Below are 72089 nucleotides of genomic sequence, written 5' to 3' on the forward strand. Positions count from 1 at the left end.
ACCGTTATATACTTGGGCATCAGGCTTCAAACAAGCATATATACTTTGATCAATTATTATTCAGATGCTGTATATCTAAATTTCAATACTTTTCGCTTGGTTCTCCACGTCAGCTATAACAAATCCATAGGTAACAGATCACGCGCTGCCATAAAGTACTTTAGTAAAGTAGCAGCAATCCATATGTACACGTAATATATCGATCAGAGAGAGACGTCCGACGAGGATGGGAGCTCTGAGTCAACAACCCTAATGCATTTAATAGCAACTAGTTGCTATTAAGCTCAGGTCCGTACTACTGTTGCTACCCTAGTGTCGGGATCCCGCTACTGTCGTAACAAATCCCTTACATACGTAAAATAATGCATTAATATATTATTTTCACCTTCAACTAATCTTCTATTTATCAATATGAAGACTGGCCTGGCGTTCGACGAAGGTCTTGAATGAAAAAAGTACATCTTTTGTTTATATTTATTTTCCCAAAAATAATATGGCTCTGCCCTAACCCATGTTAGACGAACGCTGCCCCGTCCCCTGTGATCACCTAATGCACCATGTGCTACCTTGCAGAGATATCAAACCCGTAGGACACTGTGACAGAAACACCCAGACATCCTAAAGTGTTCTGTCAGCCCATCTAAATAGTTTAGACAAGTTACTGCCTGGTAACAATATTCTAGATGTTAAAAAACTGCACTTCGTTCTCATACATTTCTGAAATTACTGTTGCCCAATATCAATCGATAATATTACAGTTAAAGAAAGTTAAAGCGCTCACATGAAGTACCTACACAACGGTTTTTACCATAATTGCAACTTGCGCTCAAGCGTTCATGCTCACCATAGGAATAGCCAATTAAAACATACAGTGGCTTTTTGCAAGCCTGCATGAGCACCAGATTTAGGAATAGGATTCATTTGATAAACTCAAATTCAAACTCGGCCTTTGTGATTGTGATGATATCAAGCGGGTAATCAGACAGGTATAATGGAGGTCAAAGTTTAGGGCTGCTCCTGCATACAAATATTTGGAAAGAAAATGTTCGGTCTGCACCTGCATGCAAAATAATTAGGGAGAAAGGGCCCAGGCTAGATCTGCATGCAAAATAATTAGAGAGAGATAGATGCTAGGGCCGAACCTGCATGCAAAATAATTGGAGAGAAACGGCCCAGGCTATATCTGCATGTAAAATAATCGGGAAAGATAGATGCTAGGGCTGCATCTGCATGCAAAATAATTAGGGAGAAAGGGCCGGTGGCCGAGGCCATATCTGCTTGCAAAATAATCGGGAGAGAAAGGGCCCAGGCTATATATGCATGCAAAATAATCGGGTGAGAAAGGGCTGGGGCTGCACCTGCATGCAAAACACGTGGCCGGGCATTATACAGAATATAAATAAAAGAACACGAGTAAGATTCCACAGGGGAAAAACGGTAGCAATGCTTGATAATATCAAGAACAAACGAACAAATTTCATACAAAATTAGGGGAGAACCCTATTTATCCACTCTCTCCGAGGGCGAAAAATTCTAAAGTCAAATCCCCAAGGGCGTAATCATGGAGGGAAAGTCTTTATAATAGATTTATAATTTTGCAGGAAACTAAACAGCATCAGGCTTAAAAATAAGAAAAGTAAAATTCAAAACAAGGAAGGACGCGTTAGAAACACTTGAAGTGGGGACATAATTCAGCTTCGCATCGACTAAAGCGTTATAAATTCTTCTTGTACTGTGATAATACTTCGATGCAAAATTATGTCGTTTATCCTTATTTTTCCTGCAATCAATATCTTGTACCTTGTAAGGTTCGAAGTTAGCATCATATAAGGGCTCATTGAATAACTGAGGATTATAGCAGACGGTTTTTAACACACGCAACAGATGTGAGCGTTACTTGGACAGTCCACATGACTTTGGATTTACAATAGCGATTTAAAAATACCAACTTCAGGAATATAATCAACCCATGCATTTAATCACGAAGAAAGAAGAATAATAAAGTGTGAATGTTCATCACATTCATCGTCATCATTAAACATTTTAAGAGGCCCAGATGAATTATTAAGAGCGACCCATGGTTTCACGAGTCAGCTCAACAATGAACATATAAAATCAGCGGCACGAAGGAAAATTTCGGGCAAATGCAATTACGGCAACACAGTTTAGCCCACAAGAAATTACTGTAACATATGATCTTCAAAAACAAACACTGAAGGTAAGTGACTGGTTTTGACGCTAAAAACTCGCGAATAAATACGATATTGAAAAAACAACGGAGTGGCATTGATTCAAATTAAAAAGAACGTTCGGCAAAATTTTGTACAAAAAGGCAGAAAATGTCCCAATTTCCGAAAGGTTTACAGGATTTGGGGGCCTAGAGGAAATATCCAGCCTTAGGCTTTTTACAAGGTAGGCCTCGGCTCTCCTGAGGCGCAGCTTCAAAGATGGTGAACTCCCTGGTCAGATTCTCGTCCAGCTCCAAGATGGCAGCTATGTTACCACACCTGAAATTATTCAAGGAATGAACGACGTTCGTCTGTAATATTCACGAAAGGAAATATCATAGCGAAAGTAATAATAAATAAGTATCATTGTTACTAAATGTCATCTGCATAAATGCCTATTATATATGCACAACAATGAGACGACATATACGTAAGCGAGGTTCTGTAATATAATATTGGTATCATAAGCATAAGAAGAGCTGATACAATGAATGCAGAACAGCGCTCCGGACGCCACGAACAACGTGGCGATGTAATTGGCCGTGCTCCGGCCAATAATCCTATACATTAAAGCAGGGGTTTCCAAACTACTACGGCCCGCGGGCCGGTTCCGTCCAGCCGAGGATATCTAATAGTTCAACATTATGTGTACAAAAATCGAGCGCGGTGTTTATTTCTGGTTACGCATCAACTAAAAACAGTAAATGGGCGTGACCGGCCCGCGAAAGTTTTAGAAAGCTTGCTCATGGCCCTCGGTGAAAAAAGTTTGGAGGCCTCTGTATTAAAGGGTACATTACGTCTCTTTGCCGAGTAGATTCATGCGCTGATTTGTGTCATTACGGCCCTGAAGTGTTGTTAAATATTACCCTTTACTATATAAATAATTGAAGTGTCCCACTGTACCCTACTTTGTCTTAACCATAACTATAGCTGAGGCAGCCCACGAGATGTGATGTGGTGCAAATACCACTTGTACCACTCAATGGCCACGTACCTGTAGCAGTAGTTAGGGGCGGACCACACGGTGAGGTGCAAGTACCACTAGTACCCCTCAATGGCCACGTACCTGTAGCAGTAGTTGGGAGCAGACCACACGGTGAGGTGCAAGTACCACTTGTACCCTCACAGGCCACGTACCTGTAGCAGTAGTTGGGAGCGGACCACACGGTGAGGACAGTGTGGTTGAAGTGCCACTTGTACCCCTCCATGACAAGCTGATGAGCACGACAGATCATGTCAAGTCCATTGGTCTCGTTGAACTGAGCGACTACATCGCTGCCAAACAGGTAGCCGGCGCCACGAGGAGACACGCCCCAGCCTTGAGCATCTGCCCATGTATCACAACAGTCAATTTGATGCAAAACCGAATAAAGTTTATGAGAATATCATGCAAGGGCAAGTCAATACACGAGTAGGTAATTAATAATTAAACCCCGACATTAACAAAGCTGCCAATGGGTAAAATGAGGGTGTACAAATTTAAACATGAATTTCCTCTAGGTAAATAGTCGGGAAGTAAGCTCATTCAAGTGAAAATATAATAACAATCAAATGTACAAGCTAAGTATTAGACTCGTTTGTACTAGAGCAAATGTAATTTTTCCATACCTGTGGATACTTCTCTGAAACACAGATTTAGAAATAAATCAATATGAACTAACCACAATTCTAAACGCCACTGAAGCAATCTAGAGGTTGTTGGTTCTGTTAAATATGAAATATCCTCAAAAATTCGCCAAAAATGAGCCGTATCAAACGCTAGAATTAGAAACAATGAGTAGGAGGGTTGTGTTAACATGGGAGTTGAGCATAGGAGGATTGTGTTAACATGAGAGTTGAGCATAGTAGGATAGTGAGTAACATGAGAGTTAAGCACAAAGAACATCTAGGATGTCTCACCCTCAGGATCAGACCAGAGCAAGTCGCACATGGGGCCGTCGTGGGGCACCTCGAGCTTGCGGTCAATCGTGCGAATCTGATCCAGCGACTGGATGCTTGGCGAGAGCCCTCCGTGTACGCAGAATATCTGGAAATACAGAGTAAGACACGAATTATTGGCATTCTAAACAAGGCTTCAAGACAGACAGAATATCTGGAGAAACAGAGTAAGAAACGAATTATTGGCATTCTAAACAAGGATTCAAGAGACACAGAATATCTGGAGAAGCTGAGTAAGACACGAATTATTGGCATTCTAAACAAGGATTTAAGAGACACAGAATATCTGGAGAAGCAGAGTAAGACACGAATTATTGGCATTCTAAACAAGGATTGAAGACACACAGAAAATCAGGAAATGCAGAGTAAGACATGAATTATTGGCATTCCAAACAAGGATTGAAAATCATACTTCCCATTTAGCAGTAAATGAATGCACGATTATTCTAAATATGGTCGAAAATCAGTCAATTCCAATAATAGAAGTACAACATATACTCAAGTAGTGGTAATGGTAGTGGCGTTTGAAGCATTTCTGAAAGACATAATCCTTGTTACGCCGAACTTACGATCTTTAGCTACGCCAAACCATCAAATCTCCACGATAATTTGCAGTCATCTAGCTCACAGGCTGGTCGTCCTCTGATTTCTTGATTAAAGTTAGTGCCTCAAGAGTCTACCAGTCTTTTCAGGATACATCGCACTGACGTGGTTTCCTGTTGTTACACCTCTCACAGTCTTGGTTAAGTGGGAAATGATCACTACCAAAGATATCGTCAATGCTCTCCTACTACGCTTCATCTACAATGTCATGAGTAATGAGGCTCAGATAAATAAATCAATGACAGATATTTTGTCCTTCAGTGCATGCAGATGAGTGGCTCCATATGTGCTCAAAAGGCTTATCAAGGAATTTGTCAGTAATTGTTTGATGGTTCTTTTGCATTAGTCATATGCAAAACTATCACAAACCGCGTGTTTACCGTTGAAATCTGTTAGCCAGGTCTGTCCTCGCAAGTTTGTTTCTGCTGTGACTTTGTTGGGTTTGAACTTGCAATTTACCCAACATAGTGAGACCGTAACTTGCATGTGATACCGTAAAACGAGAGACTTGGACCATTTTGACAATTTAAGAAAAAAAACTTATACACAAAAACTTCTGTCACCGGACGTGTGCCGCTACCTTTAATCTTGTCAGGATAATCGAAGCTCCACGGCCAAACGCCGGCAACTATCTTGTAAAAAGTACACTTTATTGCACTGGGATGTTCATTCATTAAAACTTCGGTTACACGAGTAAAACTTGCCTTTTATTCCAGTAAAGAAAACTTAAAAGCAACACGTTAAATAAAATAGTACAACAAGCACGATGGACATTACACTGCTAGATGGAGCATATAGAGCACAGCCACAGTGTCTAGCGCTAGGGCACAAGATCGCTAGTGAAGCAACGGAGCGAGGTGAGTTCAGGGTAGAACCTCACTATAGGGCTGGCGGGACACAACTAACTGCCTGACGCACAGCCGCTCAGACCTGACCTAGTACTACAGCGTTCCGACTGCTATAGGTCTGACTCGCATGTCTCTAGCGCAGCTTCGCCAGACGTAATAAAAATAATTTTGCCAGAATGAACAAAAATGCATATGAGAACAAACGATAGCATCAATAGAATAATGAATATTAGTGAACGATATTCATCGTTCACACTTCTTGCCTTAGAAAATTGTGTTGATAGCTCTTGAAGCACCATGAGATTACCTACATATACAATAAAGAGATATGTTTCATACATTTGCTATGTGAATATTTGTATCACAAAAAAGTAAGTGCTAGAAATGGTCCCTTTATTTTACAGTATGTCAGCTGGAGGTCAGGAGCTGCAGTGTATCAGTTTCCGAGTAAATGAGTGCCTTTTGTTTATGCACAGTTTATCATGACATATTCATTTCTACAGCTTGTTATGTAGAGTTTGCTGTGTCTTTCTTTTTGGTCTGGGTAGACCCAGGGCTTTTATTAATCAGTCGTTGCAGTGTATGGTCTCATTTTCATTTTGAGGTTCAGAATTAGATTTTTTAGGGCCGGGATGCTTTGAAGGTAATTCAGTAAGTAACATGTGGGCTCTATACAATTCACTCAGCCATTCCGTAGCTTATGCATTCTTTTGTTTGAGTATTATTTCTTCCTTTTCATTGTAGCATGAACAAACGTAGAGCAGTTGCAGTGCAAGGTACTTAATGATGTTCTTGGCGTAGACACTAGTGGCAGCTGACTGGAGTCAACTACACCCAAGTAAGTCAGCATTCAATTACATAAATACTTACTTTGCCATAAATAATGGCATTGAGGGCGAGATAGTCAAATCACAAATGCCATTAGCATAGGTTCATCAACTTACTTTGCCATCAATAATGGCGGAGAGGCTGAGATAGTCGAAGATCTCCGTGCAGTAGCGCCACACTGTGCTGGAGCCATACTTGCGCAGGCACTCATCATAAAAACCATAAACTTGCGTAATTTGACGAGACTCATGATTGCCTCGAATAAGGGTGATACGATCAGGATACCTGACCTGAAATATGAAACAACAATTAGAGTGAAATTTTGAGTGAGCAACACATGATATTGTTTCTCACAAAAATTTATTCTAAAAATTTTTAAAGACAAGAAAAGAACGGCAATTTTTATCAAGAAAAAAAAAATTATGATCAAGTGATTCTAAACACATCGACAGTGTTTTCCAAAGTTGCATATGGACAAAATGTATTCTTATTCTTCTTAAATTCTTAATGCATTTATTATGAAAATTGTAGATCCTGTCTAGACTACTTACTCATATAAACCACAATGCACAAAAATTTATATACTTATGTACAAACTTCATAAATACAATAATCAAATGAAGCATTCAAGTAGGGTTTATAGAACATAGAAGTTCCAGGGGAATAAGAAATACTCACCTTTAGAGCAAGTAGCAACAAGAATGTTTCAACACTGTAGAAGCCTCTGTCAACAAAATCCCCCATAAAAAGATAATTTGTGTACGGGACATCTCCTCCCACCTTGAAGAGCTCTTTCAAGTCATAAAATTGCCCATGAATATCACCGCAGACCTGCAAAAAAAAATGATTAAATTAGAGAAAAACTTTCATAATAATATGTTAATAATAAAGCAGAATTAGTTGGAAATTTCACGAAATGTAAGAAAACTATAACACAAGCAAAAAAAGAAGCAATAAAAAGCTGCAAGAAATTTTCCTTGGGAATTGAAAAAAAAAAACAGGAATATGGTAGGTACATATATGTAACCATCTGCCTCGTAAGATATTAAAGAATAATTTTAGAATAAGAAAGAAGATTAATTCTTTAATTATTCTTCATTAAAGAATAATTTGCAAGTTAATTTGCTTACTCAAGTGGAAACACTTATAGGTATATTACAAAATAGCTTTCTATTTGGGTAAATGAAGTGCATATGGTTTTGCAGGAGAATCAAAATAATTAGATTTAACTCAAAAAGATATCAATATTCTTAAAGAAGTTTGCTCATAACCACAACCAGTGTTGTAAGCATTAGTGATTAAGTATAATATTTTAAAGTCATACAGGATATATATATATAACTTGAATGATATACTATATGCTACTTAAAGGTTAAGTTCTTGCACCACCGGGTACCACTGCATAGCACTAATATACCTCATATTAGCTCAAAATATATTATTATTAACCTTATATCTTAATTTATTAATGATTATCACATGAAGTACATAGGTATTCTGAGTGAGCAGCAGAGAAGATGTTGGTGGCATGTGCTACTGTTGCAAATCTTTGCAAGATCATCGTGTGTTGGTACCGGACTGAAAAACTTTTGTGAAATAAAAACTAACAAAATATTAATACTGTATCTGAATTGAACTGAAAAATACACAGAATATTGACATACCCCCAGAAAGACACTTGCACACTAATAAAAGTGGACATATCAGAGTTTAAAACAACTGATATAGACTTTACAATCTACAGCAACTAAATTTTCAGATGATATATAAATGCAAAACATAAACAAACTGCAAAGAACTTGCAATAATTTCTCAATAGACATTTGGAAGGAATATTTACAAACACATTAAATTCAAAAGCACCCAAATGACCTAAATTATTATGCCAATGATAAAATCAAAATGTATATTCCAACAACATATAGGTATATATTAGCAACACTTCAATATTGAAGATTTCACATAATGGCTAACTTCAAATAGTGAAATCAAATACTCACTGTGACAGGACTGTCCACACGCTGCACATTGCTTTCTTCAACCAAAATTTCCCGAGCTTTAGCACACAAAGCTTTGACTTCATTCTCCTTAATTATCTCACACTTGCGTAGTTGCTCAATTTGTCGGTCTAAGTCGCTGTTGGCACAACCTATGCTGTTGCTGATGCTGCTGTTGCTTGCAGCGCCGTCTGCAACCACGCTACTGCTACCAGCAGCTGTTGTGGTGGGTGTACTGTTTGATTCACTCATTGCTTCAGTGCCCTGTAGAAAAATGTAAATTTTAATCATTTTTGCTACAATAAATAACTGAAATTTTTTAATATTAGTTATACAAAAACCAACCTAACATACATAAATATTGCCACATTTTGCAAATGATGCAAGTTTGTTAATAACATAAATTTTGGGTGCCATGCTGTGCATTAGGAAACTTATTTCTTGTTGAGAGCCAATTAGAATGAGATTGTCTACCGTCCCATTCAAATTGCATAGATAGGACAGGCAATTAACTCTTTAGGGGAGCATCTAGGTCCAAAGGTCAAAATTTTGGCTTTGCCAGTTTTTAGGCTCATCTTAAAGCTTACTTTCTGACGCATCAAACGGTATTAGAACCATCTCTGTACGTTGATTTATGCATTCGCAACAGATCCCGTAAGGGGGGAGGCATCCGGGCCCCTTCAGTAAAGTTAAGGCAGAAATTACCTGGCCGGGCACCATAAATGGGATCGTCTGATGTAAAGCGGCCAATTATGACATTTTCCAGTACTTATACTCATCTTAAAGCTTACTTTCTGCCGCATCAAACGGTACTAGAACCGTCTCCGTAAGTTGATTTATGTGTTCACGACAGATCCTGTAAGGGGGGGAAGGGGGTGGGGGGCCTTCAGTAATTCCAAAGGTGGAAATTATCTATAAAATGTGCTCTTCACTCAGCTACAGCTCAGTAACCTCACAGACAGCATGCGGAATGGTGTTCATTTAGTGGCTCCGTGCACCGAAGACTGACTTTGAAGTGAGTCGATGCTTACTTTTGGTATCTAGGCTACGTTACGTGCCCCACGGTACGAACACCACGCAATTGAGAAAAACTAAATCACGGAATTCGTCTGGAAAAATGACCGTCTGGCAACCCTGCTTAAAAAAGTACAAAAAATGAAATAATAGTACAAGGTGAAGCAATTGTAGTCAACGTGTTAAGACATTCACAGTCTTTCCCTGAAGTTGCCCATAGTTCTTCGTGTAACTTCCCTCGGAATGGCTGCCACTTCCTGCCTAATGGCATGTTTTAGTTCTTGCAGATTTCTGGGATGATGTTTGTACACTTCAGCCTTTAGGTAGCCCCACAGAAAGAAATCACAAGGTGATAGGTCAGGTGATCGTGGGGGCCAGGAAATGTCTCCTCTTAAAGAAGCAAGACGTTGAATGAACAACTCTCTTAACATTTCCATGGACCAGCGAGCAGTGTGAGTCTTTCTGTGGGGCTACCTAAAGGAAAGTGCACTAAGTGATGTAAAATGGCATCAAATAAGCTATTCACAAATAAAATTAATTGTTTTGTATGTGTCATATGATTTTTGCAAAAGCCTATTGAAATCAGGGAGGTTTTTTTGGCACACCCTGTATTTGCTGATTTCAAGTGGTAAATAAATTAATAGATGATTAAGTTAAGAGACAGTTTTAGACACATAAAAACTAATTCCAACACAGCTTGGAATTAGACACACACAGCTCGTCCCGAGCTGTGTGCAAAAATTAAAATTCTATCAATTAAAAGCTTAATAGCTCTTAATTAAAAAGCCTAATTAAGTAGTGTTCAATATTCAATAGTGTTCTAGTTCCAACCTGTGTAGTATTCCAATACAGCTCACACAGCGATCGGAATTCAAACACAAGAGGGTCGGAATTACGAATTAGTAGAGTTTAAAGCGTGGCCACAATTAGTCTCACAAAATGCCAAATTTAATCACACAGTGTCAGAATATATGGATTTGGTAGGTTTGCATTCTAAAGGCTTTTAAATAAATTTTGTGACATTTTATTGTTACTGGCGCGTAGTGCAATGTTTTGAGAGCAACGTAAAGCAAACAGAACTCAAGTTGCGCATATGGTGATGTCCTTAAACCTGAGGCTTAATGTGTCGGAATATTCTCATGCATGGTGCAATTCTATAGGTTATTCAAAAGAACCTGGTCTTATGTAATTTGAACCGATCGACACTTCTTTACGGACCAATCGGATCATGTAACAACACAACCTTATCCGGCAAAAGCTTTCTTGCTTCTGAAGAAAGGGGCGGTTTTCTGTGTCAGCTGACACTGGCCGTGGGCGGGCCTTATTTGAATTTGAACACATGCATCCATTTGAAATCCTATACCCATAGTCCCATAGTATATGAGTCAAAGAGCCTAAATTTTTAATCTCTATATAAAAAATGTACGTTTCTGCATCAATTATAATGCTGTTAACATTAACAAACTTTGAAGTATCTCTAATGCAAGAAATACTTGCTTTAACAATTTTATTTTCAATATAAGCGACTGGATGCAAAAATCAGTTTGCAAGAACCAACATAGCCCGGAACAACAGTAATTTTGATTGATGTTAATTTCTAAATTAAAATGTATTTAGCCAGTATTTCTTGCATCAGAGATACTTTCAAGTATCTAAACATTAACAGCATCAAAATCCACATAGAAACGTAAACTTTTAATAGGTTTTAGACTAAAATTTACGCTCCTATTCCAAAGAACTGAAAGCGATTTGAAATCAAAAATTCAAATGAATCAATGGCGCTTTCTGGCACCTTCTGTCACAGCTGTTTGCAGTTTCAGTGCATTTTTTTAGCATAAGTTGCCAATACGTATTTAATGTAGTCTTCCATTGTTACAAAACTTTCAAAATAACCTTGAATTATTGATTGCTAATTTCTTGCATTAGGTAAATGTTTATGATTCAAATTGGTCATAGAAGTTGTACCCATAGAAGTAAAATTACCCTTAGAAGCTTCACATATTACAGATGCCAGCGCTAGCAGCGGCAAAGAAATGAACTACTTTATTGTCTGTATCTTTACTAATAATATAATAATATTGTATTCTGTTTAGGTCCGGTCTCTTAAAGTGTTCCAGCAACATATTTTCCATTACTAATTTTTTAAATGTATTAACTTGTGTTGCAGTGAGATATTGAATTGTTCGAATTCTAAACAAAGGTGGCACGCCCGTATTCAGATGCCAGCGCTAGCAGCGGCCATCAAATGAACTACTTTATTGTTAGTATCTTCAGTAATAATATAATAATATCGTATTCTGTTTATGTCCGGTCTCTTAAAGTGTTCCATCAACACATTTTCCATTACTAATTATTTACATTTATTTTTGTTTGTGGTGCAGCAAAATATTGCATTTATTTTTTCACAGTCGATGTAGCTACCAGCCTACCACGTGTTCTTGTGTGTGACGTCACCGCTAGCCATATCCCATATGTAAACAAAGCGTATTCTGTTTATGTCCGGTCTCTTAAAGTGTTCCATCAACACATTTTCCATTACTAATTATTTACATTTATTTTTGTTTGTGGTGCAGCAAAAAGGCCCAAGGGCCAAGGGCATGAGGCCTTGCAAAGGGTTAAGACCGCCGCATGGCAGTGGACCGATAGGTACTCACAATAATTCCCTGCCACCATGTTCTCATGCAAGATAATGCTGTTATCTGGCAAGATACCTACTTAGCCTACTATACTTCTAAGACTCAAAAATGAACTTGAGGAAGGGCAACAAAAAAGTATTCTCCTTTGCTAGGTAATAGGTATTTGCCACTCATTTCGACAAAGCGAGCGGCTCTCGAATGATCGAATCTTTCTTTCTCAGAATAGTTTGTGTGCTTCACAATTTTGTAAAAAAGTATTTGGACATATGAAAGGCACTAAGCTTTAAGGAGTCTAAGAGCAAGCTTCTTATCTTTTACATTACTTGATTGAAATGAAATTGGGGCTTGTACTGCCTTGTAGGGAAGTTAGGGAACCAGAGTGGAAATCTAAGATTAGAGGTTCACTTAAAAAAAAGCGTTCCGCCTTGAAAAAAAAAACGTTCCAGGCAAGTGGCAACTAGAAACAGGTTTGCAGGTCGTCAGAAATCGGCCTCGGCATGAACGTTACGTCAGGCAACACAGAGAAAATCCCAATATTGTTAATTGTGCGCGTCACTCACGGATAAGCAAGAGGAATCTACTGGAAGACACGTTGTGCTCAGTAGAACACGTTGTGCTCAGTAGAAGTTACAAGGTCGCTACTGACACCAGTAGACCTTCATCACTCACAGACCACAGTCACCGATGCGCAAGGAAGATCTTGGTAAGGCTTCATAAGCTTTGCGCCCCACATGAACGTTTCCGAGGTCGCCGGTAGAGACGCGTCACTCTCCGGTGAGCAAAGGATATCTTGAGGAGGCCTCAGTGCCGCCTCACAACGTTGCAGCCGGTAAAGGATGTACTCTTGATTCTGAAAAAAGTTCCATTATATCTTGCCGATATACTTGAATGCAAAAGTCGCCTATATATGAGTTGATTAAGAGCACTTGATGTATTAGTTGTTCAGAGTTTGACCACTTGATTCAGAGCACACCAAATTATTTTCTTTTACGGTCATAATTAATTTACTCCTTAATTTTTTTCATTATTTCTGAAAATCATACCTGAACTGATTTGGAAGATATGCTAGCATCCGACTCCCAACCAGCTCAAATGAACGTGGATTCGATTGCATGCAATCTATGCCTTTGTATCATATTAGTTAAACTGCACATGAAGAAAAAACTTGTCAAAATTGATATTGTTCAATGAAAGATACTTACACTCTTGTTGATAAAGCTTGCATTTTATATAGAAAAATAAACGTGATCATTGAACATAAAAATTTTTGAATTCAAAGATCGTATCAAAACTTCGTATAATAATAAGTGGAAGTAAAGGGCTGACTATCAGAACATTAGGTAAATTAAAAAGCTAATTCTTTCATTTTATGCAATCCTCCTTAGCAAATACGGTAAACAATGCTAAACACGAATGCATATTACTTGAATTAAATAATGACTGCCGTTAGTGAGTAATGAATGGCAAGAAGAGTCTCGCCACTCTCCTTAGTCCTTACTCACTCAGAGTAAACTAACAGCTCATCGGCAAGAACTAAATAGGCTAGCTATGGCTTATAGTACTATTTACTCTTGACATAATGAATATAAAAAAACGTTTATTGCACCTATTCGTTACGTCAGCTTTCAAAATGAGGATAAACTCATCGGCAATCGGAGAAACTTATCGAAGAAGAGGCAATGCACATCATCACATGACACTTGACTGACAAGACAGACTACCGGTAGCGTACTTGGAAAATTTAGCATTCAAAACTTTCGATTCTGTGAACCTCGTAATTTATATATTATTAGAACTTTAGACGACTCATAATATATCATGTAAAATTTTCACTCAATAATAGTCTTGAAGTGTATGAATAAAACCTAAGAAGTATACAACTGAAGTCCGAGCTTCATCTGCATTGCAGTTAGCATATCCACCGGTTGCGTGAGAACTAAGTCAACTAACCAGGCTGAGCCAAAGCTTTTCCTGCAAGCTTCGTTGCACACGATTGATACTGCATGCAATGCATGTATAACATTTACGACCGTTATTAAACCATTCTGTTGAATATCAGTTACTAAAAATTTACAATATAGAAGAATTGAAATATTTCTTTTCTTCACGGAGTATATTGATATCATATTGTTGGTATCTCTGTCACCTGTCACCTTCTATGTTATTGTTTTGGTACAGATGGTACTCCTGAATCCTGATCGCAAGTAGTTTTCATGTCTCAATGCTGAAAACTATCATCAGTTTTTTATTTGTCAATGAATTCATAGGCAGTTTTTCATGTATTTGTGAGTGAATGTACAAAGTAACATGGTGCAATTCTATAGGTTATTCAAAAGAACCTGGTCTTATGTCATTTTGAACCGATCAACGCTTCTTTACGGACCGATCATAAAACACACCTTCACCGGCAAAAGCTTTCACACTTCTGAAGAGAGGTGAGCTGACAGCTACACTGGCCGTGGGTGGGCCTTATTTGAATTTGAATGCATGCATCGATTTGAAATCCTATACGCATAGTATACAAGTCATAGAGCCTAAATTTTTAGTATCTATGCAAAAAATGTACGTTTCTGCATGGATTATAAAGCTGTTAACATAACAAACTTTGAATTATCTCTGGTGCAAGAAATACTTGCTTAAATAATTTTATTTTCAATATAAGCGACTGGATGCAACAATCGGTTCGCAAGAACCAACATAGCCCTGAACAACAGTAATTTCGATTGATGTTAATTTCTAAATTAAAATGTATTTAGTCAGTATTTCTTGCATCAGAGATACTTTCAAGTATTTCAATGCTAACAGCATCAAAATCCACGCAGAAATGTAATTTTTTAATAGGTTTTACACTGAAATTTACGCTCCTAGTCCAAAGAACTGAGACTGATTTCAAATCAAAAATGACTAAATTGAATCCATCACACTTTTTGGCACCTTCTCTCACAGCTGATTGCAGTTGCAGTGCATTTTTTTAGCTTAAGTTGCCAATACGTATTTAATGTAGTTTTCTGTAGTTCCGTTGGTACAAAACTTACAAAACAACATTGAATTATTGATTGCTAATTTCTTGCATTAGGTTAATTTTTATGATTCAAATTAATCATAGAAGTTATATCTCCATAATTCCATGCTGAATTAATATTACTCATAGAAGGTTCACATACAGGCTACAGTGATACAGATGCCAGCGCTAGCAGCGGCAATGAAAGGAACTACTTTATTGTTAGTATCTTGACTAAAAATATAATATCGTATTCTATTTAGGTCCGGTCTCTTAAGGTGTTCCAGCAACATATTTTCCATTACTATTTATTTAAATGTATTAACTTGTGGCGCAGTAAGATATTAAATTGTTTGAATTCTAAACCAAGGTTATGCTTCCGCATCCAGATGCTAGCGCCAGCAGTGGCAACCAAAGGAACTATTTTATTGTTTAGTATATATATACTACATAACTATAATAATAACAATATATTATTCTGCTTAGGCACAGTCTCTCAAAATGTTGCAGAAACACATTTTACATTACTAATTATTTACATTTATTTGTTTGTGGTACAGTGAAATATTGCATTTTTTTTCACAGTCGATGTAGCTACTACGTGTTGTGTGTGACGTCACCGCTAGCCATATCAACAAAGCCACAGTAGTGAAGATGGGACCAGTTTTGCATTGAAATCAATGGTTATTTGTGAATAATATTTTCGATTGTGATATTATAACATATTTCTGATTGTGATATTATAACATATTTCTGATTGTGATATTATAACATATTTCTGATTGTGAATTAATTTTGATTGTGATATTGACACTTGACAGTAGTGTCAACATTTGAACATCAAAGTTCTAACATCATGAATTATGAGGTAAAAGTGTAAGGACTGAGCAGAGCTAGAAGTCTAGAATCATGGCTGTGGCTTAACCAATGTCATTGTCATTTTTTACGTCATTGATATCATTCTGGAACCAACGTAAGTAACTAAGGAATTTCCCAGTTCAAATATTTATTGATTTATGACTATATGGCTTAAAATCCAGAGGACAATTGGCCAACCAGTTAGCCTCGTGAAAACACATGAATATATTGGCAAAGGTAGGGCCGAGTGGAAGACCCATGCATCAAACATTTAAAAATTAGGTTTTATTTCAAGTATCCTGGATTACCTTTACCCTGCTGTCAGAGATAATTCAGGACGTTTTTATTTTGCATCTGGCACCTTACAAATAGTACCTATATGGATTTTTTTAAGATGTCATATGATGGCCCTCGCAAAGAGCTTTAAAATGAGCCAAAACTCGTTTATGAAATGTTTCATGGTAAGAAGTTATTAACAAAAAACATTTAAAACTGTCCCTTATTACCCTGTTTGACGGTACTGGTCACAGTTTCTATTGGTCACAATAGAAAGAATTATAAGAGGCTTACTTACCTTGATTCTTGGCATGGTCTATTCTCAAGTTTAAGGGTACCGTACCATACAATATTGCACTCAATGTATCTCATCCATATGATTTGTTATTCCATATGCTATGATAGGAGAATTGTGTTGTTACGAGTACCTACCATCATCTAGAATCCAATAATAAATAATCCTGTTACTAATTATACACCTACCAATTTTCAACTCAAATTAGAATCATGGTCCAATAATCTTTTTTATTTTCATTGAATCTCCTGAGTTTTCATATAACGAATGAATTGGGAATCATGTTATATCTAGAAATGTTTATATATTACAACACTTCTCTTTAACTTCACTTCTTGTTGTTTGTTTGTTTGTCTGTCTGCAGGCTACAAATCTTATAATCAATATTTAACACATTTCTAAATTGATCTGAAATTTTGCACACTTGTGTGAAGTCAGAGGCAATGCATGAATCAATTAACAGAATAAATTATGAAAAAAATTATTTACCTATTAAAAAATTTATATATTAAAAAATTGAAAAATTAATATTTTTAATATTCAAAAATTAAATGAGAAATTCATTGTACATCTCTAAGATAGGAGACACTGGATTCTTTGGAAGTGTTGTCTTTAAAAACTAATTTTTAAATGTACCTATATTATTTATATTATGTGCACTGAACAATGTTTCAATAGTTTATTCTTTTCAGATTTATGTTTAAATGCTCGTTACAAGCTTCTTCTTGTGATTTGGTAAACTAATAACAGTGTTAGAAAGCAAACTTTGTGATGAGTCAGCCTGCTACAAAGGTAAATTGAGATTCCATATTATTCTTTATTCATGAATCAAAGCTTTCTTGCTTTTAAAGTGGTAATTTTGTCAATCCTGATATGAATTTGTTAGTTTTTTTAAAGTGACAGTACTGGCATTTCCAATTAATATCCTGTTGCCCAACAAGTGAATAACGTTTATCAATGTCTTGTCTCATAAGCTCAATTAAGCTGTATTCAAATTAAAACATAAAGATAATCTATTTTCAAGTTGTTATCAATAGTACGTAGATTGTCACCAAATTATGTATTTTTTGTTCAGATGCAAGAATTTATCACGCAGGCCACTAAAAATTGCATATGGTAAAAATTATTCACAATTGTTTTGAAATATGGACAATTCCTTTGGAATTGATGAAATATTACAAAACTAAACCATTGATTTTTGACAGTTCATAATTGTCTCAAAAAATCTCATTTATTCTCTGGCTTTGCTGCTGTCACATTTACGGCATCTTAATATTCTGCTAGGATTTCATGGAATAACATTTGGCCCATGGTAATGAACCAGTTCATGATCTGGTGATGGTAGGAGTATTTATAGCCTCAAGGCTCTCATTCTGAACCATTTTGTAGCTATTCACCAGTGATAGTGATTTGACATGTAGAATAAAAATAAATCTTGCAACTGTGAAATCATCAGTTGCATTGTATTTTGGTTGCTGATAATGATCACATATTGCAGGCTGTTCCTGACGTCACCATTGTAGCTGGGCTTGGTCTGGCCAACTTTAGAGATGACACTCTTATCATGGAGGAGCCCAGTGCTGCCTCCACTGCTGGACATAAATGTACCAGGTTAGTTTAGTATACCTATATTAGCTCATTTATAAAATGTAACTACGGTATGTATTATTTTCATGTGGTTTATTATATTGTTTTATGTTTGCCTATGCTTGATCAGAATAATTGGTTTTTAATATATTCATGACTGTAAAGGTAATTTCATTTGCTACTTATCTTCTGAATAGAGTGCTTGTATGAAGATTCAACAAATCTATCTCATCCCCATCCTAAAACTTGCACCATTGAAACAAGATATGATGAAAAAGTTCAACATATAATCAAACAATGTGCATATCTGAGGATGAACCAGGTCCATCATGTTGCCTAGAGCAACTTTTAAGTGAATCTGTTTTTCTCGTAGGCAAGAGCAGTCCTAGAAACCTCCTGGCAACTATGCTTGCTTCTAGCACTATGTCAATCTCCTTGTAACTATCACCTGTTAATGTCCCACTCGTTTGCTTGTCCTTAAGAGCCTCTACAAGATGTCATCTTGGATCATTTTTTATCTCGTACCTGCTTCAGATATAATTAGCATGGCTAAATTTCTCAATGATATCTGAAGCAAAATATCATGATATCGTTGGCAAAAGTTGCTACCATCATTCCATCATTCCTATATTTTTTTGTTTACGTATACAATTTTTTTGACTGGTGAATAGAGCAGCCTTCATCTAATTACCTGATCATTTCTCATCCCTCGCACATTCTTCTTTTCATTACCGCTTTGGTTTTTCTTCCCGCTTACTTTGTTGATTTGTTAGGCTAGCTGCACTGCCCTCTCGTGTGCAGTGCAGCTAGCCTGAGTGTAGTGCATTGGCCGTGGGGATTGAAATATTCATATAAGAGGGATCAGAGGAGAGGGTATGAGTGTTTAATGGGATTGTGAAGTAAACTCTGGAGGATATGTTGGCGGAGCGTGAGCCAATTTGGTGAGAACAAGGATTATTATGGTGACGGTTCTATGAGGAGGCGAGAACAATGGAGTGGGGAATGAGATAAGAATTATAGTAGTAAGTGTGGCATGTAATTCTCAGCAATTTTGGGTGTGCATGAGAGTGCAAAAAGACCAGCGTGACCACAAACAGCGTCCTCTCCTTGTCATTTGACAGTACCTACCTTTCTTCCTCGAATTTGATACATTTCACTTTATTCGTGACGAATATCTTATAATTTTCTTACACTTTTTGATATACCGTATTCCACTTATTTCTGACAAAAATGTTCTAATTTTCTTACATTTTTATATATTCCATTTATTTGTGACGAAAATGTTCTAATTTTCTTTAATTTTCGTGTTATGCTCAGTAAGGCATTACAGCAATAACTCTGGCTCAGTCTGTGCATAGCTCCCTTCTGATCAGCCTATCTTTATCTCCGTTTATTCGCGTGACTGCTGGTGTTGTGTGTGCGGCTTCCTGTATTGTGTGACTTGTGTGAGTGCAACGTTCTGGCCGTGCAAGTGTTGTGCGTGTGTGGATTCCTGTGTTGTGTGACTTGTGTGAGTTCCGCGTTCTGGCAATGCAGGTTGGTCTTTCACCGTACTTTCCTTTACTACTCTTCATCTCTGGGGATTGTGGGTTTGATGAAAGAAAGAGTAACTACGTAGGTATTGTTTGCTTCACAATTCGATATTTTAAATTAAAAATTGTACCTAGTGATTATGAGGCCGAAATTTAATAAGAAAGTGATTTTACTAATGAAGATATAGATAAGTGAAATAACAAATATAAAGTATTAATTATTCTTATGCTTATCATGGACTGGCGTTCCTGAACTTAATGCTTGAAAATCAAGTAGGTAACTAAGGCTAAAGCGAGAGCCTTTACTGTGTTTTAGGACAATCACTTTATTTGTGACGAAAACGTTCTAATTTTCTTACACTTTTTGATACATGTCACTTTATTTGTGACTAAAACGTTCTAATTTTTTTTTATATTATCAGTCTGCTTATATCGCAAGTTCACAAGGAATATAAAAGAAAAGAAAACGCCAAGAAAATTCACCATATCGATCGATATTGAAAACGTTTCGGAGCCCAGCTCCATCATCTGTTCGACTAAACTAAAAATGAATAAAATAATTTTATAAGTCAAAATTCAAAGACAGACATAAAACCTAAACAAGACCTAACATTATATCGAAATAAACAGGACTCCGAACAGGATCTAGTCCTGTTTATTTCGATATAATGTTAGGTCTTGCTTAGGTTTTATATCTTTTTTTTTATTTTGACTTATAAAATGATTTAAGTCATTTTTTGTTTAGTCGAACTGATGATGGAGCTAGACTCCGAAACGTTTCCAATATCGATCGATATGGTGAATTTTCTTGGCGTTTTCTTTGCTTTTAAATTCCTCGTTCTAAAAATCATACACTTTTTGATACATTTCACTTCATTTGTGACGAAAACGTTCTAATTTTCTTACACTTTTCGATACATTTCGCAGAAATATAACATCAGGATAGTGATTAGACTGAAGAAGATATAGGTAGGTAAGTGAAATAAAAAAAATCAATGTATTAATTATTCTTATGCTTAGCACGGACTGGCGTTCCTCAATTTAATACTTGAAATTCAAGTAACTAAGGCTAAAGCGAGAGCCTTTACTGTGTTTTAGGACATAGGTAACATTAGGTGGGTGTGAAGGTAAATTTCACGAGGTGATCTCCAACGTAAAGCATTTGAACACAGATCAGGTATACATGCTCTGCAAAACGTTGTCATGCCTGGTCACATTGCTGGGGTACAGTGGTACCTACTTGTGGCTCATCAGTTTCAATCTTTTTAAGATGAGTTTATAACGGCTAAATAGTAGCCACATGCGTTCGTCTCTGTTAGGCTGTTCGATCAAACTCCCAATGTTAATTTTGCCCTGGTAACTCCCCTGTATGACAACGCTTCTGCTCTTGTTGTTTGATCCTTCATAGCTAACGCCTTTGGCTAGTTTGCTCGTTTTTAGCGCATTTTCTCATCTATGGAAAAAAAGACGCTATTGTGCTCGCCATGTCCGTCCGTCTGTCTGTCTGTCCGTCCGTGACTTCACGTTTTCGTCGACGAGAAAATGTGCTCTCTGTCACTCACTGCAGTGAGTACCGAGTTATATATTTTTTAATTCTATAGCGTGATAACGAGTAGCAGATGCTTAATGACTGACAGCAGAAAGGTACCCGTAACCCTCGAGCAAAAACCGGAGAGGACATTTTTGGAGGAGAAACTTGAATTTACAATAAACCGTAACTTTCTCGCTAAAATACTAAAAGATAGCCTCGATTTCCCCTACTTCTACACTAATTTCATTTCATACAGTGGGGGGAAATAAATATTCGTACACTTGAAAAATCGTATTTTATGTATGTAAGTACACAAACTGAACAGGAGAAGTGATTTATATTATGTATAGAGGCGCATTGTATTCAAAAATAGCATCAATAGAAATTGAATCTCAATGCAACAGCATTGAGATTTAATTTCTTTTGATAGTATTTTCGAATACTATGCGTCTCTATACATAATTTAAATCACTTTTCCTGTTAAGTTTGTGTACTTACATACATTAAAATACGATTTTTCAAGTGTACGAATATTGATTTCCCCCCCACTGTAGGTATATCTTATGGACGGGTTTGCCCTCTGGTGATTGTATAGAATTAAAAAGTCCGTAGAAATGTATTATGGCTGTTTTTTAGTTAGCGTGTATATATGCTCTTCTTTCAAGAACGAATGAAATTGAAGTCTGCCAATGAGCTACCTATAGCAGTGGTTCCCGAAGTGGGCGGTATCGCCTCCCTTGGGGGCGGTATCGCCTCCCTTGGGGGCGGTGAAGACGAAAGGGGGCGGTAGGGGGCGGCAGTCCGAAGTCGAAGACCGAAAGTTCGAACGTTTGTTTGACGATTTGTACACAACACGTGCAGCACATGACTCCCAGCGATGGGGTTTTCCACCCAGATCTGGATTTTTAGCACATTTTATCATTTATGAAAAAAATGTCCTATTGCGCTCGTCATGTCCGTCTGTCCGTGACTTCACGTTTTCATCGATTTTGAGAAAATGCGCTCTCTGTCACTCACTCCAGTAAGTACTGAGTTGTATTTTTTGAACTTCTCCTGCATGGGTTTACGTCTCGGACAAATTTACGGCCGGTCTCACGGCCAATTTCAAAATTCAATGATCAAGAAATATCTCCCAAAGTAATGAACGTAACTAGATGAAACTAGGTACACGTGTTCATTAGGACCTAATGGTGATGTTTAGCGCATAAATTTTTTTATGAATTTCGCCTTCATTGGCGAGTTATATGGCAATACTTGTATATGTGTCTGTGGGAGGAGGAGGGGGGGCGCTAGAAATTCATTGGGGAGCCAAAGAGGGCGCCAGCCTGAAAAAATTTGGGAACCACTGAGCTAAACGATGTTGAAATCCATTAATTTTTACAGACAAGATCTGATCGAGAGGAAGTGTGCTGAACATATGGCCAAATTCGAACTGAAGATTCAAGCCGGGGCCAAAGTCCAAGAGCGAGCTCACGTCCGCGGGTCTAATTTCCCCAGCAAAGAGGACATTCAAATCGGCGAAGACACAATATCCTTCAAATTACTCAATTCACAACATTCAACTGAAGAAAATGATTCTTTTGACCTAACGCAAATCCCTCGAAAATCCACTCAACCGTCTGAGTCGCGCAATGAACTTCTGAAGCATCCTGCCGCGGCGCCTCCAGCTAAACAACCAGTAACGCTCACTAGGTCCTGCCCTGTGAGCAACTGGGGAGAAAATCCTTCGTTCGTGCCCATTAACCATGCCAGCCTGGGACAAGAATCTGCCAAGAATAATCCAGCATTACATCAAGCCAGCTCCAGAGGCATCATCTCGTCCGCGGAGGAGCCCAGGCGAACTCAGACAGTCTTCTCGCCGGTCCTTCTCGAGGTCCCCCCAGCGCTGGGAGAAATCTCTCCGCCAAAGGTAAGCCGTCTGAATTAGACCACAAGTTGTTAGGATTACCAAAGGTTTGGAAATCATGATTTGAGTCAATGAAAATGGCTATTCCGTTGAAGTGGTGGGTTGGAACCTGCATCTTAGGTGTTAGTTGAGTCAAGATTCAACCCTCTTCATATTATGTCTTCGACCTTTCTAAAATTCTGTCCGCTCCCTATTGACTCTTCTAACATTCTTTCTAAATTATGTGAGCACTAGGTAGAGGGTCGGGTAAATTCAAACTATTTATTTTCACATCCCAGCTCTAAAAATAAAGCTCTTTATAACTAATGTATGAAAGGTTTTTGTAGTTATAGAGGCCAATATAGTAACTCGGTGATGTGTCAATACTGTTGTGAAATAAAGATAGGAGCTTCTTCTTGGGCGATGAGACGAGTTAGAACGCTGTCTCCCTGACAACAGTTGTCGCTCGTGTCAAAGCGGGCATAATCTTACAAGGATAACATGACCAGCAGTTAACTTCATGAAATATTTGCTATTTAATGGGCAACTTTATCTTTATAAATGTTCAGTTCCTGACATTAGTATTTGTTATCGCGTCTACCTCGATATTCTGAATGATTTCAGAGCTTCAAACAGCGCTTATGGGAGGCCAAAAGAATGCCCAGGCTCGAGGAGGCCGTTGCAGAGCCTGCGCTCCCACCTCCATGTCATGACTCCAGAACACATGAGCTCCAGGCTCCTGAACGTCTCCAGGTGCACTCCAGCTGCGCACGTCCTACGCAAGCTGTGCCTAGAACTGTCGACGATGCGCAAGGTAGATGAAACTTATCCCACACTCCTACTGCACTAGAATGGTACTGATATGAGTTGCTTCTTCGCTAACTTGTGTGAGGGTGCAATATACATTGTACACTCTCATTGCTTATCGTCCATTGGCAAGTTTTGAACTACGGTGCCATTACGTGTGAGAGAAGATGGAATAAAGAAGCGTTACTTTGTATGCACACAGGAAAAGGAAATTTAAGTGTTCATTAAGTTGACTTCTTGAGTTAGGAATCATTTTCAGATCTTCTACCAAATTCGTTGCAAGTTTGGCGTTAAGAATTATTATAGTGCAGTCAACGCCTGCAATCAATGTCAATCAAACAGTACAATAAATTAGGGCGTTCGCGTTGTAATGTCACAAGTGGAAGAAATTCATTGCTCTCGAGTGTTTCTTATTGTTTAGAAATAGAATTTTACTCCGATCTCTACACGGGAAGGGAGATGGCCGAATATTATACTAACAGCTCTCAGAAGTTTGCAACTGAAAATTAAGAAGATTGCTCAGCAAATCGCCTCATAGCCTGTGTTTTTGTCTTTTTTCCTCTCGATTGTTTTGAAGGGAGACTATAAGGGTGGTACACCCAGTCGCACTTCTTAGAAAACTAACTGTACCACTTGTTTTTTTTTTCATTTTTAGATGGCGCGTGTCAAGATAATTTGAATACTTAGATCGGATATAAGTATTAAAATCACTTGGCTGCTTAAGTCGCAAATTCACCAGGAATTTAAAAGTAAAGAAAATAGCCAAAAAGTTCACCATTTCTTATAAGAGAAAACGTTTCGGAGTCCAGCTCCATCGTCAGTTCAAACCCTAGAATACTAATTGTTTGTACCTGTGTTCTAGGGTTTGAACTGACGATGGAGCTGGACTCCGAAACGTTTTCTCTTATAAGAAATGGTGAACTTTTTGGCAATTTTCTTTACTTTTAAATTCCTGGTGAATTTGAATACTTTATTGATGAAGTTTAGAAATTTGTTTGCACAGATAGCTTCTTGCTTGTTAAAAGCTTTGAGCAATTGAAATTACGTTCATGGTTTGACTGCTGAGGCAATTCTTCATGACCAGAAATGGTATCTGAGTTGATCACTCATTTTTATCATTTTATTGTGCTGAAATCTTCGTTCTCATAATTGCCGTAGAATTCTTATTGTTCAATATTTAGAGCAATGTTTGGCTGTACTCTTTTCTCTTCCACTATACATTGGATCAACGGCAAATTGAATAGAGCAATATCTTTGTACACTCTATTTATACAACAAACATTTATACTGTAATTGTTTGTAATTTTTAGACGAGTCTGTGAGCTGCGAGCTGCTGTCGCTGAGCGTCCTGCGCGGCGTGGCTGAGGACACGAGCTCCACGTGGCTGCTGCCTTCGCCCTGTGGCCTCTCGCGCTCCATCGCCCCTCAGCCCTCCATGCTCCACACAGTCAGTCATGTGGCCTCAGTCACGCCTCCCTCCAGCCTCTACACAGTCAGTCATGTGGCCTCAGTCACGCCCCCCTCCAGTCTCCACACAGTCAGTCCTGTGGCCTCAGTCACGCCCCCCTCCAGTCTCCACACAGTCAGTCATGTGGCCTCAGTCGCGATAAGTAACGACCATTCCGGTGTGAAATAGCGGGATTGAAGTTCCCACTAAGACAATCTTAGCTGTTTTGAATCTTATTGGATATTTATACGGTACTCTTCATTCTATTACTCTTATTCAACCCAAAGTCGTATGCTAAGAACCTATTCGTTTTCTGGGACTAAACTCGAACGTGGTTTCCATGGTCTTGTGCTTTTTCCATCATGAAAAATAATCCTGGCATGGGCAGCCTGAAACATGTTTTCAGATATATTCTCTGGTATATTCTCGACCTCTATTGGCTTTATTACCAAAGTGGTTGGCAGCAACATACATGTGGCATCTAAGTTAGAAATGTCGAACATAACTGATAAACGGCACTGGGGTTAAAAGCTGGATTTTTTTAGAAATGTCGAACATAACTGATAAACGGCACTGGGGTTAAAAGCTGGATTTTTTTAGAAATGTCGAACATAACTGATAAACGGCACTGGGGTTAAAAGCTGGATTTTTAGTCCCATAGCTGTGCTGCAATATGGGAGCATATGTGCCCATCTGTGTTTTCTTTGATAGTTCCACTTTTAAACACTGTGATCTTCATCTACATTGACTTTGATTTCTAATTTTTTCAACGATCAAAAATTTACTCAGTGAATTATTAGAAAGTAATATTTTATCAGGATATTTTTTGTGTATTAGATGTAATAAAGCATGGACCGTATGAGCGCAGGCTCTTTGATCGCTGTAGTTGGAATGAGACAAGAGCTGGGAATATTCTTCAGTGCAGTGTTCAAGGGACTCTCATGTCGCTGCTTGATGCGGATGCTGGAATAGGACGTTTTTGACTTAGTTAAATTGCATTATTTTAATGTTGCGTGATATTTTCAATTATTCTTATGTGTTATTTTCAATTATACACGTGTTATTTTTAATCATTCGTATGTGTTATTTTCAAATATACCGTACATCTGTGTTATTTTTTATAATACTTATGTGTTTTTTTAATTGTTGTGTTAATATCTGAACTGGTGTATTGTGAACTGACTTGAGAACGTGCGTGTGCAGGGCGAGGCGGACGACTGGTCGGCGCCGCCGCTGCTGAAGTACACCGCCAGCGACGTGTGAGTTGCGACGTGCTCAAGTCTTCATATTATATGTTCTCAAAAGACCATCAATAAAACTATTGAAAACTATAATATGTGTTGAAAATAATTAATAAAACTGTTGAAAACTATAATATGTGTTGAAAATAATTAATAAAACTATTGAAAACTATAATATGTGTTGAAAATAAAAGTGCTCACCTGTTGCTTATACAGGGTGACCAAAAAAAATTTGCTATAAGTAAAGGCTTATAACTCGAAAAGTTTTGAACGCAGAAAGATGAAATAAAAACCACATGAAAGAGTATAACTTCAAGTTTTATTTGGCATCCATGTTACCTAAGTTCTTTATATTTTTCATTGTTAAAACTCAATATTTTTTTCAAGATCAAGATCTTAAAATGTACCTATCTTTGTCTTCTCTTAGTCCGATCCTTTTATTATTTTTCTCCCGTAAGTTATGTTCTAAACGTGGAATTGAACTTATTTCGTATTTTAAATGTTTTTTTTTTATTTATTTGATGTTGCATGCGAGCTCATTTCATATTAATCCTGTTCTGCGGGAAATTTTATTGATGGCACTTACGTACCAACATTAGTAACGACTCAAACGTATCGAAGACGAAGGCACATTCGTTATTTTCTCATTAGTTAGTATTATTATTTAATAACCACCCTTATGTTTAAAAGCTTATGAAATTGAAGAGGTACATCATTAAATTTTAGCTATCGACAGAAACCAAAGCTTCAGGCCACCGTTATTTTTAGTTGCCTAACTGGACGTTAACTAACTGCAACCGGCACACTAGAGTGAAGTCAATAAACTGCGATCCGCGAAAATTTAATCAGTGATAGGAAGTTTGGCATGTCTGCCTATAAGCAATGTATATGATTTACTTTACATGATAGCGCAGAGTTCAGGTTACCGATGTACTTGATCTTGAACATCAATTTATTAAGTCGAACTCTCATCGTAGATGAGATGCCTAAGCATTCAAGAAGACATGTTTCAACCCACATGACATTGCGTTCAGAACCCACATGACATTGCGTTCAGAGTCAGTAATAGAAATATTATCCAATTATTTGAAGTTAATTGCGAGTAACACATTGAATACGTATATTTATTGTCTCTTACGTCGGCAAACAAGCTCGCTTTGCAGTTGGTAAACTTTAAGACAAGCTCGCTTTGCAGTTGGCAAACTTTATGCCTAACCAAGTTGTTTTTCAATGATGTCCATTAATATTCTCTCTATTATATATCATTTCATTGAAGTTACGCATTATTTTACCTCAGTTATTCCGTGTCACCAAGTTAGCTAATGATTTAGGCAGTAGTTTTCAAAGTGGGCGGTGGAAAGATCTAGGAGGAGGGCGATGGTGGAACAGTTAGAATTGCTAAGAAATGTATGTATTGGTTTACTAAATTGGTTTTTATTCGTGAAATGCACATATGTGTTTAACCTTTCCCAGGTGTTTGTTTCCATATGTGTCTGTGGGGAGGGGGCGCTAGGAATTCACAGAGTAGCCAAGGGGAAGCACCTGCAAAAGTTTGCTTTTCAATAATGTCCATCGATATTCTCTCTATTCTATATAATTTCATTGAAGTTACGCATTATTTTACCTTAGTTGTTCTGTGTCTTAGCTTGTCTAGCTTAGCTTGTGATGGCATTTTTAGCTTATTTATTCCATCCTTTGCAGGCCTTGGAACCAGCCCCAGCTGAGCAGCGGTGGTCTGATGTCGGAGGAGCAGGACGAGGCCGCGCAGGTCGCAGAGCTGCTCGAGGACGAGCAGTTCGGTGCGCTCGACATCGACGAGCTGGCGGAAGACGAGCGCCTCTGCAGCACGCTCATGTTGCCGCCCTCCGCTGACATCACCGGCCTCTGCGAGGTCAACGAGATCACCGTCAGGTAGCCAAGCCAACGCCAGCCCTGCACGCCAAGATGTTTGGTTTTTCGTTCAAGTTTTTTGTTTTTTCGTTCAAGTTTTTTGGTTTTTCGTTCAAGTTTTTTGTTTTTTCGTTCAAGTTTTTTGGTTTTTCGTTCAAGTTTTTTGTTTTTTTTTGTTCAAGTTTTTCGTTCAAGTTTTTTGGTTTTTTGTTCAAGTTTTTTGGTTTTTAGTTCAAGTTTTTTGGTTTTTTCTGTTCAAGTTTTTTGGTTTTTTGTTCAAGTTAACGAAAATTTTATGGCGGAAAGACAAAAACTGTATATAAAAAATAATTTATTCGATCAACCGTGTGCAGAAAATAAAAATTGCGTGAATTCCGCCATTATTTCGTTCAATGAAGGGCCAGCAGAAAACTTGAGGCGGATGACGTCATGCGTACGTCATCATGCGGCATCTATTAAGTAAATAATGAAGATCACATCAATATACCGAGAAGAGATTAATTGATCAATCGTTGTACTTGGAATTTGTCATTGGTTTCTCTGAGATCAATTAGCGAGTTTAACAATCATTTAATCAATTTGGAATTAGTTATCGATCACTAACTCAATTATACATCATTTGGATCAATTTATAAAAATCATTTCATATCATTTGCTCTATTGAAAACATAAGATTAGATCAGTTGGCCCTACATCTTTATTATAAATCAGGCCGTGAAGCGGCTATTAGATCTTTAACCCAACACCATCCTTGACAATGAATCACGCCCTGTCAATGCCGGACNGGTGCAGTAACATGCAGCAGTACCGTGGTGCAGTAACATGCAGCAGTACCGTGGTGCAGTAACATGCAGCAGTACCGTGGTGCAGTAACATGCAGCAGTACCGTGGTGCAGTAACATGCAGCAGTACCGTGGTGCAGTAACATGCAGCAGTACGGTGCTAAAGTGAGATGGTGGTATATCAACTTATCACAGTATCACAGCACATCATGCGTACAAGACGTGTATTAAAATACAAACCACAGTATCACAGCACATCATGCGTACAAGACGTGTATTATAATACAAACCACAGTATCACAGCACATCATGCGTACAAGACGTGTATTAAAATACTCATGTATTATAAGACCCATGTCAGCTCTGCTGGTGACGTGACATGTGTCTGTGCAGGGAGTCGTGGCTGGGCGGCAGGCAGGCGGGGGTACGGCGCATGCCTGTGGACGAGTACCTGATGGCGGGCAGCCTCGCCCTGGGCTCCCTCAGCGGCAGCAGCCAGCGCCCCAGCTTCGGCATGCAGCGTCCTGAGACACACAACCAACACTCCACGCACCAGTCTCTTGAGGAGGGCTTCGAAACTGCCACAGCAGAAGGCCACGCTAGTTGTGAACGGCCACAATCTAAAGACCTTTGTGAGGAAAATAGGCTTAATTCGAGAGGTGGAGGCATTGTGGCATCTGAGAGTGCTTGTGTGTTCCAGTCAAATGTTCGTCAAGCTGAAATTCTGACCAATGCTGATGGACGAAGTAATGTAAATATGGAAAGTCAATCGTATTCTCATGCATCCAAGTTACAGCTGGGAGTTTGTACGAGCGCTGGTGTACAGAAGGCAGGTGCCGTCGCAGCCTCTGGAGGATGTTTTAACGAGTTACGTCTTGGCCGAGAAGCGCCTTCTTCAGAAGAGTTGAAGGCCGTCGGCTCTCGCGCACGCGAGTGTAGCAAACAAGTAGCCCCTCCTACTACTGAAGGCCTCTCTTATGCCAGAGTTCCTGTGACGTCCAGCCACTCTGATTTACAAGACACTAAACGCGCAGAAAATGTGAGTCAAATTCATCCGCCTCATAAACAGTTACTTAAAAAATCTTCCTCTGCGACTACATGTAACGCGAATGAGACAAGCTCTCAAGTAGAGCGCCTAGCAAATAATGACAGATTCGGTCGACCTTCGAAGCTCTGTGAAGCGCAGAGTAATTTCCGTTCTCAGAGTCAGACGAACTTGTCGGAGTCGAATCCTAAGAATGGCGGCATTGTAGTTGAGAGAAGCGTCTCTCAGAAAACATTTGGAAACGAGACACGAAGTCTTCGTGAGCAGCTAGCGAAGCGCGATTTAGATGCCATCAAGCACGCTCTTTTGAACTTGAGAGACACTTCATCGCCAGGCACGATGCAGTCTGTTGTGTTGGGTGCAGTTAGTGAGCAAGCCACGGACTGCACGGCAAGTGTCAACGCTACCTTACAGGAGTCTGTGCTGGACGCGAGCATGGAGATCGAGCTGCTGCGAAAACAGAAGGAAGCCATCAAGAGCAAGTTCGCCAAACCATCTGCAGACGCTGGACGTGCCAACTTGGAAGCGCTAAGAAAAACAACACAGCAAGACGCTGGATTAGCCGCATGCGGCTCTGTTCACCATGCAGCTCAGAATGTTCCTTCCCGGCAGTTAGGCAGTAAGGGCTTGCCGGTGCAGAAAGAAGTTGATGTGCCCAACATGCCCCCTCCGCGTGAGGGTCATGAGGTCCTAGCGTCTCGTGACGCGCCCTTTGTTACGGACGACACGGAGCGCGCTAGTCTCGACGACACCATCAGGCTGGAGCCCTGCCTGCAGCAGTCGCAGTGTGTGCAGAGCTGTTTCAATGGCGCTCATGAGGACGAGCTGCTGGACCTGGAGGAAACACCAGGTCAGTTGAAGTTTTAAGTGAAATCCCTGCAATCAGTGTTGACTTAGGTTGTTACCTACCATATGAAGGAATTTTTCATGAAAGCAATATTGTTATTGTGTGTCAGGAATTCGGTGAAAAATAAACTCATCAATTGATTTGATATTATGAAAATAAATAGACATAAAACTTGTCTGCATCTTATGAAACATTAATACTTTGCACATACATACCTATGTGCTTTTGATAAGTAGGTATTTTTTTCCAAAGTTAAATCGAATGCTCTTTTTCCCTCACATCACAATGGGAGGTGTTGCTATGCCGTTACTGTCCGAGCTTCTTATTTTGTTGAACGTTTACACCGCCCACCCCAAAAGAGAATTCTTAAAAATTCAGTTTCTCCTCACCAGCTTTCCACAACCTGACGCTGTACGAGGAGCCTGGTTGCGTGAGCACGTGCGAGCGCGTGAGCGTGGAGGGCTGCGTGGTGGGGGTGAGCACGTGGTTGAGCGTCCCCCTGCACAACCCCACCGACCTGCCCCTCAACCTGCACGCCGCCGTCATCAGCGAGACTTTCAACCACAAGAACGTCGTCGCCTCGTCCTTCGTCTTCAAGCAGGGGCGCGTGATACTGCCACCTCGCCAGAACCTCGTCTGGGCGCTGGGCATCTGTGCCAGGTATCTGAGCTGGGCATCTGTGCCAGGTATCTGAGCTGGGCATCTGTACGTAGTGCTGTTGTGGAAACCTCCATTTAATGATCCTGCAAGGAAATTGGATTTTCATACAGGGGATCTTTCAAAATGCCTTCTTTTCTGAGATGCAAAGATACGTAAAGTACTAATGTCGCTTGATTGCCTAAATCATAAATTGATAAGGAATTTAAAAATGAATAAGATGGTACAGAAATTAACCAAATCTTTATAAAGTAAAAGTTTTTGAGTCCAGCTCCATCGTCAGTTCGACAAACCTTGAAAGTAAATCCAATCATTTTATGATCCAAAATTTAAAGTCAGGCATTACAACCTTAAATTGACAAAAGACAAATCATCTAAAAATAAGACAGCAACATTGGCCTATCTGTTAACAGTCTCACGGGGTTGGCAACTGAGTGCGGAATTTAAGCTAGGCTTCTGTTTGAAAATATAAAGGGACTGTAAAATTCGCGAGTCTACACCCAACCCAAATAATAATTGGGATGGGTGTAGTGGAGGTGGAGACCATCACAAAATCCTTGTTTTCCTGAACCATTCGCCACGGTCACCCTCAGGCCCACTAGGTTGCTTATAATACCGTGGTATTAGTCTACTGGAACAGTGTGCAGTGGCTAGGTATTATGATAACTTCAAACAGGTTCTTATTCATTCAGATTTATTTACAGTAATGATGGAGGAATAGATTGTACGGTAGATACTGTATTCATACAAACCACAATAACATGGGAAGGTCAAGGTACAGTGATAGCGTAGCGACAAGTCCAAACTATCGTTCCTGGTTAGCTATGGCCTTCCTTATTTTCGGGATATCCGTTATTTTGTCTACTCAAATTCTAATACCTAACAGGTACAAATAGATTTCATATGGGCTATGTGCCCTACGGGTGCTATTTGAATAAGCGGCATTCGCTACAACTACACAGTGCTTTATTTTTATCTTAGTAATTCAGTTGCGTTTTTCGATTGACTGAACTCATCAGTTCTCCAACCTCCTCCCTGCAGGGCCGCTGGAGTGGTTCAAGGCTCGCTACAGCTGCAGCTGATGCACCAAGGGAGACAGGAGCCTCTCGTGACACATGTGGTGCCCATCACTGCCACGGCAACACTACCGCAAGTTACCATAGGAGACTCCAGACCCCTGGAAGTTGGTTCTGTACCCGAGGGCTTCACATACGACGCGCAGTTTGAAGTGCACAACAAAACAAAGAGCTCCCTGCGCGTTGTGCTAAGCCTCGTGCAGGCCTTCTCGCAGCCCGTGTTCCGACTAGTGTCGCCGCCTGAGGGTGGTGTCTTGTCACCGTTTGAAGTCGCGTGTGATCTGGCGCCAGGCACCAACACCTTCAGCATGCAGATCATGGCACCGAACTTGAGCAACGTCGGTAATGAGTCCAAGGAAACCATAAAAATGAGCTGCAGACTTCAAGTTAAACTCGACTCGCGCGTACTCCCTCGGCCAGTGCTGGCGAGCGAAAGCGTGAGCGTGGACGTGGTGGCCGTGCACCTTCACTTGTCACGCTCTTGTGTGCCCCTGCGTCTACAGGCTGAGGTAGACTCTCACGCCTCAGCCCCTCTCACGCTCAAGAACTTATCGTGCATACCATTGTCTCTGAAGCTGAGGTGCGATGACGCGGGGCGCGGCGACGGAAGCTGCAGCGCCTCCTTGGCCATCGTGCCCGACCGTCTGGTCATCCAACCGAATGCTCTCGTGTCGCCCGTCGTGGTTTTCACGCCCCTTGGGGAGGTCACGAGCTTCACGGCTACCGTGGTCATTCAGGTCGAGCCTCATGGTTTGGAGTATGAAATTCCAGTTGAGGTATCTTCAGTTTTGACTGACAATAAATTCAGCGATACGAATACCGGGCTGACTGACAAAGTTGAGAGTTCAAATAAAGAGGACAAAGGCACTGAACTTACAGGTGAAGACTCCGCTCCCGCTATGGAGTTACAATACCCAATAGAAGCGAGCAAGACGCGGCTGGTGTTTGGATGTGTAGATACTGGGACGGTCACGCACCAGAAACTGTCGTTCTGTAACCGCAACAGCGCGGACCTCGTCCTGAGCTACAACGTCGCAGGATCTCCGTGCTTCTCAGTGGCGGAGCCTCGAGACGCCACGAGTATCGTGGTGCCTGCTGGTGGTGTGGCTGCCGTGGTCGTGGCCTTCTGCCCCAGTAGCGTGGACCTTCACACCGCCAAGCTGGTCTGCAAGCCCCGGGGCCTTGTCAACCAAAGGGTCAAGTATAGCGTGAGTGCTTCTTGTTGCTATACTTCCTAAGATGTTCGATACATGTGCTGACTTCGTGATCAACTTCAATGCTAAACATAGGCTCACTGGTTACATTGGCAACAGAACTTGTGAACTGTTGTAAAAACGGTCATAAATCGGAACTTGAATCAAACATGCAAAATATGAATCTCAAATGGTCATAGCTTGAGTTTATGTTCGGTTAGAAAATACATTACCATCCAATGTTTTTCGTTCAGAAAATTTATTAACATTCTGTGTTTCTTAACTTTGCATTGGTCACGACAATGTTCTGTATTCGACATATATGACCCGCGTTGCCCGTGTGTGCAGATCCAGCTGCAGGGGTACGGAGGTCGGGGGGCGCTGGAGACGCCGGACCAGCAGCTTCAGTTGCACCCCACCAACGCCGGCGCCCCTGCCATCCTGCACCTGGCGCTCACCAACCCCGGCGTCCGCGCCGTGTGTGTCGCCGTCTCTGCCCACTCAGGTCGGTTAATTACCTGTAAAATAAATTTAATCGCTCGTGTCTGGTTTTAGACTAAATGAAGGTCTGATGAGGCTAGAAACATTGCTATAATAACTTTATTTGCGGTCACTGCAGACTCGTCGTGTAGCGTGCGTGCAGAGGGCGTGATGGTCACGCCAGAGGAGCTCGTGCTGTCGCCCGGACAGTGTCAGAACCTGATGGTGGTTGTGTCTGCTGACAACGGTGAGACTGAGGCTTGTCAGGTGCCGTAGTCAGGGTAACGTATTCTTCATGTCGGTATTACATGGCTGACGAGAGGGAAAACTTTACCTCGTTTTTTTTTTCGGCTCACATTCCATGATGTACTTTATCTCCCTGATTCTTTCTCTGTCACGCACCCCGGAACACGCGTCTTGCCGAGCGAACAATTGTTTCGGTACGCAAACCTTTGAGCCTCAGCGATTGTATGCCCGCTTGATTGAACATTCCTGTTTGATTGATTGAACATTCCTGTTTGATTGATTGAACAATCCTGTTTGATTGATTGAACAATCCTATATGAATGATTGAACAATATTGTTTGAGATCTCCTTTCTGCAGCCATCTCCGCAGATGTAGGTGACCTTTGATTTTAGGATTGTATTTTTCCTGTTAGCGTAGGATGTGAACTGGAAATTAATATTAAATGCACCAGTGTTTCAGTGTCTCTACGATTTTTGTCCGTAACCTATTTCATACGAGACCTTATATAGGTAAGCAATACTTATATAGCAATTGTCGATCAATGAATAATAAAATTATAACAATGTAACTAAATCATAAATCACATATTAAATTTCTATAGCCTAATCAGTAACAATAGAAGTTCCAATACCGGTACTTCATCTAAATTTTCTCCTAGTCTACATATGCATTAACCGTCGTATTTGCTGATCGTATTTGTAGACCTTATAATAACTGTTTCCGTCAGTAGACCAATCGTATTTGTAGACCTTATAATAAGAGTTTCCGCCAGTAAACCAAAGATTGAATGTGTATCTTAACTGTGTGTCGTGCGTGCAGACGTGTGGCGTGGAGTCGGTACGGGCGTGGGGTGCCTGCTGCTAGCGTACAGCGAGGAGCTGCTCAGGCGCCGGTACAGAGCGCGTCTTGCCGAGGGCTGTAGTCGCGCCCTCAGCGTCAGCCGCGCGCTACCCACCGACTGGAACGTCACCCTCAGGGGCGAGAAGGCGCTCGCAATCGACGACTCGCTGCCATCGCACCCTGACGACGCTAAAATATTCTTAGCTTCGTGCCGCTATATCAAGGTTGGGCATAAGCCTCTTTTGGCTATTTATTTCTTTGATGCACTGCATTGCGTCGTTCGTTTCTTGCATTCGTATCCCTTGATTCGTGTGCTGTAGTCCTAGTTGAGCTCGTGGTGGGATTGTTCATGTGTTGATAATTCGTTTGTCCAATCGTTCGCTCAGATTCAGCTAAAATTAGTAAGGTACGGTATTGCATGTTAGTCGTTTTTATCGCGTACAAGTTTGGAGGAAGGAAATTCACTGCGTTGCAGGACTTAGATGTGTATAAGAGACAGGTCCTGTTTGATTGATTGGACAATCCTGTTGGATTAATTGAACAATCTTGTTTGATTGGTTGAACAATCTTGTTTGATTGATTGGACAGTCCTGCTTGATTGATTGGACAATCCTGTTGGATTGATTGGAGAATCTTGTTTGATTGATTGGACAATCTTGTTTGATTGGTTGAACAATCTTGTTTGATTGGTTGAACAACCCTGTTTGATTGATTGAACAATCCTGTTTGATTGATTGAACAATCCTGTTTGATTGATTGAACAATCCTATTTGAATGATTTAACAATATTGTTCGAGATCTTTTTGCAGCCATCTCCGCAGGTGTAGGTGACCTTTGATTTTAGGATTTTATTTATCCTGTTAGCGTAGGATGTGAATATTAATAATATTATATTAATAATATTAAATGCACCCGTGTTTCAGTGTCTCTACGATTTTTGTCCGTAACCTATTTCATACGAGAACTTATATATATGTAAATAGGCGAATAATGCGAGTAACGCCTAAGACGCCTCGGACACTACCTGACTAAGTAAAGCAATTGTCGATCAATGAATAATAAAATTATAACAATGTAACTAAATCATAAATCACATATTAAATTTCTATAGCCTAATCAGTAACAATAGAAAGTATTTGTAGACCTTATAATAACTGTTTCCGTCAGTAGACCAATCGTATTTGTAGACCTTATAATAACTGTTTCCGTCAGTAGACCAATCGTATATGAAGACCTTATAATAAGAGTTTCCGCCAGTAAACCAAAGATTGAATGTGTAGCTTAACTGTGTGCCGCCTGTGCAGACGTGTGGCGTGGAGTCGGTACGGGCGTGGGGTGCCTGCTGCTAGCGTACAGCGAGGAGCTGCTCAGGCGCCGGTACAGAGCGCGTCTTGCCGAGGGCTGTAGTCGCGCCCTCAGCGTCAGCCGCGCGCTACCCACCGACTGGAACGTCACCCTCAGGGGCGAGAAGGCGCTCGCAATCGACGACTCGCTGCCATCGCACCCTGACGACGCTAAAATATTCTTAGCTTCGTGCCGCTATATCAAGGTTGGGCATAAGCCTCTTTTGGCTATTTATTTCTTTGATGCACTGCATTGCGTCGTTCGTTTCTTGCATTCGTATCCCTTGATTCGTGTGCTGTAGTCCTAGTTGAGCTCGTGGTAGGATTGTTCCTATGTTGAAAATTCGTTCGTCCAATTGTTCGCTCGGGTGCACGGAAAATTTAAAAAAATATGTATAATATTTTTAAAAATATGTATAATATTTTTAAAAATATGTATAATATTTTTAAAAATATGTAGGTATAATAATAAATTTTAAAAATTTAAAATATAATGCATGTTTTTTTTCGCGTATGAGTTCATAGGAAGGAAATTCACTGCGTTGCAGGACTTCGTTTATTGGCTGTATTTGTAAGGAAGTTGTAATCAGCACAGAGCTAATCTCTAACTTTTAATTGTTATTATTTTTTCGTTATTTTTAGCGCATTTTCTCATTTATGAAAAAAAGCGCTATTGTGCTCGTCATGTCCGTCCGTGACTTCAAGTCACGGACGGACGAGAAAATGCGCCATCACCCGCTGGAGTGAGTACCTACCGAGTTATTTTTTCATTTTTTATTCAGTTTCATCCCGATATTCTTTACACGATCTTCAAACAAAGGTTCGTATCAAAATCCTTTCATTCTTGTTCCCTGCTATGCAATTTTTAGCGCATTTTCTCATTTATGAAAAAAATGCACTATTTTGCTCGTCATGTCCGTCTTTCTGTCTGTCTGTCCGTCCGTGACCTCAAGTTTTTGTCGACGAGAAAATGCGCTCACTGTCACTCACTGCAGTGAGTACTGAGTTACATTTTCTAATAAGGGCTCTAAGTAATTTTCATTGCTATCAGGTACCTGTGGTGAACAGCGCTCTTCCTAGCGGCAACCACGAGGCTTCGTTGACTTTCTTCTCGCCTCTCAACGCCGACTCGACGTTAAGCCAAACGTTGACTCCCACAACGTCTTGCGTTACAAACAACACTTTCCCTGCATCAGCCTACAGCTCGTCATCAAGCTCGTCGTCGGCGGAGAATACCTTGCTCCCCACGCGAGACGATGACTCACTGGACAGTAGTGATGTCTCTTACAAAAACTTGGCTAAGCTAAGTAATCAGCAGGTCGCCGCTACCCATGATTCAGGAACCCGAACTCATGCTCTGGAGAAGAACGTTATTGTTCCCGCCACCGCTAGTAACGACTTGAATAAATCAGGTGCTTCTCATTCTGATGAGTTCACCAACAGAGCCATTCCGGACACGGGGCAGATGCGACGTGGTCAGCCTGCTCTGAAAAGTGGCAGCACGAATTGGCCACCCAGTAACGCTCAAACAGCTGCTGGGAAACCATTTCTTAGTGAGAGCGACTCAGAACGCGATGAAACTGTGGACTCTACTGATCTCCGGAGTATGGAAAGCAACTATGGCGCCGGCATCAAATTTAATAGGAAAAGCGATGAGAACAACTTGAACGTGCGGTGTAGTGACAGTAACAAGGATAAGACAGCCCTTACTCGTCAAAACAGAGAGGCGTCTTGCGTGGGCGCGACCTGTGCTGAGATCAGCAATAACCTGATGTCACCGCAGCGCGTACTGAAAAACTCGATGGCTGTTAACGTACCTGCGCCTGGAAGAGCCTTACAACCCTCCGGCTGGACGTCTCACGACAGCGTAGACAAGGAGAACCGTTCACAGTGAGTAATTTATCCATCGCTTGCATACAAATAATTGCTTCAACCGCTCCTTAGTTGGACAAAAGGGCTTCGTTTAGATATCCGATGCTTTGAATTCAGTCATAAACCTAATTCATTTTCATCAGATCAAGCGTTTGTCTTATTTGCTATCCTTTCATGATGGATTCTGTCTCGATCAAATAACTTCAAAGTTACTGTAAGGAAGACTATTGAGATACACCAGCCGGATTCTCGCTATTAATTTTTCTAGTTTATTCATATAATCAACATTTGGTTGTTGATCTTTTGTTTAATTTACCTGTCCCCAAAGCTTGTAATTTGTCACTTGCATATCTCATCCCTTCTGTTTTTGACCGTCGTAAGATGAAACCTACGTTGACTTAGCTTACATGACCGACCTTAAGATGCTCAGTGTAAGCGTCACTCCATTTCTTGCTGCGCTCGCTGATCAAATGCCATCCGGTTTTGAAATCTGCTGTGAAATTGGTGCACATTCTTTACGAGCGTCAGAAGATTATTTGTCTTTGTACTTGCAGAGATGAAGAGGAAGCCTGCTTTGAGGTGTACCCTGACGAACTCAGTATTGAGTTTGGTGTCACCGCTGCGCTGGTGCTCGTAAATAAAACAAATCTACAGCTCAACTTCCAGGTGAGTTTCATTATAACATAACACAAATTTTACCTGTGACCTTACAATGATGTTCATAAACTTCCGCTGGAACGCCATTGGCGTCTTGCAAATGCTGGTTTTGGTTTCTATGGAGAAATTGAATTTTGTAAAAATTTGTTAGTACAATCAATTTGATCTTTAACTTCGTGTTGCTCCAGCAAAACTCCACGTAATCTGCTGCCATTTTATTGGTCAGTTTTTTCATGGAAGTGCTAAAAATGTGGTAACTCGCTAAGACCCATGACATTTTATCTCACTGGAAATGATATTCATCGTCGTATGACTTTCTCTAAGTAATGCAGAGCGGCAATTCTTGACTAATTTATGGTAGTTAAATAACGCGGGAGTATTTTACCTCTCTCTCCTCAGATCACTTGTTCCCACTCTTGTCTCCCCTCAGATCGCGTGTTCCCACTCTTGTCTCCCTCAGATCACGTGTTCCCACTCTTGTCTCCCTCAGATCACGTGTTCCCACTCTTGTCTCCCTCAGATCACGTGTTCCCACTCTTGTCTCCTCGTGGAGCCCGTAGCGCTACATGTCACCGCCCATAGCTCGGCCAGCGCGCGGCTACGGCTGCTGCAGCAGCTACACTCCCCCGCCTTCGTTCTCCTCACCGTGCGTAATGTTCATTGTTCTTATCATGTCATGTTATATTATATATCATGTCATATTATGTATATTATGTCATATACTATAATATGTAGTAATGTTCTCCTCACCGTGCGTACACTGCGAGAAATATGAGTGAAATTAGTCCTAATATTGATACACTTTTTAGCCGGTTGGTCACTCTGACCCATGGTGAGCCACCAAAAAAGAAGTATCACTGCTACTTGCACTAAGTGTGTCACTATTTGGACAATATGACCCGGTCATATATCTGAGAGTAACGTTCATTGTTCTTGTCATGTCATATTATAGTATGTCATGTTATATTATATATATCATGTCATATATTAGCGCCGGTATTATTGGAATTGTTTAACTTCAATTGTGATGATCTACCATTAACAGTAAATCACTTCTTGACTTGCAGTACGCATGGATGCATAGTGATGGCTTTGGAATTAACGTACATGAACTTGAAAAGTTTCCACCATTAAACATTAGAAGAACCCAGAACCCTCGATCAAATTTAATTGTCAATGCAGAAATAAATTCAAAAATTAAATGCAATTGATAATGCAATATACCTGTTGCGCAAATGTGACCGTGTTGCTGTCGGGAAAACCTCGAGGTTAAAACATTTAATGCGTAGCTGCGACGGAGCTTCTTTGCTGGGGTGTGGACGCTAGTGCATGTATGGCCGGTTTTTATTGAATACTAACAGCTTGCTCATCCCGGTTTTGAAATTTGAGAGCCTTATCATCATCTTGTCCGAATCCTGTCATCCCGATTCTAGTGCATACCTAGTTGTGAAATCAATCGACATTACATGACTCTAGTGCCTAATTCAAATCAAACTCGGACTATTCAATTTTTTAAGAGGCTTTCGGCGTACCAAACTAAAAATCACATTCCGCTTGTTCAATCATCCGTGCTCTCCATTTTGCAGTGCCGCGTAATTCTTCTATTAATACAAAAATTTCAGCTGCAGGCAATACCCATAAATATACATAAAGGCAATGACCGAACAGCCCGTGTATATTTACGGTACCAGGCTCAAGACGCCAACAAACTTTCTGCAATATATAACAGGAATGGCGAGCTCTCCATGTGACCGCAGTCGGGAGCTAACAAGCGCGTGTGCGACGCACTTGCTCAAGCAAATGGGCTGACATATTCTTCCAAATGCGACTTTTTCTTTGAATATTTCTAGAAATGAGCGCTCTATTTCAGCAAAGTCATACATACGATCTATGTTATGCAAAGATCATATTTTCAAAAAAATCGTGTTTTTTTGTGGGAAGATGACCTTCCCTAAAAAAAGTAGCTCATTAGAAGTGCCGAATATTTGCAATGAGCGCAGTCACCAGGGAATGTGTTCGAGATTCAGCATACAAACAAGTGCATTAGTTCTCATCCATTTACCAAGGAGATGAGGTAGAAATGCAGTATAACTTGCATGAAATTCTGCATTTCCTGGTGAACCAGGACTCTAGATGAACTGTTGTGCAAAATTTCAAACAATTACTCATAGCTTTGAGCCAGCAATCTTCTCAATTATTGGCGCCTCTGTCTCATTGGTGATATACGTTTGGAAGAAAATTGTACCGCGAACTAAGTGTACCGGGGTCTTTTGTTGCAATCTGCATTGAAGAACTAGTTGCGACACTTGTCTGTGTCGGATAGCGTGTGCGTGTCCTTGATGCTTTCAGCAGCTCCGATGTTCCGTCTTTGTGTTAGTCGATGTTCATAAGCTAGTGGAATTTCAACTCACAAAAGTAAAATTTTTTTATTTATTTAACCTCTTATCGTACAGCCTGGCAACATTAAACATGCGTGCGTTAATTGTGCAGAGTCCCGACGAAATTTCGTCTTTTGATTCCAAATAACGAAGCAAAGGAAGCAAAGACTCAACGTCCAGTGAGGCAAAATGGTTTGATTTTTTACTGAATTCTTATACGATAGGCTGTGATGTAAGTTATATATAATAAAAGATTCTTTATGAAACTACAGGTGAAGTGCAACAGGACGGAGCAGTTCGTGAAAGTGACGTGCCTGCCCGGCGCCAGACCTGCGAATGATCTTCCTGAAAAACGGTCAGTCTGTAAACACATGGTAATTGCTAAAGTGAACTCACGATTAATTATAACTTGGGAAACTGCATTTGTTACCGAGAAATATAGTGATCGTTCAATGTTGTTTATGTTCTTTTTCGCTGAAGATCACATGACGAGTTCCTATGAAGCTACGGAAGCCCTTGTGGAGTATCGCACAATATTTCCATGTATTTTCGTTGCAACTTCCTTTTTTTCTAAATTTTATGTCCGTTTTATTTTGTTTCATCTAAACTCCGTTAATAAATTATAGAAAAGCCTTTCCTGAAAATAATGATGATAAATAATTGAGAACCAGCGTCCTGTAGAAAGGTTAAAGAGGTTTCCCGACTCAGTAGGATACGCTATTGAGTTGTAAACAGAATGTCAGGGGGCGCAAAAATAGTGCGAAGTTAGGCAGGAATAAAGTAGGAATTGCGAGGATGAAATGAAGATGTGACTGCGGGAATCAAGACTGGGAATGGGGCCTAAAATAGAATGGACTCGAATAGAGTCCATTATTCTTGTGCGAGCCATAAATCTATGTATTTTACATATCTTCACGATCAATGAAATACGGTAATTTTAAATCTTTGTTGAAAGTTCTTATGGTGAATCTCTTAAATGCTTCCTTTGCCTGCAGGACGGGCATATCGGGACTTGAGGTTGGACTCACGAAAATGCAGTTTCCCATCACAAGAGCTGGGAAGCAGAGCTACATTAAACTCCCACTCAAGAACTTGTCCAACAGCAACAAACAGGTAGCCTTTTCATTTATGTTCAATTTTTATATTAATTTTGCAAGTAGGTTGTACTAATAGCTGCGGCTGTCGATATTATAGCACATTCCAAATTCTATGCGAGTTTTAAACTAAACTTGCATTTTTACAAAACTTCTCTTTAACTTCATTTCTTGTTGTTTGTTGGTTTGTTTGTCTGCTACAAATCTTATGAGCGATATGTAACACACTTCTACATGCCCAATCGATCTGAAATTTTGCACACTTGCGCAAAATTGGAAATAATACATGAATCAATTGACAGAATGAAAAATTTTGAAAATTTGAAAAATTTTGTTTTAAATATTTAAAAAATTTTGAATTTTTTTATACATGAAAATTAAATAAATTCATCGCACATGTGTAACATGAGAGACTCTGGCCCGTTTAGAAATGTTTTTGATACTACTGATTAATTTTGAATGAAAAATTACAGCGGTTAAGCTGCAGCTTGGAACAATATCTTGAAATATGTCTTGGGTTGCAGGTGACGGCAGCAGTCACTTCAGGCGTGGACGCGTTCATCGTGAAGCACCCGCAGTTCCTGGTGAAAGTTGGCCACTTCGTGAACGTGCCCGTCTACTTCCGACCCCGCGCCCCTGGGACCCACCAGGGCGCGTTACGGCTGCTGGCGGGGCACGACGAGGAGACGCTGGTGGTGCTGGAGGGCACATGTCCGTAGCAACATGGCCGTAGCATCATGTCCGTAACAACATGCCATTAGCAACATGCCCGTAGCAACATGCCCGTAGCAACATGCCCGTAGCATCATGCCCTTAGCAACATGTCCGTAGCAACATGCCCGTAGCAACATACCCGTAGTAACATGCTCGTATCATCTCGCTGCTTGTGGTAACTCAGGAATTGCAGGGAATGTGCTGATGTTTCCTTACATCGTCTTCTGCCCCACATGATTCATGGAAATATTTCCATGTAAATGGCAATTCATATTGATTTTAAAACTTAAATTTGTAGATACTTGAAGTAAATGTGCCTTAAAATAGAATACTAGTTGTTAATCCCGCCTGTATCTGGTGCTCATTTCCATAGCTGAGAATGTTGTACTTATTCAGTAGGGTCCTTCTCTACTTCAATTGTGCTGTGTTCACTTGTTGACTGAAGTAGCGAACTCTTTTCATTGCGTTTTTAAAAAAACCAGCTCTACTTCATTTCTGAGAAGTTAGACAGTTGTTTGCTACGCTTCAACTGCTCGTATCGTGCAGAAATCAACTGCGAGAGCAAATCCTATTTATCATGTACGGTGCTACGTACAAAATAGGCATTTTAATTTGTCGTTTAGATCTCATATGTGATTCAAGTAAAGGCGATACAGTTTCCCTACCAATGCGAAAGTTAACGCTTTTATGGCTCATCTCAAGCTGTTGCCATTAAAATGATCATTTATTAATACAATTTATGAAATTTTGTTAGTAGTAAGAACTCGAGACTGCGTATTATGAACATAACGTCCATGGGACCCGTAATCTCGACACGGAAACAGAAAATGAATATCAAATATATTCGTGCTCATTTCCTATGAACTATCAGTGCGGTAAAGCATTTGTACCGTCACGACAGTCGGCGAGAATTACGCGTCACTGCAAAGAACGTGTTAGTTTTTCATCAATGTAATTGATGGTGTTTTTAAAAACTTCATTTGGCTCGGGAGTTAGTGTATTGTAAAGAATGTTCCTCAATATTCTTTTGTGTATACTTGACTTCAATTATTTCATTGTACTCCTAAGTCAATTGTATTGCATTCCGAACAGCTTTACCGACGATGTTTTAAGCCTATAGTCAAAATAAAGCTTCGTACATCTTTCCCTGCCTATGAATTTTAACCAATATAATTAATATTGTAGAACCCTTTTCTCACACTCTGTTGTTGGGGTGTTCGCCATCTGAAGTTGTTTATCTTTTACCGCACAAAGCTTAGCATTCACGCCACCTCACTCCATCCCGGGTTTTTGACGAAGCAAAGAAAGAACTAAAATGGAATTTATCGTACAGACATTAAATGAGTAACATTTCTTAACCATTAGTAGGTTAATTAATGAATTTGTTTTATTTATCAAGATGACGAGCTGGAGCAACTTGATTGATGGCTTCATTTTGAATCGCGTGCTGAATGCGTACGTTCCGTATTAGGTATATCATAAAAATTAAGCTGCTGTAGGAATGGAAAGCTGAACAACAAAGTTATTCTTCCCACCATACATCAAGTCTGATCAGTTCTGTAACTCAAATTGTATCGACAGACAATGTCGAAAAATCACCATAAACAACCAAAGGTTTAACTATTTAATCCTCAAGCCATGCGTTCAGAATGTCTCGTTTTGTCGCACATTGTAATGGAATCTCTTGTTCTGTCTCGTGCTACAATACGATATCTCGTATTACTTCACGTCTTATTTAATAACAATCTGTCTCGTATTACTTCACGTCTTATTTCATAAAAATCTTTCTTTCATCAAATCCGGAATACAATTATTAAAATCCTGGACACAAATATTGTGTCGATTAATCGAGGTAATTGTACGTTGCATCTGACAGTTGTCCGAAAACATTTTACTGATGGTCCGGAAATTTTTTTATTAGAGGACTTTGATTCTATTCTCGTATGCTTGCCGAATAATTAGTTGTCAAAAATGAACTGCAACATCAGTGAAAATATCAAGAAGAAATTACAATGATTGACTGCAATGATCATTGATGCTACATTTTCAGTAGCGTGTGAGCTCATAACCAATTAGTTCTCTTCGTTTATTCTGCGATCAGTTATTCGTCTTTCTGGTCATAAAACCTGTAACCGTTCTCAGGGAAGATTAATTGTTGCATTTGCGTCGGAATGAAGTTTGGCGCTACCATTTGGATAAGTTCTTGGCTGGTTAGCTTCCTTATAGAATGCACTAGCGAATATATCTACTGTCAATGACACCTAAACCATTCAGCAGTTACTGCACACGACTCGAAGCTCGTAAACAACAACCATATAATACTAGTTAGAATTACGATTTGATAAGTTAGATTGCTATTTGATAGCTTAGAAGCTTTTTCAAACGCGTTATTAAGTATTGGCTCCGTTTTGGTAATAAAATAGCTCATTTCTTTGGCAGGCTGGCGACGTAAGTGTTGTGGCGAAGCTATTGGCGTTGACGGGAGGATCTGCCACTTGTACTGACGACATCTTTCTTATCTCTATTACCTACTGATAACCTCTCCTCGCTATGCTTGCGAGAATAGAGCCAGGGAGCTTCGTTTAGAAAAAAAATATATACATTGATACGCAGCAAAAGTTGCAACAATAGCCATATAACCTCTTATGAACCTATTTAAAGAAGTATCATATAAACACTCGACTAAAAACTGGATGAAGAAAATGAAAAATTATCATATAATATTTTAATATAATATAATAAGTGTATATTATAATAACTGTTTAAGTATTTCATTATAATAAAGTGAAAATATTTTATTAATTTTCTCCATGATTATCTTCGATTATGTTCACGCACAATAAAATTTGTCACGGATGCGTATCGTAGGCTGTATAATACAAGCTCTTTTATTAAATAGCCCCATGAGCCGAATATACTTCCATTAAATCGAACCACTGCCCACATTAATTAAGGAACCCCTAAACGTTCAAGCAGCTTGATCAAAAGCTCAACCGGTTGATGCCCGCTTTATTCAACCTCATTCAAGTCTTCATTCGTTTGATCAAAACCTTCTTACCGGAAATGGGATGGGACCAATGCACACTTGCTGCTAAAATGTTCGATGCTTTTTTGAGCTTCTGGATTGATTTTGGTGGTGAGCAACTGCTCGAGCACGATTACGTCCTCTCTCTTTCTAAAATTGGTTGCATTCAAGCGGAAATGGAACAGAAAAAACGACGGAGGAGTAGCATAAACTTAGAAAAAAAAAGTTTTCTCGAAAAATACAGTAATTTGTAATTTCTGCGAGATTCGGTGCTGGAGGAATACAGGAACATTCTGAGAGGGAACTGAGAAAGTTTGGATCATCTGCTGGAGCTAGTATAGCTCGAACTTGAGAAGGATACAAATATGCGTGAAGCGGTTCCTGCAAGCCAGAGACTGCCTATCTTTCCGAGGTACCTAGCGTTTGGCACAGATTTAGTTCTCCAATTACCGAGTGACTGACATGGCATCTACATGTTCAGTGGCTGTTTTGTCTACAGCCATGTCTACGCCTTGGTTGATACCGAGTGACTGACATGGTATCTACATGTTCAGCGGCTGCGATGTCTACCGCCATGTCTATGCCATGGTATCTACCGAGTGACTGACACGTTATCTACATGTTCAACGGCTGTGATGTCTACCACTATGTCAACGCCACGGTATATACTGAGTGACTGACGCAATGCTGGTCGGAAATAGCCCTAGACGATCAATCATTTCCTTTAACCGCCTGAGTCATTCAAACTTTCTATCAATAACCGTCAAGTCATGCGTCCAGCGTCAAACGGATTCGTACGCGGCCAATCACTTATGAATCAATCGGTTGATGCAAGCCATTTATATCGAGCCGCTTCATCGTTTAGGGACTCTGAAACCAACATTTCTGTCATTTGAACATGGGACATTTGTTTTAAAGTTACCACATTAACAATTTACTTGTGTTTGATGTAGACAAGTTTCTATGGAACATATTCATTGCACGCAAAATTGGGGACACTAAAGCATTTCCAACGAATAATTGGATAAAATTGTTGGATATCAAGCACTGCCTGCCATATCGCACTGAACCAGTTCAACCTTTCGTCTTGACTCTCGAGCAATGAATTTTTATTTACTGATGTTTTCCGATGGGGTGTAAAACATAGATGATGTGTGGGTAAAAGCGCATCGTCCCCCGTAAAGAAGCTAGCACCTCATTTATCAAGCCTTGCAGTGTTAAGGTTCGGTAATAACAATCGACTATTTGGTGTTGGCAAGAAAGTACTCAAAAAAAGAAATGCTACCAGATATTGATATCACTGACGATCATAACGACGAAAAGTTTCTGATTCTCGACTTTATAAAGTTATCTGAAAATACTTCAAAATTGTCTCACCTACATTTTAACCAAAATAATATTTTTTTTTCATAAAAAGGCCTCCCACACTCACCATTCCAACAAAAAGGGAATTAATTTTTTATTTAATTTGATTAAAAATAATTGATATATAGTTTGGGGAGTTATCCTTTTAATACAAAAATTTTAACTCTCGTGACGATGAACCTAGAGATGATTTTGCTTAAGGGGCTATTCATTAAGTACGAATAACCAGAAAAAGTCAGTTCGGGTTATTCGTATACAGATCAGAAGGTGCTCGATTGGGCAAGATGACCACGATTGGAGCAGCAGCTTGGTGGTTCGAAACCCACAACCAGTAATGTGAACAAAATTGCTGGTCGAAATCGCCAAGATGGCCAGATGATTAAGAGTTGGCCACAAGCCAACGTGACCAAATCAAGACTAAAGTCCTTAAATTATTGTACAAGCAGGTTAGCCTAGCACTGCCCGGGCTCGATAAATCCGGCAATTTATAATCCCACTATACCGAATGCCGGCAACTGCCAGATGACTCTCGGTTATGAAAGAAATATTTTACCAAGCTGAATTTAATTGATGAGTAACAATTCAAAAATCTACTTTTAATTTGTACTATTCTCCCTCTAAGAATTTATATCCTATAGTCTAGTTAATATCTCGGCACGATAAGTATCATGAACTTGAGCTCGATCAGCCCCTTCATATTTTAAAGAATTAGGCTTCAAACACGCACAAAAAACAAACATTCACACACAACAAGCACGCATACACAACAAACACGCACACACAACAAACATTCACACACAACAAACATTCACACACAACAAGCACGCATACACAACAAACACGCACACACAAACAAACGTTAAAAGATATTCATGATATTATTTTAGAGCATAGGTCAATAAATTAAACTTCTCAACGTTCCTGTTGAAGTACGAGTCATGTTTTTACAGTAAGTACCGATTGTAAATTACACCGCCATGGCCGCTGTTTAGCGCATGTGCGCTGTGTAGCTACATCTGTTTGGAAACCACAGACGCCATTACGGAAGCATCCGATCGAATCTACATCTACTTACGAGGTAATAAAATGACTCCATCTATTAAGAACTCCGCTCATTGTGAAGTGAAGTGTATCCTGAAAACATTATGAGTGATGGAATGGGGCGGAAATTAGTTAAGGATTAAAATATGGCCTCACAAACATTCATGATGAGAAACGAAAGGAGAGACTTTCTGTTCTTACCGATGATATGATGCTAAAAGTGACCTATAAAGTCAAAGACAGCCGACGATTCACGATTTCGTTATTAGCTGAAAAGTTTCCTGCTGTCTCAAGAAGTGTTCTTTGCGAAATTGTCTAATCTGGCCTCAAGCTTCTTGACGATGGCGTACGAAAGCTGGTCCCAAGATTCGATAAATGCCTCCATAGTGGGAACTATGTAGAGAAGTAAAATGTAGCCTTTCAAGTGAATAAATTGTTTTTTAGGAATTTTTTCAAGGTTCAAATGTCCGCGAGCCAACATTTTCGAGATATAAATTTACCTATTACTCAAGGCTATTTGTAAATCGTTGAAAGTTTGCATGAGCATCCATCCACTTTTGTGGTCACTGATGATAAGATAGCTGATCGGGACGGGAACATATAAAAAGCTAATAGCTTTAAATAGGCAACAATTCGTATTTAGAAGCTTCAATACCTAATCACGTCTTCCTATAGTTAATGACAGCGACCTTCTCCGGGTAAACTAGGCTATATAAGCTGGAGGGTTCACAACAATGGCTCATGTTGGGCAACCTTGTGGGCTCCTCAAACATAATTGTGCGTCTTAATTTCTTTTCTGCATTACTGAAGTGTTTTTCTCCCTTTTTCCAGCATTATTAATAGACATAGAGCAGAACAGATATGCTCCAAACTTCTAGCGATGATAAAACAAGCAGGATGGAATGTTATTCAAAACAGGTTCTTCATCTAATAGATTGTTTGATTGTCCAACAGGATGTAAGGCTTCTCAACATGTGGTTCTTTATTGGCTCTGGCAACACTAGCGGGCATTTACATACATTGAACCTAGATTTCATTGTGAGATCAACATCTAATAATACACATTTATATATAACAACATACTGGATAGGTAATGATTCTTGTTCTTGTTCGCACCCGGTGCTGTGCGTAATATGCACACAACCATGTATATTAATCAAATTAAAATAGTTAAATTAGTTTTTATCATAAGTTTTGAATGAATCCAGGTAATGTTCGTAATATACATGGAATTTTATTCTTTTGAAAGTTTGAATTATCATGTCCCATATCAGTTGAGTAAAGCGAGTTAAAATAAGTTGACAAAACTACAACTAATTAAGTGACCTGGGTAATACTAGAAAAATATTATGATGTTTAGGATACTTATTTGGAGGTTCATTGTTATATGTAATCGTTCGTCTCAACAATTTACAACCCAACCCGAGCCTTAACAGTAAAAAAAAACATTTATCTAATAAACGAGTCAATCAACTTTTCTAATCTGTCAAGATCACTGAAGAATTATTCCTGCCTGAAAAGAAGTGTCGGAAATTGCTTGTGAAAAGCAAGCGTAATTTTCATTCAAGTGTTTTTAAAATATTCTAATATTAAAGCCAGACTGATGATGATAAATCGAGTATAACAAGAACCATTAGGGAAATTTTTGAACAGACAAAAATGACATTAAATAGATAACAAAGAAAAACATTTCACTCGGTAATAACTGTATAGGAAGTTCAATTATAATAATTTGTAAGGAGCTAATTAGTAAGATGGTTCATGGGCGCATCAATGATCACTTGGTCGGAACTGAAAATTGAATTAAGATATTTTCGGTAAAAAACGTAGACTCGTAGGTGAGCTTCATCGTTACACATCAATCACTCAATGCCACCTTTGAATAGGGCATTACTCACACATTCGATATTACTCAGAGATACCTATATAATATAGATTTTTTAATTTGTCTATTTCAAAGACTTATGTAGTGTTTTCAATGGGTATTTCATGACATTGCGGACGTCAGCTAGTTGACTTTCATCAGTTATCAACTTTAACTATAAGTGAGTGAATTTATTTCAGTTTTTAAATAATTTTCTACATTTTTCCTTACATGTAAACATAATTTATGCATGTTTCCTTACATGTAAATCAAATTAATACATGTTTTTACATTGCTCAATTTTTATACTATAGGTATCTCATTCTTAATGTTTTGTTGTCTTTAAGTCATATGTCTTGGAATAAGTGCTGAATGCAAGTTTCTTTGCACGGATAATTATCAATACAATAATTGCTATTATTTACGGAGTTAAATTTGTGAGAGCTTTAGTTGTTTGTTATCATTGGAATGCTTCGTTGATTGGCGTTCCATGGACCATCCAGCGACTAACGCGTCCTGCGAACTGGACGCCCTTCAGCAGGAAGTCTGTTGCAGGCTGCAAAAGTGAAAAAAAATAAATGTCAGCGTCTAATTCGATGCAACTGTATGAATGGTAAATCTATTAAATATTAATTTTTTAGCAATGATTTGCTCACATAAATTGATTTCTTTGATCGCGTTTTTTTATAAATATTTCAAGGTTCGATTCATTCACTCAGCTTGACTCAACGATCATGGAATGAGGCGTAGCTAACCATAATTTTCATTTTATTTTGTGCAAAACTGTCAATTCAGGGAAAGGTTCGAAAGTGAGTTTTTCTAGTTTTTATTTTTTATAGTGAGTTTAACTACTTCCGATGAAATTTTTATCTCACCAATGAACTTGTTCTTTACGTGCATTATTTGTATGCTGGTTGACTGCAAAATACTATTTAGCCTCCTAATTATTTGACAGAAGGAATTCAAGTTCTCGTTTTGAGGTTACAGTTTAGAGCTCGAGTTTTATTCCGGCAGTATAGATGCTTGCCTGGCTCCCAGGTTCCACATTACACAATTACTTTTGCATTGAAATTACACTATACGAAATAGAATAGAGTGAACATATACTTTCTAGCTTTCAAATAAAACATTATATAGAATATAGTTGGTCAAAATTTCTTTCCCCTTCCTTTCAAATTACTTTATCGACATTTCATGTTTTCTTTCTACGCATTCATAATGGAAAGGTCCTTTCTTAAATTAATCATAACCTATGTATTTCTATGTTCATTTTTGATTTTACGTTTGTTCCATTCAACAAAACTTGAAGCGGTTCATTGTGTTTCAAAGAACTGGGCACGAATATTATTTATTTATTTAACAGCATAGTTCAGTTATATCTATCTATATATATCTATATACTAACAAAGCAATCTATAACAATTTACCTGACAACCGTGGTTCCATGCAGTGTCGAAACCGTTTGACTAGTCAAAATCTCTTGTGATGACATGAACTGGCTGGATTATAACTACCTATATATAAGTAATTAGGAACTAAGTTAAATCCTAAAATTCGAAATTTAAATGTCTTCTCCGCCAGAAATGATTCACTTAATATACGCGGCTCCAACTTATAAAATGTTACTTACTGTACAACCTTCGCCTTACAGAATGTTAATTACTGTACAACCTTCCCTTTACAGAATGTTACTTACTGTACAACCTTCGCCTTACAGAATGTTACTTACTGTACAACCTTCGCAGCATGCAGAAAATATGCTGAATATAATGTACCAAAAGGCACAAAATCCAGCCAGCCAAAACCCAACGAAAATCAGGAAGAGTAACCACATGATGCTCCAACAGAAGCTCGGAATGCCAGCTCCGCTCGCCATGTTCGTGTGCTGCAGGGAAGTTCACTCTGTACAACAAATGCAGCAACAAAAGCTGAGCGTAGAACCAACCGAAATCACTCGGGCATGAAAGTTTCATACCAATCAGAGCCACTATATTTGTTGCAAGATTTCAGAGGAAAAATAGGTATTTATAATGATCAAACTAATTCTAATCGTACAGTTCTTTAAAATAATATTTTGCCACAGGACAGACTACAAACAAATTTACGCAAATAAAATTTGATGAACCAGTTTTATAAATATCAATGAGGGACATTGAATAGTTAAGTTAAATTTGAGGTTCAGTAAAAGCCACTCAATCAAACAATGGTATCATGTTATTTTACAGAACTATTGGAAAAATCTTGCAACAATTGAAGTTAAATGACTTAAAGAATCGAAAATTGTTGCATTTGGATATTTGAATCAATAGCTAAATAACCCCGGTAAAATATCGGAAAAATGGTTCTGAGATTATTTTTTGTGGAATGGAAAGACTTTTTGCTGCTGATTTCAAAACTGGATGTTTTCTCTAGCACGGATAGTTTTTGGAATGGTTACATTTTGAAATAAAATATTTATAATAATTAGCTGGTTATCAGCTGTTCACAACAAAGTACAAGAACACTTTTGATGCAGCTACTATAGTGCATGGTTCGAACTTATGAGTGTTAGATATAGTTATGATCAAGAGCATATTTAACAGCAATTTAAGATCATGACTGATCTTATGAAGCACAAAGTTAGTATGATTGTTTTTCCAATTATCGTTTATTTATGTTTTTCGTACATTGCATATATGAGAATATAATCATATTTATTGGTGTATTATGTTTATATGTGCATTAGGTCCTACTATAGCCATTGGCCCCAAAGACATGTAATTGTCATTAATAAATATTAACTTGGGAGGATCTCTTTGATTCAATGCATAATTGTATGTACAGAAATAATAATCGAGAATAACTGTAAAATACCTCTGTAATTCGAGTACGCGGCCGAATAAAAGACAAAATTAACAAGCAGATAATAACTTAAGAATCAATTTAAAATTCGACTTAATGTGCTCTTATTTTATATTAAATGACAGAAATATAATAAACTTCGAAACATCCACATTCTCATAATTAAATGAACAATGAAAGAATTCTAAAATTATCGACTGTGGCTGAGCAGAAATATAAACAATTATTCAGGATCCAAGTTCCTTGGCCGAGCAATCAGACAGGCTAGAATTTCTCTCTGAGCTCAATTCTGTTTCTTTCGGCAGAAAAACTCGAGTTTTATACGATTATCAAAATTTTCATAATATTTTTTTTTCATATAAATACATTACTAATCCCATGCTATCAACACTTCAGTGTGTTCAGATAGTTATTTGATATGGGTTTACTGGTGCATGCTGAACTGAGACGTATGAAAAAAATTTTCATTACAGTGAAAATTTTCAAGAATCTCCTATCCCATTTGGCATTCACTCGTGCTTTGGTGCTGAATGTCAAATTAAGTTGAGGAAATGAATATATGAAGTATACTAGCGGTGAGTATGCCAGTTTTATATCTAACGCTTTATATAACTGGAGATTTCAGGTTTTTCTTGACCAAAGAATAAAAATTTGCATATGTGTCTTAATCTGAATTGAATATTTGAAATTGAATAGATTTTCAAATGAAATTTGATCACATAGATACACGAACATTTCACACTTAGCTAATGTAAAGAGAGCAATGATTTATTTCTTCAAATTATCCGATTTCAGTTTTCTATAAATTAAATATTTCTTAATATTTATATATTGATACTTATTCTTAGCGCATTTTCTCGTTTATAGAAAAAGGCGCTATTGTGCCCGTCAGTCCGTCCTTCCGTCCGTGACTGATTTATGCATGAGAAATGCGCTCTCTGTCACTGACTGCAGTGAGTACTGATCTAATTTTTTTTCTTTTCGAAATAAAAAAATTTGGAGAAAAATCTGATGAGTAACATTAGTCGAGTTTTCAGAATGTTTATCAACGATTACAGCAGTTGATTTTTTAATCGCACATCTCATTTAATTCGGTCACTTTCACATAATTGCTAAATTTTCATCTTTGCTTGGCATTCATTACGATTAATAGAGTGCGCGAAGTGTTCTTGAATTTGCACGTCACTATTTTCGTCAGGTTTCCTCAGTTATTCAAGTCAATCTTGTGAATCTGTTGGAATGATTATTGAGAATTAGGTTGCATTTAATTTAGTACCCACCGTCCTCGTTCTTCCGATCCGATTTTGAACGACACTGACTCAGCCCATGGATGCTATATCGCTATCTCACCGGACGCATGAGTTCTATCTTATCACGAGCGATAAGGAAACTCGTAAAATATTTTAGCAGAACAGAGACAGAGCATGAGAGCTGCCTCTCGGAATTACAAACAGCCACGGGCACAAGGTTTGATGTAATGCGATACCAGCATTTGCTTGTATACCATTGGCTTTTTCTTTGTTTCTTCTTTTGGACTCATTAATAGATACTTCTTATTTTTCAAGCTCTCTTTTCCTGTGAAAATGAATAACTCACAATATATTGTTTGATCATTTTTGTTATTCATGAAACATAATATCCGAACGTTGCTTTTCCGTAATAATTTGGGAGAATAAACAACTTTTTAAATTAAAAAATATAACTCAGTACTCGCTGCAATGAGTGACAGAGAGCGCATTTTCTCGTCGACGAAAACATGAAGTCACGGACGGACGGACAGACGGACGGACGGACATGGCGAGCACAATAGTGAATTTTTTCCATAAATGAGAAAATGCGCTAAAAAGTAGCTTTTTGGAGAAAGCTGTGCATATTTTATTCAGTTCAACATAGAATGCATGCGAAGGCAAATGCTGTACAAATTCATTCTGGATTAAATTTTCGTAGACTACATCTTGTTAGCGCATTTTCTCATTTATGGAAAAAATGCACTATTGTGCTCGCTATGTCCGTCTGTCTGTCTGTCCGACTGTCCGTGACCTCAAGTTTTCGTCGACGAGAAAATGCGTTCTCTGTCACTCTCTGCAGTGAGTACTGAGTTAGATTTTTTTATCATTACAATATATATGTGCTATAATAATGTGGAGCGCTGGAAATTTTCGATGGGTAAATTGACATTCAATCCCTCGAGTTAGGTTCCAATGGCATTATATTACTGGCATAGCTGTTTTTCAGTGCAGAGGATCCTTCTCGCGTACAAGCGCTCATGGTTGACTGCATGTATAAGAGCTGTCACGGTTGCTGCTCATAATATATGCTCCCACCAGTCGAGCTACGCCGTTTGTTAAAGTGTATTTAAAACTAGTATTTAATGCGGCGGCTTTTAAGTGACGTCTGGCAGAGGAGCTTCAGAGATCACTTACAGCAGGAATTTGGGAGTCCCATTACAACCGATAGCGAAGGGGGATCTCACGGACGCGGTGATCAAGACTTTATATAAGGACACGGTTCTGAAACATGAAACTCAGGTACGAGTACTTTTCATTCATTATGGCCTGCTCCCGGCATGATTAAAGAAAAACAGAAAAATAAACACTTATTCACAAAACTTGTTTCAAATAATACGATACTACCTAAATAAACGTCTCCAATAAGAAAAGGAAATCAGTTCTTAACTATAACCATATGACAGTTCTTAACCATGAATCTTGTATGCCCTATTTCCGCAAACTTTCAATATAATACGATCAAAATAACGAAAAATTTAACATCCAGGAGCAAGTTTAATAATTCAATTTTGTGTTTACACGCATTATTAAACCGAATCCATTTGTTCGAAAAGACTCAAAAGAGCATGTGAAACTTATGAACGAATTTACTTATAAAATAAGTGAATCAGTCTTATCAACCAAAATAAAACGATAAAATAGTAAATTCGTTTGTATAATTAACTTCGTACAGAAAAGCGAATGATCGTTTTTATTGGATTTCTGTATTTCCGCCAAACGCTTTTTCCAAAACCGATCCTAACGCAGTAGTTTGGTCTACCAGGAAAGAGCAAGAAATAACTATTTTAAAATAGTTACAATGTTTTCGTAAACTGTGAGAAATACAGCAAATACGATGATTTTGAATTGCCTTTTGTGATATTTTTGACGTGTATGCATAAATTGGAGAAAATTCAATTTTAAAATTGAATTATACTCATAGGCCGAATGTTGGATGAATTCAATTTGACATTCTTGGCAGACCCTAATTCTATCGTGTGAGATAAGTTCATGCTAGATGACGATCGACTATTATAGGCCAGAAACATAATGTTCAGCGAACTTAAGTGTGCTTTCTTCCTTCTTTCCATGTCGAGGCTTTAGTACAAAATATGGGTCAGTAGTTTAAATCTAATAGATGTGAGCATGGATCTCCACAGGTTTGACGACCAATTGTCTGCGCACCCGACAAATAATGTCGGGTGCGCAGCCGTAGACCAGCAAATTAACGCTCAAATCAGCCCTGGAGCAAACATCAACCATCTAAATTCTTTAGATATTGTCATCCTGGCACCTAGGCAGCTGTAGTCAATTGACCTATCTCACCACACGAACTTTAAACCAACACTGCTTGCCCTTTAGCAGGCTTACGCACGGAAAGGAGGATGAAAGATATGCTGGTCTTGGGCAATGCTGGCCTCTGGCATGCATCCCCATGTGTCTTTCCTGCACCAGTCTGTGCCCACATCTCAGGCAGGCCAATAACTACTTTCAATTGAAAAGCTCATAGAATGGCCTGCGCACCAATATTTTTTCTATAGGATATGACGGTATCACTAGTTTTTGCTCTCGACGACGTTTAAATACGATTACATAACCCAAATAAAAATTAAGAATGGCACATCGATGACTATAGTAGGTGTCGATGGTAAATTATAGGTGGTGTAACGGTGGGTGACCGCATCTGCCAAAAATTGACAGTAAAACGCCAATAAATCGAGAGGATGGCTAGTATAGGTGGCGGTCATCTATGAATCCTAGATGGTTTATATTTTATATGGTTTGAATCATTGCTGTCGCATTGCAAGGAAACCTAATGTAAACCACCGATAACAGTTTGCCCAAACTGAGCAGTGCATGAAGAAATTTGCCACTATAATTTATCCAACGTAGAAAGAACATTGCTGATCATTCGAGATCAAGACGGAACCACAACTTCGTTCTGTGTGCTTGGCATGTAAGATTCTGATTCGAGAAAATTTAGCGAAAATGTAGCGTGAATTCGGTAGGTACGAGTAGAACTGAGAAACAGCAAGCAAGGTGTTCACAAATTTTCCAAGCCGAAGCAAAATCACGGGGCATGTATCAAACTGTTCTTGATATAAGTTGTCCGATGAATACTGAAAAAAATTTCTTTGTAAAAAATATAGTTTTCCATAAAATGATGGCGAATCCAATTTTTCACGTTTATTCGATATATTGCACAAATTTATTGCGAGTTTTGCGTATGCGCCAACTGGCTGTTGGAAATATTGCCATCAATTGAGGCTAAATTATTGTATCACTAAGTTTAAATTGTATGGATCGATTAAATGTATTTTTTAATATTTTCAAGTTGCAGCATTTATCTAAAGCCAGGTAGACATGGTCGACAGCGGCTCCGCAATCGGCATCTCTATAGAGGGAAGCGCGGTCGCGCGTCGGCGTTGAGCTTACTACATAATCTTTACCATCTCCTTCTTGGAATATGTGCTTTCCGGGTAATTTTCTTGTCAAAAAAGTATTGTTTTTACGCGGAGGGATACTAATAAAAATTCGACTTCTATCGCTGACTTCGATAGTGAAATTTTATTATTTAGGGGAAATTTGTTTACTTAGTCCGATAAATATTTTGATTTTAAGTCTGAATTTCGAATAAAGTGGTCCCGGTATCTTTCCTTTGCAAAAGCTTGAAGATTAGGCTAGAGAAAAATAGTGACTAGAAGTGGTGCAGGTAATTCACGCCTGACATTTCAAAATCATCGAATAATATCCATTCCTTATTTCACGCAATAATATTCTTGGTGAAAATATTTCGAATCAAGACTCAGTCAAAACTGGTGTAATAATTATGAAACTTCGATATCTATTAGGCATTATCCCGTAACCTTTACTCTGTTCTGAACCATCGTTCGTTATGGACGAAAGACGTTTCTTCCAGCAGCTGTTTACTTGCATATAGCAGCATGGTCAAATAAAATTGTTGATGGAACAATCTAAATATTACGGTGGCAGCATTAACCTTTGTCGTTTGATGAAATTAATACTTGCATTACTTCAGTAAAATATTTAAAAATGACTCTAGTGCCAAGTCCTCTCCGATGGCTATATGGTAGAGGCTCGGCTTCGCGTGGGGGAGATCGGAGTTTGAAACTGCAGGCAGGGACTTTCTTTGAGTCGATATCTCAGAGTATGGTACTCTGATAATTTGTTCCTGCTACATGTCTGACATTGTTACTTGTACTGTCATGTTGGATTTGCATACGTAGCCCTAGAATGGTGATTGTATGAAGCAATATCAATAAATGCAGAAGCATCGGATTTGAAATTAAAGGAAAAAAATTTATTGACTTCATTTCAAAGGTGGCCTTCGGTGGCTCATCGATGCGCCACCGGTGCCAATGGGTAGTTATTTGCGGAAGAAGAGCTTAACGGGTAGGGAGGCCATCGGCGGTTTTAGGTGTGGGATAGGTGGTGCACGCCACCCTTAATTCACTGTATAAATCATGGTTGCTCCACCTATGGCGTCCGCCGATAGCCATCATAAAAACAAACGTGCTCCACTCTTAATTTTTATTTGGGTAGTAAGTGCGATCAGATAGTGATGTAAAATCTCATTTAATCGAGAAAATTATTCCTGATAATTAATGCTGTAAACTTCTTCAATATTGATTTTGAGAATTTGAAGCATTTAAAGCGAAAATCGAGAATGAATACTTTTTGATAATTGGCGAACTTATTTCGTCGAAGATGCACTCGAATAAAATCGAATGATATTGATAAGTTCTGGTATTCTAATTAGGTGCATTTATTACGTGGAGCAAAACTTCATGTTAAATAGATTCATTTAATAGGTTACAAAACCGTTATCAGATTAAATTATTCCTGATACACATACAATCCTAACACATACAATCACACTGAAGTATACTGCTTTTCATAAACACCCACAAGATTTAACAGTTGAGTAATTGTACTTTCACCGCACCCATGTCATCGAAACGAATAATTTAGAACTTAATACACGGGCATCGACATGGAAGGTACTTAATATGACGAAGAATTTGTTCAATTTATCTGCAAAGGATTGTGAGTGAAACTTTCTTTAGGTGCATTTAATGACGAAAAACAAATATCAGAGGATCAATACACTCATGATGCAGTAGTCGAGCAAATAAACCAAATGCTCATGTTCTTCAAGCTTGAACGTTGACGAAGACACCCTGGCACGTGCATGTTGCAGTGTGGTCAGAATAGGTGTCATCAAATCCTCCATACCAAATCACGAAGATATTTGTGTATTCGTTTTCCACAGGCGGGCTCGTCATCGTCAGGTCGAGCTCGCTGCCGTCAGACCAACGGAAGACACCGTCGTCTCCTTTGTTTAGGCCAACCCATATGTTTGGATCTGGTTAAAAAAAATAAATATACATAGCGGATTGAAAAAAGTCTGGGTAATGTTATATTATCGTCAAGAAAACGATTGAGTAGATAATGGAACACAAGCTCGATTCTGTAACATGATTAAAATTGTTGTAGCTACTAAATTACACATTCCGATCTAAAATGACAATCTAAATAAAAGTATGGCTTTGGTGTATTAAACACGTTAAATTTTATACCGCGATTGGTGTTGGTAATACAGAGCAAAATCAGTTACAATCAGTAATTAAAAGAAAATTCTCACCGCTCTTCAGATAATCGAAAGTTGCTCGAGTTTTGGCGGCGGGGATCCGCATGCCAGGATGAGAGCACCGAGCCACGCAAGCGGTGTACGTCAGGGGAAGTGCCTTGTTGTAGAACACGCCGTCAGGTTGCTGCTCAAACTGTTCTGTGACCGAGATAAAATTTTGGATGAAGTAAGGAATCACTTGTTTGCTATTTTTGTCACAGAATATTTTTTGTTACAGAATTCTGTAACTGTAACTATGAAGGCTGTAAGCATTTTCAAAGCGAAAGCTCCAGAATTTACTTATCCTTTGGTATTAATTTGAATCAGGAAGCTCATTCTCAGTTGTGTTTATAAAACCGTGAATGTTTCAAACAAATGAGTTTCCCAGATAAATATCCGTGTGGAAATAATGTTAGTTATAAAGTAGTTATAGAATATAGATTAATAGAACATGCAGGAAAAAGAAGTAAATAAATAAAATAAAAAAGTGACCCATCTCTAGGCACCCCTTCACCTGAGTACTGGTAAGTAGCTCCGCTGGACTCCGAAGTCTGCCCGAGCTTGTCGCTGATCGAGAGCGCACGCGCCGCTGGCGTTGTAGGAGTGCGCGATGCAGCGGCTGTCCACGAAGCACCGCCCGCGACACGCACCTAATGGACGAGGTTACGAAAATGGTAATGGATTTGGGGCACGACCCAATTGCTGTGGCATTTTTGCACTGGTATGAATTGGTGCTAATATTGTGACGGATGAATTCTGCGATCAATATGTGATTTGGGCTCATGTCTCAATCTCAGGACAGTCAATAGTCGGTGATTTATGCTTTATACATTACAGATTTTTATCATTATTAACATACTTTAAATTTTTAAAAATTAAGTTAGTCTGAAATGCATTAATTGCGAAAAGATTATTTTAATGGAGTGTTTGAGTAGAAGGAGTGTTTGATTCAAGGAGTTTTATTTGAGGAATATTTGATTTAAAGGAGTGTTTGATCTGAAGTGGTATTTGATTTGAAGGAGTGTTTGATTTGATGGAGTCTTTGATTTAAAGTGGTATTTGATTTGAATTGGTTTTCGATGTGAAGTGATGTTTGATGTAAAGGAGTGATTGATTTGAAGTGGTGTTTAATTTGAACGGAGTGTCTTAATTGAAGGAGTTTTCGATTTGAAGGAGTGTTAGATTACAAGAAGTGTACGATTTGAAAGATTGTTAAATTTGGAAGAGTATTAGATATGAAAAGAGTGTTTTATTTGAAGGATTTTTTAATTTGGAGGAGTCTTTTATTTGAAAGTGTTTCATTTGAAGAAGCGTTTTATTTGAAGAGTGTTTGATTTGATGGAGTATTCGACTTCGAAGAGTTTTTGTTTTGAAGGAGTGTTTGATTAGAGTCTGAACTTGCTAGCACGACAAAATTGCATGACGAAATATTCAGCGATGAAAACTCACCAATCTTCTCATGATGGCAAACCCTGTTTCTAACTGTTTGTGTTAGGTCTGTTAGATGGGCTACCGCGAATCAATCGAATTTTCGGTACAGCAATCGTTAGAAATAAAAAAAATTCGGTGAAGCAATCTTCAGAAATATTTCAAGAGTTTTTAGTCTGAAACTTGATTGCAATCTGTTTAATTATGTTGGTAGAATAATCCTTATTTCATTCAGGGGCAATTATTGATTTCCGTTTCCAGTTGTCCATTTGAGCATTAAATGATGCAAGCTGCCTCTAAATGCTGCAGCAGTGATTTTGAACAAAATATTAGCGCGTCTTCACCAGAAATTATGATAATTTTCTAATACATTACTTTTAATGACAGATGATGATTTAGCCTCCTTACATTCAGAAGCTGCCTGAGAGAGGTGGTAAGAAGCGTTCTCGTTGATCTGCACATCTCTGACAACCACTGACGTTTTCTCCATGGTTCGTATCAAATATGCAGCAGGTAGCACGGAGTTAGCAGTTGTTAAAGTCAGCATCGCTGCACTTGAGAGGAAAATTGCTGCGCAGGACATTCTTCCCATTGCTTGCTTTGGACTCTGTTTGGGAAAGTAACATCTTGCTTACATTTACAATTTAACTATCAGCATGAATTGACGTAGCGATAGTTTGTTAACAAAAAATCTACAATTAGTTTACCAATTTAAAACTGATAAACTATTTAGCTTTAGCTTGTCGATAAACTTTAGCTCATAACCAAGCAGATTCGACATTAAATTTAAATGATCTTATAGGGTTAGTCATTAGTCCCGAATTTATAATTTTCAAGCCATTGACGTTGAAAAACATATTGCATGCTTCTTAAAACATGGCCGCCATAAATGTGAGGTGCAAAAAATAAGTTGTGAACACTGGTTCATATTAGTTTGATTTAGTATTTATTTATTTTGACGTATGCAGCCCGACCTTTTACACGTTTATTTACTGCTGAACTGCAGGCATGCCTGAGTTTAGCGCTGCACAGCGCCACCGCCGCGGCTTAATTAATTATGATGGCAGCGAAGCGATAAAGCGCGGGCGTTTTGATTTAGCCTCTAAGCGAAGTAATAACTAACAAATTTGTTCCTTCGAAACTTGGCTAAAGTAATAAAACTCAAATTATTTTATATGAATATTATATCAAATGTTTAGGTCATATTATCTAATGTACGTCATAATCAATTTATCTTGTAACGAAATTTTCTTTTAAAGGCAGAAAAAAGCCCTGGCAAAAAAGGAGTCTCATTATAAATCATGATAGAGAAATCTCTTCCTTCTCGTGACACCTTCATTATATACGGTACCGGCACATCGGTAGGCTCATGAGGCTTTTTCATGAAAAAAGAACATCTTGGTGTTCTGTAGTCTGACATATTTGGTCCCAAAGTCCAAAGACTACAAAACACCAAGTCCAAAGTCTGATATATTTGGTCCCAAAGTCCAAAGACTACAGAACACCAAGTCCAAAGTCCAAATACCTTTCGAGGCCAGTAAGTTTGACCCCAGCCAGCCCCACCACGGTAGCTAGTCCAAACCTTGTAATATACTTTCTTCTGCCATCCACGATTCGTGTTTTACTTCATTTCCAGCACTTCAAAATTGATATGAAATAATGTGGTAATCGTAATAAACGTTTTGAAGTACTTGGACTTACGTGACCTTGCCAAGTGAATGTCGTTCACAGCTTTGAACAACGAGCGGGAGAATCGGAAATTTCAAGGAAGATGCACGCCGTTTACAATTGCTCAGTAACATTTTTTAATTTCTACGTTTTAATATAAAGTGTTTAGCAGCGGTTAACTGGTCCTCGTACAAGATTAAATGACCAATTGGTTCAATTAATTTTAAATTTGCACATGTGATTTTTTCCGAATATTTATTTACAAATCTATCATTTTACACGGTAAATGTTTTTTGTTCTGTGTCGTGAAATAATTTTGAAATTTCTCGATACAATTCAATTATTTTCCAAATGCACTATTATTGAAGTTTTAAAACATTAAGTACACTTCCCGGGAACCTAAGTCACCGATCTGGTGCCGATCGATAGAGGGCCTTGTCATTTTTACGACACTCAAGCTAACCTGTGGAGTAGCACAAGTCTGTTGATTGACTGACAATTCCTTTATAAACGTTCTCCAATTCATTTCTGGCAATACTTACAACACTAAAATACGTTTTTTTCGCGTTATTATTGTTTTTACAAGAAATTTGGTGAGTTTTTCCTAGTGGTAGACATGCACCATGCAAAAGGTTCGCATAATTACTTGATTTTATTAAGTCAAATTTGAATATGTTCAAGATGTATAGATGATGTGAATCAGGGTCGTCGAAACTGAACATTTACTCGATAAAATGACTAGAGGGGAGGCGCAAATCGTGATATGTGCTTATAATTCTGATGTATAGACTATATTGCACGACATATACAAATGCAGCACTGTGGTACTTGATCACTGACCAAAAATATTGCACTCGTATAACTTATGAGCAGTTGAGCACGTATAATGGTTTTATCATCAGATTATGAGGATGATTATGTTAAGTCACTCATTAAATTAATGCTATTATGTGCTCTAAGATAATAGAGATTAAAAAAATCATTCATATTCGTTCAAATATGAGTGATTTTTGCGAACAAGTTTTTATGTGTGTCTAATTTGTACATGCATATATATAGCATAATATATGGGAGCAGAAATAGTAAGGCTTCGTTTTTCTAATAAGTGAGAGTCAGTGCGTCTGTGTTAAAGTGAAAAATACTAATTTCCTATTAATTTTAGCAAACTTACCAACACGATTTCAGTACTGTTGATAAGAAGCAATAATGATGAATTTCATTTCAAAATCCTATTATTAATTATTCTTACCGAGTAGTAGTAGTATGATGGCTTGCCAGCGCTTCAGCTTATTCTTGCCGAATAAGAGTTCTTCAGAACATTTAATTCGTAAAGACTTACCTCACTTTGCGTCTTATATTTCAACGTCGCACCTAACACTAGAGATGAATTATTTTTATTCTTTTATAATTATTATTATTAGATTGCTGACACAAGCATTGTGCTAGGGGTGCTCTCTACTTGACTACTGGCGAAGAATTGGCTTGGAAGCGAACAGTTCATTTCACGGTGCAGTGGTCGGGTACATATATAAAATTTATTAAGTATTGATTTCTCTGACATGCCAGTATTGTCTTCAGTCTCTCTTAGCTCTAATTGAGCTCGTACATCAGAGAATACTGGTCCGGAAGTCATTAGTTGCTTAAATTCACTGTAATGGAGCATTACACTTCGGCCTCCCCCGACGCTGCTCTTCTGAAGAGAAATAATGTAGCATCCATCAAGGAATGTCAATTCGAGTACATCAGTATTTACTGGACTCTCTGTTGATTTATATGAAATGCTCGTCTGAGAAAACACATCACTAAAGGAGAGAAACGTCAAGAATATAAAACTTCTTGGTTATATAATTTATCGCAGCAGAGAAATACGTTTGACGATATTAATTTTTTTTCTGTCCTTAGTATAACCTAATATATTTTCGCGAAATATGAACCTTTTCATCATGTGCGTATCTACAATATAGTTTGCGTGATTCAAGGCTATCCAAAGTTTATCCTGATAGCGTGGTTCAGAGGCATTAAATTTTGTTGATGTACTGTGCTTCAACTGCACTTTTTGCTTTTCTCTTTGGAAAAATGACCCCAATCGTAGCGATTTTGTTGAGGTGTTATTTTCTCACTTACGGCACTCTTTTTAGGTTAATTTGATTCAAATGTAAATTATACTTTTATCAAATCCGAAGAGATATTACTGGTGGAAAATTCATATAATTCAGCAATGGAAAATATTTATTTCGTGATTTTGGGAAAACAATGCTCAATCGTGAAAAGCGTATGTTTTCGTTGCGTTTGCATCGCACTTATAGCCTCAAGGATCATTTTACTACTATATATAAGTAACCATCGCTATATTTCAAGTTTGACAATGACACCCACAATTCGCATTGCAATATAAAATAATTCATACTCTGAAATTTAATGGGACGAGTCAAAATACAAAGCCACTCACAAATGATGGATTTTTAACAGTTCTTTTTAGTTAGGCTCTCATGCTATGAGAAGCTGAGTATAATAACAGTACCCCTTGGTTTAATTTGCCTTCATCATCATCATCATCAACCTTCGACAACTCAGGCTGCCAGAACATTAAACCTTGAAGTTCAGAACATTAAACTGGTGTAATTGATATAGTTGCATCAAAGTTTTTTCCAATCACAATGTCTTCATGGCGAACCAGATTGAACTGGCATTTTACGACCTCTGCTGCGTGCACGATTGGGAGCCATGCACATGCGTCAATCTATGGCGTTAATGTCGTTATGCACAGAATTCAAGAACCTCATTTTTAACAGAATCCTAGGTTGCATGTTCGTACATCGTGAAAAGCGTTTCATATTAAACGGAGTGACAACTCAACTTTGTATTGAGGCCTGAATTTCTAAACCACTATATACGTTGAGATTTTAGTTTATCGCTCCCAGACGAATCTCCCTTTAGTTTACATTCACTGCTGTTGACGCGTTTTACCACGCTGCGGTTATACAGTGACTAGGATGAACAAGTGGAGGTAATTTTCTCTGGGTAAAAACTCTTCGAATTGACTCTGTGTCAATTCGAATTTAGTCTGTAAAATATTGCAAAAAATTGCCATGAAAGAAACAAAATTTAGTAAGGTAAATTATGTATCTGTATCTGTCATTTCGCGACACAGCCTATCCATTCAATGTACACGACTTTGGTCCTGCAAAATGCATTTTAATTTGAGATTTGAACTTGTGATGTTTATCGTATTTTTCGTAGCTGAAAAATTTTCATTTTTCACTAAATTTGTTCGGAATTTTTTCCGGTTTGCGAGCAGTTTACTGAAACGACCTTTTTATCGCAATGCAAGATGATATATTAGCAGAGGCCCAGCTGCTAGTTAAATAAAAACATTTTTGCTTATCTCTCAAAAGCCCAGCGTTCGTTATGAATGGAACTGCGAAAAATCGACCCTTGATGAAGAAATTGGAAGATGCGACGCACGATGGCGATTTATAATTTTTGACGTCTCGCTTGCGTAAACCTTATCCCGTCATATCAAATACATGAAGCTTCCCATTATTATTATTATTTACATTGTTATTATTATTATTTCCCGCTCATCGTTGAGAGTATGAGGTTCGATGTGCGAAGAAGCAGCTGCATTTCGTCGAAGCATGCATCTGGCATTTACCTCTCATCGCCAGGTAATTCAGTTTTTCCCAAAGTTTTGAACAGGACAGCACAGCAGGCAGTTTGGGTTTCTTTTTACAGCGCTACAGTTGCAAAGGTGCAATTTGCAGCTAATTTTATGAATTAACAGTCGTGTGTAGATTAAACCAAGAATATTTTGATTATCTAGTGATGGAATAATCCATATAGTCAAGTTATACTCCAAACTGACAGCAACAGGTTACCGCCGAGTATAGGACATATGACAGTTCTTAACCATAAATCTTGTATCTCCTACATATTTATGCAAACTTTCATAATAATACGATCAAAATGACGAAAAATTTATCATCCAGGAGCGAGTTGAATAATTCAATTTGTGTTTACACACATAATTCAACCGAAATCCATTCGTTCGAAAAGAGCATGTGAAACTTATGAACTAATTTAATTATATAATAATTGAATCATTCATATCAACCAAAATAAAAAGATAAAATAGTAAATTCGTTTGGATAATTAACTACGTACAGAAAAGGGAATGATCGTTATTATTTTATTTCGGTATTTCCGTTTTATACAACCAATCCAGACGCAGTCGGGTGTACGAGGAGAGAGCGAGAAGAATATCCTATTATAAAATAGTTACAATGTTTTCGTAAACTGTGAGAAATACAGCAAATATGATGATTTTGAATTGCCTTATGTGATATTCTTGACGTGCATGCGTAAATTGGAGAAAATCCAATGTTAAGATTGAATTATGCTCATAGGCCCACCGTCGGAATTAAATTTAACTGGGAATGAATTCAAGTTGACATTCTTGGCAGAAATTGGTTCCATCTTGTGTGGTAAATTTCTGTTATATGACAATCGACTATTAAAGGCCAGAGAAACATAATGTTTACAGAACTTAAGTTTGCTTTCTTTCTTCGTTTCTTATCGAGGCTATGTTCCAAAAATATCACTCAGTTTTTTAAATCTAATATAGATGTGACTGGATCTCCACAGGTTGGACGACATTGTTTCCTGCATGTCTTTCCTGCACCAGTCTGTACCCACGTCTCAGACAGATCAATAACTACTATCAATTGGAAAGCTCATAGAATGGCCTGCTCACCAATATATTTTTTACAGGATGCAACTATAGAACTCGTTTTTGTTTTTGAAAACGTTTATTCATGATTACATTAGTAAGTTCGATTACATTAGTGATGGAATCTCATTTGGTCAAGAAAATTATTTCTAATAGATCATGCTGTAAACTTCTTCAATATTGATTTAGAGAATTTGAAGCATTCAAAGGAAAATTCGAGAATGAATACTTTTTGACAAATGGCGAACTTATTTCGTCTCGATGCACTCGAATAAAATTGAATAATAATAATAATAGCGGTTTCAGCGTTTAGTAGGCCGTATAGGCCTGTCGCCGATTCTCAATATCGCACAAAATTCACAGTATTTTGCGGTCTCAAACTCGCAACTCACTGCTACAATTCTGCTGTGCTTAACCGCCCGGCCTCCTCGCCGATTCTGACCAGATACTGGCGCACAGAGCTGGGATCGAACCCGCGCCTCTCTGCTCCAATCCTAGTACTCTGAACTGTAACCACTGGGCCAACCCTGCCCAGTATATTGATAAGTTCTGGTGTTCTAATTTAAGTGCATTTATTGTGTGGAGCAAAACTTCATATTAAATAGATTCATTTACTAGGTCACAAAACCTTTTTCCGATTAAATTATTCTTGATAGATAAATCTAACATATACAATCACACTAAAGTATACTGCTTTTCCTAAACACCCATAAGATTTAACATTTGAGTAATTGTGCCTTCACCGCACCTTTGTCATCGAAATGAATAATTAAGAACTTCACACACTGGCATCGACATATGGAAGGTAGTAAACATGACGAAGATTTTCTTACACCTCTCCGCACAGGATTTAAGGTGGAACTTTCTTTAGGTACATTTCATGATGAAAAACGAATATCAGAGGATCAATACACTCATGATGCAGTAGTCGAGCATATAAACCAAATGCTCATGTTATTCAAGCTTGAACGTTGACGAAGGCACCCTGGCACGTGCATGTTGCAGTGTGGTAAACAGAAGGGGCGTCGTCGAATACTCCACTCCAAATCACGAAGATGTTTGTGTGTTCGTTTTCCACAGGCGGGCTTGTCATTCCATACATCGTCAGGTTAAGCTCGCTGCCGTCAGACCAACGGAAGACACCATCGCCTCCTTTCTTTAGGCCAACCCGTATGTTTGGATCTGTTTTAAAAACAAGAAATAAATATACAGGAATTGGACAAAATAAGGGAAACACCTGAAAATTTGATATCGTAATTTTTGGACATGTTATAAACTATGTAAACGTCACATATTTTTTATTTTTGATTGTTTGTTTTTATTGATAACTGATATTTTATCCTTGCACAGATATTTTTAACAAATTTTTGTTTCTATACCTTACCTGTAACCAGTAAACGGCAAACCTCTCTGACTTTCAAAGGGGACCAAATTGTTGGTGCCCGTATGGCAGGTGCTAGTATGACAGAAACTTCCCGAATGCTTGATGTTTCTAGAGGTACTGTTACAAAAGTAATGACTGCTTTTGAAAGGGAAGGAAAAAGTTCCTCATCAAAGCATAGGCCTGGCCTAAAGTCGAAGTTATCTGAGACAGGCCGTCGGTACCCAAACCGAATTGTGAGGGACAATCGAAAGACAACGGCTGTTGAATTACTGCAGACTTCAATGTAAACCTACAGACCCGTTTACCATAAAGACTGTCCGCCGAGAGCTGAACAGACCAGATTTTATAGAAGAGCTTCAATTAGAAAACCTGTGTATTCAAATACGAATGCTTCAAGGCGTTTAGAGTGGTATAAAAATCTCCAGCAGAATTAGTACCTCGAGCAGTGGTAAAATGTGATTTTCCCTGCCGAATCATCGTTTACCTTATCTCCAACCACCTCTGGGCGAGTTTACATTTTGGAGACAGGCAAATGAGTCATTTAATCCCGACTGCCTCCTCACAACCCTAAGGCATGACGTGGGATCTGTAATGATCTGGGGTGCTATTTCTTGGAAACCCGGTGGACCAATGATTTGTTGATTTTTATCCTTCAGGATAAATCAACAGCAGAGACTATTTAGGAACTTTGGAGGACCAAGTTCATCCTATGATTCAAACACTGTTTTCGGAGGGGAACGCCATCTTTCAAGATGATAATGTCCGGATTCATGCAGCTGGAACTGGTAAAAAATGGCACGAGGAACATGCTAATGAAGTCGAGCATCTCATTGGGCCACTATACAATCACCAGACCTGTCTATTATCGAGCACTCATGGTTGACTTTAGAGATGCAAGTCAGAAGTAGATTCCCGCCGCTATCGTCTTTAAAAAAGCTGGAGGGAGTTTGACTGAATAATGAATGGGCTAAAATTCCTTGGAAACGATTCACAATTTGTATGAATCAATATACCTCGGAGAATTGTGTCAGTAATTGCATCAAAAGGTGGACCTACACCATACTAAAATATATTTTGTTGATTTCTCAGGTGTTTCCTTTATTTTGTCTAATTAACCCCTGTGCTAACCTGTAGCTTATGAACTGAAAAAGTCTGGGGAAAGTTACATTATCGACAAGAAAATAATTGAGTAGATATTGGAACACGAGCTTGATTCTGTAACATGATAAAAAATTGTTGTTCCTACCAATTCACACATTCCGATCAAAAATAACAATTAAAATAAAAGTTTGTCTTTAGCTTATTATTACGTTAAATTTTATACCGTGGTTTGTGTTGGTAATATAGAAAAAAATCAGTTCCAATCAGTAATTGACTGAAAATTCTCACCGCTCTTCAGATAATTGAAAGTTGCTCGAGTTTTGGCGGCGGGGATCTGCATGCCAGGATGAGAGCACCGAGCCACGCAAGCGGTGTACGTCAGGGGAAGTGCCTTGTTGTAGAACGCGCCGTCAGGTTGCTGCTCAAAATGTTCTGTGACCGAGATAAAATTTTGGATGAAGTACTTATCCTTGGACTTATCCTTGGTATTAATTTGGATCAGGAAGCTCATTCCCAGTCGAGTTTTACGTTCCATTAGCGGCCGCCCCAGGTTACATACAGTCGGCTTATAGGGGCTCAGGCGCCTATATATGGGCCACCTAACTGCATTCAGCGGCTATTCACGAGCCGATTAAGGGAGTCGATTACCCGATAGGCCGAATAGGCATTGCCTTCGATTGCCCGATAGGCCGAATAGGCATTTTTAAACGCATCTTTCAGATTCGGCCATGTCTGTCCCGAACGTATCAATTACCAAATACGCGCGCCTGCAGTCGCCCACGGCTGTCAAGGAATAAACCGGATCCTAATCAGGTGCTTATTTCCCTCGTACAACCAGAACCCAAAGTGGACATAGAACCGCTAATTAATTACGTGCTAGGCGAGCTTAAGGCGTCCTTGAGCCAGCGGCTGACAGGAATCAAAACTTTAATAGTTCCCAGTTATTTTTTTAAAATATATGTTTCTAACTAATGAGTTTCACAGGTAAATATCCGTGTGGAAATAATATTAGTTATAATAAAGTACTTATAAATTACTCGAACATGCTGGAAAAAAAG

At 38.7% G+C, this 72089-nt stretch overlaps 3 protein-coding genes across 5 annotated transcripts in view; 1 reads left to right on the forward strand and 2 right to left on the reverse strand.

Annotated features, from left to right (window-relative positions):
* Positions 1-456: 456 nt before the first annotated feature.
* On the reverse strand, positions 457-8740 carry LOC108676379 (serine/threonine-protein phosphatase 4 catalytic subunit). Its single transcript, XM_018164444.2, has 6 exons — positions 8446-8740; positions 7124-7276; positions 6562-6735; positions 4128-4254; positions 3366-3555; positions 457-2507 (listed from the first exon to the last, which is right to left on the reverse strand). Exons 1-6 carry the CDS (start codon positions 8731-8733, stop codon positions 2378-2380), a joined length of 1062 nt encoding a protein of 353 aa, XP_018019933.2. The 5' UTR covers positions 8734-8740; the 3' UTR covers positions 457-2377.
* An 8479-nt stretch (positions 8741-17219) lies between these two features.
* On the forward strand, positions 17220-44812 carry LOC108676378. Of its 3 annotated transcripts, none has more exons than XM_047880070.1 (19): positions 17220-17314; positions 18021-18133; positions 22556-23081; positions 23682-23871; positions 25175-25311; positions 26515-26570; positions 28254-28463; positions 29618-31119; positions 31509-31776; positions 32815-34057; positions 34391-34547; positions 34662-34769; positions 35589-35833; positions 38004-38842; positions 39379-39490; positions 39942-40127; positions 42132-42214; positions 42855-42972; positions 43478-44812. In XM_047880070.1, exons 1-19 carry the CDS (start codon positions 17294-17296, stop codon positions 43670-43672), a joined length of 6309 nt encoding a protein of 2102 aa, XP_047736026.1. In that variant the 5' UTR covers positions 17220-17293; the 3' UTR covers positions 43673-44812. The 3 variants fall into 3 exon arrangements, with proteins under 3 accessions (XP_047736026.1, XP_047736025.1, XP_018019932.2); XM_047880069.1 differs by lacking the exon at positions 35589-35833 and adding an exon at positions 36914-37158; XM_018164443.2 differs by lacking the exon at positions 35589-35833 and adding an exon at positions 36914-37158 and having other exon boundaries at positions 40002-40127.
* Positions 44813-59841: 15029 nt separating this feature from the next.
* LOC125177741 overlaps positions 59842-72089 on the reverse strand; it is an 18593-nt gene continuing 6345 nt past the window's right edge. Inside the window, exons 4-5 of the mRNA XM_047880071.1 lie at positions 60737-60880; positions 59842-60457 (exon numbers count right to left, since the gene is read on the reverse strand). Coding sequence (XP_047736027.1) covers positions 60246-60457; positions 60737-60880 — 356 coding nt within the window. The 3' untranslated portion in view covers positions 59842-60245. The remainder of the gene's footprint in view (positions 60458-60736; positions 60881-72089) is intronic.

Source organism: Hyalella azteca, unplaced genomic scaffold (assembly GCF_000764305.2).
Source record: "Hyalella azteca isolate HAZT.00-mixed unplaced genomic scaffold, Hazt_2.0.2 contig4602, whole genome shotgun sequence".
NCBI lineage: Eukaryota > Metazoa > Arthropoda > Malacostraca > Amphipoda > Hyalellidae > Hyalella > Hyalella azteca.

Bases quoted from the DNA above. Each gene is read 5' to 3' on its own strand.
- LOC108676379 (XM_018164444.2), bottom strand. From the start codon at position 8,733: ATGATTAAAATTTACATTTTTCTACAGGGCACTGAAGCAATGAGTGAA. The intron at 7,277-8,445 runs GTGAGTATTTGA...TTTTTTTTGCAG, and splicing joins GTGTGGACAGTCCTGTCACA to GTCTGCGGTGATATTCATGG. The intron at 3,556-4,127 runs GTGAGACATCCT...ATACATGGGCAG, and splicing joins GCTCTGGTCTGATCCTGAGG to ATGCTCAAGGCTGGGGCGTG.
- LOC108676378 (XM_047880070.1), top strand. From the start codon at position 17,294: ATGAGTCAGCCTGCTACAAAG. The intron at 23,082-23,681 runs GTAAGCCGTCTG...GAATGATTTCAG, and splicing joins GAGAAATCTCTCCGCCAAAG to AGCTTCAAACAGCGCTTATG. The intron at 38,843-39,378 runs GTGAGTAATTTA...TTGTACTTGCAG, and splicing joins GACAAGGAGAACCGTTCACA to AGATGAAGAGGAAGCCTGCT.